Source organism: Panicum virgatum, chromosome 1N (assembly GCF_016808335.1).
Source record: "Panicum virgatum strain AP13 chromosome 1N, P.virgatum_v5, whole genome shotgun sequence".
NCBI classification, from domain to species: Eukaryota; Viridiplantae; Streptophyta; class Magnoliopsida; order Poales; family Poaceae; genus Panicum; species Panicum virgatum.
In genome coordinates this window covers 62,286,630-62,355,621 of record NC_053145.1, presented here as the reverse complement: position 1 = coordinate 62,355,621, position 68,992 = coordinate 62,286,630, and the positions used below count along the sequence as shown (strand labels likewise).

General features: G+C 48.1%; 2 protein-coding genes, 1 long non-coding RNA gene and 3 pseudogenes across 4 annotated transcripts; 5 read left to right on the top strand and 1 right to left on the bottom strand.

Moving 5' to 3' along the window:
* The first annotated feature begins 9,924 nt into the window (after positions 1–9,924).
* Positions 9,925–20,406, top strand: LOC120653850. Of its 2 annotated transcripts, XR_005666867.1 has the most exons (5): positions 9,925–10,787; positions 11,754–11,859; positions 18,651–18,703; positions 19,483–19,580; positions 20,107–20,406. It is a non-coding gene; the product is annotated as an uncharacterized LOC120653850 (long non-coding RNA). The 2 variants fall into 2 exon arrangements; XR_005666866.1 differs by lacking the exons at positions 9,925–10,787; positions 11,754–11,859 and having other exon boundaries at positions 18,448–18,703.
* Positions 20,407–20,659: 253 nt separating this feature from the next.
* LOC120653754 lies at positions 20,660–21,519 on the top strand (annotated as a pseudogene).
* A 1,298-nt stretch (positions 21,520–22,817) lies between these two features.
* On the top strand, positions 22,818–37,020 carry LOC120653753 (annotated as a pseudogene).
* Positions 37,021–41,102: 4,082 nt separating this feature from the next.
* On the bottom strand, positions 41,103–42,066 carry LOC120653849 (annotated as a pseudogene).
* Positions 42,067–43,355: 1,289 nt separating this feature from the next.
* LOC120653752 (probable endo-1,3(4)-beta-glucanase ARB_01444) lies at positions 43,356–45,800 on the top strand. The gene is made up of 3 exons (XM_039931429.1): positions 43,356–43,517; positions 44,622–45,215; positions 45,711–45,800. Exons 1-3 carry the CDS (start codon positions 43,356–43,358, stop codon positions 45,798–45,800), a joined length of 846 nt encoding a protein of 281 aa, XP_039787363.1.
* Positions 45,801–64,008: 18,208 nt separating this feature from the next.
* LOC120653848 (putative disease resistance protein RGA4) lies at positions 64,009–68,940 on the top strand. Its single transcript, XM_039931533.1, has 3 exons — positions 64,009–67,906; positions 68,478–68,551; positions 68,641–68,940. The coding sequence occupies exons 1-3, from the start codon at positions 64,144–64,146 to the stop codon at positions 68,731–68,733; spliced, it is 3,930 nt and encodes a 1,309-aa protein (XP_039787467.1). The 5' UTR covers positions 64,009–64,143; the 3' UTR covers positions 68,734–68,940.
* Positions 68,941–68,992: the final 52 nt, after the last annotated feature.

Genomic DNA, 68,992 nt, shown 5'->3' with positions numbered 1-68,992 from the left:
ACTTCAACAGTAAAAGTTATTGCAAACTGAGTTTAAGAATTTAAGTAGGGTACCTCAGAAATTTGAAGTAGAGAAGTAAAGAAAACGATATCTAGCGACGTCATATGACATCATGATGAAGCCCGTACATGATGTCAATCTCACCACGCATTCCAAGAGTTTCCTGAAAACAATGTTAAAAGCAAGACTGAGTATACTAATACTCAGCAAGGCTGACCCGACTAAGGGTATATAATATCCCTTTAACTAGACATGTAAGGCTTGTAAAGCCTCTGGAGTTTATTTGCTGAAAAGCAATAAAGAGTAGTTCCTTAATTTTAAGTTTTAGCTTTCAAAGTCTAGTTGGATTAACTATTTTAGGTTTGCACCTATCTATACAAGCATGGTATAGAAAAATTATTTGCATCCAACAAGATTGAATATTATCATTGTTCCACTTCTTACTCCGTGTGGCAAAGCGATTAAGCAGTCTCAATATCCGTGAGAGGCGGAACAGTTCGAACCTAATTTCAATCTTTGCAAGGTAAAACCTAACACACACTTGGAGCACTGTTGAGTCACTCCCAAGCAACCGTTTGCTTCTCATTCTGGTTCATGGACAGGGCCACTCTCCCCGACTACAGCGAGCCCGACCCTCTCTGCAACCGTGGTCGTTGTGCAACATATAATAAACTTTCGAACATAAAATAACTTCCTATCTCTAAGAGAGAGTGGGGTAAAGTCCACTTGCCGGGCCAATCAGTTAATAGGCTTGCCGCGTACCATATTTACGGCATATGGCTAGTACTTTCAAAGGCTTAACCAACGCTACCACACACTACGGCCTTATCAAGTTTTATCAACACAGACGGATTACCACCATGAAACTTGTAACCCAACCCGTCCATGGTCCTTATAGTGATTGCAGAAAGTAAACAATCAACTCCTATAAGCTCGTGAGTGACAGGCAATCACTCGACTTTTACCGGTCTTATTAGCATAGCAGCTATTTCGGACTCAAATCTAGTGTTCAATCAATTGGTACCTAGAATTATGCATCTAAGGTTTTCATATAATTTCAATAACTTAAATGCACAAGTAAATAATTACATAATTTAAAATAATAGGATTATGCACCAGTCTTGCCTTTATAAGAGTCTAAAGAGTTAGTAGACTTCAGCTCTTCCGAATCGAAGTTCGGAACTTCAGTTAATTCCGAAACATTGGTTGGGCTTCATGCAATTCACTCTTGGACTTCGGGTTCATGTTCAGGTCTTTGTTATCTTCCATAGTGTTGATTTGGACTTCAAAAGTATCCTCGTTGTTAACTTGAACTTCAGAAATGTCTCCGTCTGGTTCCTGGATGAATTCGTACGTTCCGTTGACTAGCGATATTATTTCTATATGCAATGCAGTACTAGAAATCAGTGAAGTGCTTAAGTATAGCTTTCCTTCACTAAAGAGTTATTATCCAATAAAGTAATTATTTAAGACTGAGCTTAAAAGTGTTACTTTACTGGATAATCATTTATAGAGTAAAAGCAAACATAAAAGATTTCATGAAATAACAAAACTAGTTACACAAAGGAAGCATGGTTTGAAATCAAAGAAAAGAAGGGTAAACCTATTCAGGAACATGGGATGGGTTGAATTCAAATTTATAATTTGAATTCAAAAGAAAATGCACAACCAGGGTTCAAATATCAAACATCAATTCAAATATAAAAAGAAATGACCAAGTATATGAATCAAGCCTAAACATAGAATTTATTCTAACAAAAACAAAGACAGCACTAGTATATATGAATTAACTCTAGAGCGCAAGAATAAATCACAAACTCAAGCTAAACAGCACAAAAATTCTCCCAACAATTATCATACGCTAAATATGATTAGAAGATCCCATGGTACAAAGATGACCCCAAGAAATTAATAGAAACATGCTTTAATAAATAAAACAGGTGGATATTCTAGAAATAAACAAATCACATGAAATAACAAGAAAAAATCAAGAATTTGGGCCATAATTTTTATACAAGAACAAACATAGGAAGAGGATGGTAGGTTCCAAAAATCAAACATATCAGAGCTATGGTTAAAAAGATATAAATACATTACTCATTTTCTAACAATTAAACTAGAGCACATAATATAAAGTTTCATACAAACTTTAGTAGCCAAAGTTATAGATCTAGTTGAGAGGAACACAACAAAATTAATATGACATTTTTCTATTTTTTCTACCATTTTCTAAGATTTTTCAAAGTTCACAACATAAAATAGAAAAAGCTCTGGCAGTTTTACAGATAAGACCCTAGAAAGAAAAAGGTTAAAGCAATCGGGTCCCTGGCCATGGCCGGCATGGGAGCTCTGCTCCGGTCGAAATTCCGACGAGGGTGGACCCTGAGGGCAAGTGGGAGCTTGGGGGAAAGGTAGAGGAAGCTTGTGCGCACCTGTAGGTGGCTCGGGTTGGGCTTGGGATGGCCTGTAGTGGGCTCGCCGCGGGAGCAGGCGGGTCAGCGGCGAGCCATGCTGTGGTGGCGGCGCTCCGGCGAGAGGTGGAGGGGGTGACCGAGCTGAGGAGGATCAGTGCAGGATGGGGAAGGCCATGGGCTACTTGGTGTGGAGAAAAAGGGGGCGGAGAGACGGTCTCCATGCGCGCCGACGAGCGGCGGCGGAAATGGTGTTCGACGGTGTGGACTGGTCGTGAAAGGGGCTCGGTCAGGCCTGTTTATAGGCTAGGAGGGAAGGATAAGCAAGAGCAGGGTCCAGGGAATGAATTCGGTCGAAGAAAAGGTGAAATCGACGATGGCAGTGCATCCCCGTGGGCGGTCGGCGAGCTTGCAGGGTGCGGCGGCGTGGCGCGGGCAGGTGAGGACAACAGGGAGGAGGAAAAGGCGGCGGAGCTGTCCTACACGGCGCGTGGAGTCGGTGGGAGGCGCTCCGAGGCGGCACGGCGACCTGGGGGCGAGAAACAGCGGCGGACGGCGAGAACCCGCGGCGAGGGGCGGCGCACTCTGTTTTCAGCAGAGGAGGGAGGTAGAAGATAGAGATAGGGATGGTTTTGTGATTTCCAAAAATTACAAGGGCTTAACTGAAAAGTAAAATTTCCCGTTGATCTAGAACTCAAATGAAAAAGTGTTCAACATGAAAGTTATAACTTTCATGTTGTGCAAATTTTCACTAGATCAAAGGATTTTGAAATATTTTGAAATCCATCAAATCTTTTAAAATGCAGAAGAACACAACTTATTTTTTTTAAATTGCAAGGGTAGCCTTAGGCATAAAAACATCTTTTTATGAGGGTAAAAGTGAAAAAACAAAATGTGCATTTTGACCCCTCATAAATTTTGAAATTTTGCCTTTTGCGAAACTATTTTGTGAAAGGACTTTGGACTTTTCAAAAATTACAAAAATACCCTTGCTATAGAAATCATGGTTTAAACTTTTAAATTAACACAAAAATTTTATTTTTGACCCCTAAAACCTAGATTGCACAGCCTTCCCCCCTAAAAAGAATCTCATCCCTAGATTCGAGAGTAGAAAAGAGCTAGAAGATAGGGTGCCAATATCATACTTGCTTGATGCTGGTGGTCTATCAAGGGTAATGCATCAGGCAGTAAGATGATATGTGGATGGCATGAATGTTGTACAAGGATTATCTTGAAGTAGTAGAAATTTTGACAAGGTTTTGCCATCTACATCAAAGGATCAAGTGGCAAGATGAGAATAAAAGATTTTGAAACATGGGGTTTGCATAATAATTCAGAAATTATCAAACTACAAACAAGGCTTAGTTGATCATTTGAAACTCCTTGAACAAAAGATCAAGGGTGCAAAGGTTCTATCTAATGTAGCTAACCACGACTAGTTTTCCTAAGGTCCATAACTTAGGTAGAGCCTGAGGTTTTAAAACAAGGCACATACTAAACTATCATTAACCAATCAAACAAGATGAAGCACTCTAAAGATTCTTATAAAGATACTCAAAACATTCACTTAAACAAGAAGTAAAGTATTCAAATTTTAAACAATGCATGCACATTCTATCGTCCTCACAACAAAAAATAACTGCCAAATATCTTTGGCCTTACATGGTTAATTTCGGTGGTAACATAGATACGTCTCTCCCTATAGTATCTAGTCGATAAATCCTAACCGTTCTTAACTTATCGAATCAAGGTTAGTGTACCTGCAGAAAACACATAGCATACATATATATATATATATATATATATATATATATATATATATATATATATATATATAACTAATAGCCACCTTATAATACCCATAAGATCACTCTAGGGCTTTACGATCTAAGCACAATCCTTAACGAGCCCAACGTAGTTTTATAAACACTTATTGAGCACGTCTTTTATTTCAAAAGCGGTTTTAAAGTTTATCGTAACCTCGGGTGTGTATGTTTCGGCTCTGATACCAGCTGTGGCAGAACCACCAAAATTAATCCAGTTAAAGTGCCCTAACCATCATCTACACGCACTTCAACAGAGTAATTTAACAGTCTGTCAGGTAAAATCCCGATAACACCACTAGATTTCGGATCGAAACAACATACCTCACTCGAAGGTGAGTCCAGAGATTACAATACATACTTCAACAGTAAAAGTTATTGCAAACTGAGTTTAAGGATTTAAGTAGGGTACCTCAGAAATTTGAAGTAGAGAAGTAAAGAAAACGATACCTAGCGACGTCATATGACATCAGGATGAAGCCCGTACATGATGTCAATCTCACCACGCATTCCAAGAGTTTCCTGAAAACAATGTTAAAAGCAAGACTGAGTATACAAATACTCAGTAAGGCTGACCCCACTAAGGGTATATAATATCCCTTTAACTAGACATGCAAGGCTTCTGAAGGCTCTGGAGTTTATTTGCTGAAAAGCAATAAAAAATAGGTCCTTAATTTCAAGTTTTAGCTTTTAGAGTCTAGTTGGATTAATCATTCTAGATTTGCACCTATCTATACAAGCATGGTATAGAAAAATTATTTGCATCCAACAAGATTGAATATTATCATTGTTTCACTTCTTACTCCGTGTGGCAAAGCGATTAAGCAGTCTCAATATCCGTGAGAGGCGGAACAGTTCGAACCGAATTTCAATCCTTGCAAGGTAAAACCTAACACACACACTTGGAGCACTATTGAGTCACTCCCAAGCAACCGTTTGCTTCTCATTCCGGTTCATGGACAGGGCCACTCTCCCCGACTACAGCGAGCCCGACCCTCTCTGCAGCCATGGTCATTGCGCAACATATAATAAACTTTCGAACATAAAATAACTTCCTATCTCTAAGAGAGAGTGGGGTACTGGGCCAATCAGTTACTAGGCTTGCCGCATACCATATTTACGGTATGTGGCTAGTACTTTCAAAGGCTTAACCAACACTACACACACTGCGGCCTTATCAAGTTTTATCAACACAGACGGATTGCCACCATGAAACTTGTAACCCAATACGTCCATGGTCCTTATACTGATTGCAGAAAGTAAACAATTAACTCCTATAAGCTCGCGAGTGATAAGCAATCACTCGACTTTTACCGGTCTTATTAGCATAGCAGTTATTTCGGACTCAAATCTAGTGTTCAATCAATTGGTATCTAGGATTATGCATCTAAGGTTTTCATATAATTCCAATAACTTAAATGCACAAGTAAATAATTGCATAATTTAAAATAATAGGATTATGCACCAGGGCTTGCCTTTAGAAGAGTCTAAAGAGTTAGTAGACTTCAGTTCTTCCGAATCGAAGTTCGGAACTTCAGTTAATTCCGAAACGTTGGTTGGGCTTCATGCAATTCACTCTTGGACTTCGGGTTCATGTTCATGTCTTTGTTATCTTCCATAGTGTTGATTTGGACTTCAGAAGTATCCTCGTTGTTAACTTGAACTTCAGAAATGTCTCCGTCTGGTTCCTAGATGAATTCGTACATTCCGTTGACTAGCGATATTATTTCTATATGCAATGTAGTACTCGAAATCAGTGAAGTGCCTAAGTATAGCTTTCCTTCACTAAAGAGTTATTATCCAATAAAGTAATTATTTAAGACTAATCTTAAAAGTGTTACTTTACTGGATAATCATATATAGAGTAAAAGCAAACATAAAAGATTTCATGAAATACAAAACTAGTTACACAAAGGAAGCATGGTTTGAAATCAAAGAAAAGAAGGGTAAACCTATTCAGGAACATGGGATGGGTTGAATTCAAATTTATAATTTGAATTCAAAAGAAAATGCACAACTAGGGTTCAAACATCAAATATCAATTCAAAGATAAAAAGAAACGACCAAGTATATGAATCAAGTCTAAACATAGAATTTATTCTAACAAAAACAAAGACAACACTAGTATATATGAATTAACTCTAGAGCACAAGAATAAATCACAAACTCAAGCTAAACAGCACAAAAATTCTCCCAAAAATTATCATAAGCTAAATGTGATTAGAAGAGACCATGGTACAAAGATGACCCCAAGAAATTAATAGAAACATGCTTTAATAAATAAAATAGTTAGATATTCCAGAAATAAACAAATCACATGAAATAACAAGAAAAAATCAAGAATTCGGGCCATAATTTTTATACAAGAACATACATAGGAAGAGGATGGTAGGTTCCAAAAATCAAACATATCAGAGCTATGGTTAAAAATATATAAATACATTACTCATTTCCTAACAATTAAACTAGATCACACAATAGAAAGTTTCATACAAACTTTAGTAGCCAAAGTTATAGATCTAGTTGAGAGGAACACAACAAAATTAATTTGACATTTTTCTGATTTTTCTACCATTTTCTAGGATTTTTCAAAGTTCACAACATAAAATAGAAAAAGCTCTGGCAGTTTTTACAGATAAGACCCTAGAAAGAAAAATGTTAAAGCAATCGGGTCCCTGGCCATGGCCGTCGTGGGAGCTCTGCTCCGGTCAAAATTTCGGCGAGGGAGGACCCTGAGGGCAAGGGGAGCTTGGGGGAAAGGTAGAGGAAGCTTGTGCGCACCTGTAGGTGGCTCAGGTTGGGCTTGGGATGGCCTGTAGTGGGCTCGCCGCGGGAGCAGGCGGGTCGGCGGCGAGCCATGCCGTGGCGGCGGCGCTCCAGCGAGAGGTGGAGGGGGTGACCGGGCTGAGGAGGATCAGTGCAGGATGGGGAAGGCCATGGGCTACTTGGAGTGGAGAAAAAGGGGGCGGAGAGACGGTCTCCACGCGCGCCGGCGAGCGGCGGCAGAAATGGTGTTCAACGGCGTGGACTGGTCGTGAAAGGGGCTCGGTCAGGCCCGTTTTATAGGCTAGGAGGGAAGGATAAGCAAGGGCAGGGTCCAGGGAATGAATTCGGCCGAAGAAAAGGTGAAATCGGTGACTGCAGTGCATCCCCGCGGGCGGTCGGCGAGCTTGCAGGGTGTGGCGGCGTGGCGTGGGCAGGTGAGGACCGCAGGGAGGAGGAAAAGGCGGCGGAGCTGTCCTACACGGCACGTGGAGTCGGTGGGAGGCGCTCCGAGGAGGCACGACGACCTGGGGGCGAGAAACAGCGGCGGACGGCGAGAACCCGCGGCGAGGGGCGGCGCACTCTGTTTTCAGCAGAGGAGGGAGGTAGAAGATAGAGATAGGGATGGTTTTGTGATTTCCAAAAATTACAAGGGCTTAACTGAAAAGTAAAATTTCCCGTTGATCTAGGACTCAAATGAAAAAGTGTTCAACATGAAAGTTGTGTAACTTTTCAAGATTTACAATTTTCATGTTGTGCAAATTTTCACTAGATCAAAGGATTTTGAAATATTTTGAAATCCGTCAAATCTTTTAAAATGCAGAAGAACACAACTTATTTTTTTAAAATTGCAAGGGTAGCCTTTGGCATAAAAACATCTTTTTATGAGGGTAAAAGTGAAAAAACAAAATGTGCATTTTGACCCCTCATAAATTTTGAAATTTTGCCTTTTGCGAAACTATTTTGCGAAAGGACTTTGGACTTTTCAAAAATTACAAAAATACCCTTACTATAGAAATCATGGTTTAAACTTTTAAATCAACACAAAAATTTTATTTTTGACCCCTAAAACCTGGATTGTCACAGAGGAGAGCAGAGGGACGGAGGAGAAAATGAAGGGGGAGAAAATCTGAAAAGAAAAAAGAGAAAAAGGAAAATAGAAAAAAGGAGATAAAGGAGAAAAAAATAAAAGATAAAAAACTATTATTATTTAATTAAAAGATGTATTACTAAATTATTGTAAAAGTAGATGAAAAGAAAAGGACGAGGAGGAGAGGAGAAAAGGAAAAGAAAGAGAATGGTAGTTGGAGATAGTTGAATAAAATATGTGGTAGTTGGTATAGAGTAAGATATAGAGTATAAATGGCTACCGAGGAACTGGATATAGAGGAGAGAATCTTGCTGACTAGGATGGAATATTTTGTTTAAAGAATGGATTTAGAGTACCACGAGTACGGATAGCCTTATCATTCATTTCTCCAAGTATAAACAGGCCATCCTCTGAATAAAAGATCAGAATCGTAAATCCCAGATGGAAAATTTCAAGCCTGGCGGTTAGAATTGAGAAATTGGCAGCCGGATCTGATCGCCTGCTGCGTGCTGCCAATCTCCCTTTTCCTCTCTTGAGACACCACGTACTGTACGACAGAGAGCTGAGAGCTGAGAGCTGAGCAGTGCAGCAGTGAGCAGGCGGGCAGGCAGCCGACATACTGTTGGTAGTCTGGAGCTGGAGGCTGGAGCTGGAATAGTGTGAGAGAAAAATACTGTTGGGCTGGCTGGAGCTGGTGGCTGGAGCTGGAATAGTGTGAGAGAAAAATACTGTTGGGCTGGCTGGAGCTGGTGGCTGGAGTGGTGTGAAAGGAAATTACTGTAGCGCTGGAGGCTACAAGACCAGCCGAACACAGTGATATGCAGTGCTTCCCGGGCAATCCGCGTTCCGCCTCCTCTCCTTCCCACCTTCCCGTGCCGCCTCCCAACACGCACCTTCAGATCCGCTGCCACGTTCAGATCCGCCGCCACCGGGGCCTCCCCGCCCTCCTCCGCGCGCGGGCCACGCCCTCTCCTCCGCTCCCTCGCCCCTAAGGCCGCCGCCCGTGCCCCTGAGGAGAGCTCCCAGCGCGCCTCCCTCACCGCTCTATCGTCTCCTCCGGCACGCCGCTGACCGCGCCGCCGTTCGCGGCGGGCGCCGCGGCCTCGCCGTCAGCGCCGGCCCTGGGGTGGGGCGGGAGGTGCAGCCGCGCCGGGTCCCCGCTGCCATGGGGCCCAACCTCATATATATCAGACATACTAATACTTTGTTCAGCTTCAGCAAAAGAGACGAGTCAGCTTGAGCTCTTGACCAATAACGAGCAGGCAGCAACGTGAGGGCTGGCACGTTCCGTTACTTCCGTAGTCGTGTACGTGAGAGACCGAGACGTCTCTGCACCAGGCACCAGCGGGCCCTACCCGATAGCCCAGGCTACGCAAACCGGCAGACGCAATCAGGACGACGTTTCATCTGGTCATCTGGATTAGATTAGGGATCGCAACTTCACGCCAAGCTCCAGGCTTCCCCACGCACGCAACCGCGGCTGCGCGGCGCCCGCCCATGGCCGACCACCGCCTGCTGCCGCAGTTCGCCAGTGTCGCACTGCCTGCCGCCCTGCCGGCTGCCACACGCAGCAGTGCACGCAGATCGTAAAGACGCTGTCGCTGCGGTGCTGCCTTTCAAGTTTCAATGTCTTGACTATTTATTGCATCGAGAAGTTATTATTGGCTGTGTTTGGTTACTATAGTAAATTTTCCGCGCACGTTTTTTGAAAAGAGAATCTCACATGCATTCAGTACTAAATAAAGTCTATTTGTAAAACCTTTGCAGGGATGTGTGTAACTTTTCGAGACGAATCTAATGACGATAATTGATTGATGATTTGCTACAGTTATTCTACCACCCGGAACAAAAGTCTCCAGCCTTTTATCCCGGTTCCAAAACCGGGATAAAAGGCCGTTTTTTAGTAGTGCACCATCCAAACTGTCGGCTATTATAAGCCATGTAAAGCATGGATATATGCTTCTCATAACTGTGGTGAGATTGATAAATGGAAACCTTTTCAAGAGCAATTTTATCCAAATAATGAGTCAATGGATACAAACAGCACTCTGTCCATGGTTATAAGAACTTGGCGGAAATTCACAATTTTTTTTGTTCATTGTCAACTGTTTAGAGCACACATATCAATACTTAGCACTTTTCTGTGATCAAAATCTATTTTAAGAGGTGCTAACATCAGGTGCATGGCATATCCCAATAAAAGCCAGGATCCATGCATCCATATTTTCACAGTACTATTTTACTAACATACAAAACAACATGCTGTAGTGGTGCCTCAAAGCATGAATCCAATAATACTTCGGCAATTATTACTGCCAATATGTAAATCTCTCCTACTTAAAAGATACGGAGTGCTTCCAGGGCACTTCGCCGCTGGCGTTCCGCCACCCTCGCCCGCGCCCTGCTCCTCCTTCCCATTCCGCCGCCTCCTCTCCCTCCCACCTCCCTGCGCTGACAGCGCCGCCCGCGCCCCTAGCGCTGCCTGCCACCCCCACCAGCGCGCCGCCTGCCGCCCCTCCCAGCACCGCCCGCCGCCCCACCAGCGCCAACCTCCTGTCGCACTGCCCACCCACCGAAAGCTCCTCGCGGAGATGCTAAAGCAGTCGTCGTACTTCCTTGGCGTCTGCTTCCAGGTCCGCGCGGGCAAGCAATCGACCGACCACCGCCGTCGTGCACTCCGACACTGTCCTCCCTATCGAAGTAAGCCAAATATTTTTTTATTCCCTTCCCTCCATGTATCGCATCTCTTGACTGGAGCTATAGAATTCGTATTCGCTCATTTGGGCTCTATGCTAGGGAGTTGCTCGTCTATCTACCTTATGTTCGACGAAATGCTCGTTAGCGAATAAGTAGTTGAGAACCTTAGTTCTTGCACAACCATGTGAACTGAAATATTCTTGATCTAGGTCACGAACGTTATTAACAAGGTAGCAACCACTGGAGTTTAGTTAGATATTTTATTTGTGTGCATTGACTAATTGCAGCTTAAGTTTCCTTTTGTTTTGTGGAACAGATGGACTAAAAATGAAGGATTGCATAAATTCATATATGCATTTGCATTATAGATTAGCTTAATTCACATTTGTGGTGCTTTGTAGTTCATAGCTGAGTGTGCAGCTGTTTGCTTTTGTAAGTCATTTTCCATGAGTGTGCATCTGTTTGCTTTTTTAAGTCATTTTTTTCAAGGTGTGCTTCGTAGTTCATCGCTGAGTGTGCAGCTGTTTGCTTTTTTAATTCATATTTGTTTCATGAGTGTGCATCTATTTGCTTTGTTAAGTCATATTTTTTTCAGGGTATGATACAGGTATGTCATATGTGACTGTTTTACTTCATGTAACCTCTTTGTTGATAGTGTTTTCAACCAAGAAATTGCATGTTTGACATCTTATGTTGGTGTTATTTTCCTCTTCAACTTGCTAGGACTGAAGCAAACAATCTTAAGAACATGCTGCATTTCTTCATTCTTAAAAGGGGATCTAATGTGCTTCGTAGTTCATAGCTGAGCGTGCAGTTGTTTGCGCTTTTAAGTGAATTAGTAACGTCTTGATTTGTGATTTTGCTGAGTTCTTGGTTTGGGATTATCGATTGTGTGTTTCTGTTCTTGCTTGTTGTTGGTTCACGGCTAATTATTAACTATTGATGCTCTTAATTTGTTGGTTCTTGCAGGAACATTAGGGTCAAGGAGCCGCATCTTCTGGTGAACAATCTCAAGGCACTCGCCTGCTCCAGTGAGGAGGCCTGGAAGATGGTAGAGCCGATGGAAAAATTTCAGGTATAGCAAAATCTAATTGGCCTATCCGGGAGCTAAATTTCTACCATATTGTGGAAGTGATTGTTAGAAATCTAGGCAATTTTCGGTATATTTTAATTCCAAAATTAGATGTATAAACTAGCAATATTTCTATGACTTTAAGGAGTAAAATAAAACATGTGTACATGTTTATACTTATCACACATATAAGCATAAACAATATAAATAACCAAAGTTTCAGGGAGTACCCTAAAGCGGGGCCGTTGCCGGAGGCATTGGCTGCGCTGTTACCAACTGGAGTAGACATCTACTCGGTTGGCCTCAGTCGAAGTAGTCGAACTAAATCGGTGCAGGAAGAAGTTCGCAGTGCAGTCCCACGAACGGTCACCAAGATGTAGTCGACGTAGTCGTTCGGCCACCAGAATGTAGTCGACGTAGTCGTTCGGCTCGTCCACCAGGAAGTAGTCGTACAATCGGGCAAAGCCTTAGTATTTTTGAGCAGTCACGCTAAAGCGTTACTCAAAAACCTGATTGCCCGCCTATCCCGTGCAGGATCTCAAGGCGAGCAAGGTTTCGGAGGCCTGCTCACGCTAATTCTGTGCGCGCAGAGATTAGCGTTGGGGAACTCAGTTGTTGCAACTGGAGAGGGAGAAGAGAGGAGCCGAGTTGCCTCAGTGCTCTGGTGCAGGATGGATGAGGGGCATGGCACTCCTTATATAGTGACTCAGGTGCTCAGGTTCGTTGAACCTGGACACCATCAGAGTCATTTAGGTGATGCGGTTATGGCCATTAATTACAGATTTAATTGCACGTTTAATCGCACGATTAATTGCTGTCAACGGCAAAATAGCCATCACATCACACCGCGCCGCGCCGCGCCACGCCGCACCGCACCGCCCGTCCGGCCGGCCCGCGCCGCGCCTCGGCCTCGGCCTCGGCCACGGCCACGGCCACGGCCCGGCCCGGCCCGGCCCGGCTCGGCGAGGCGAGCGAGCGCGCGCGCGCGTGTGGTTCACCGTCCTCCTCTTACCGGCTTCACAAGTGGTGTACAAGAAGTCCACCTTTTAAGTCGGTTGAGATCCTCCTCAATTCCCGGTACGGAATTAAACATTGATTCCCTAGCATTAATAGTGGGCTTTAAATTCTTTTAATGCTTTAGAATAAATGGGCCAAGCCCATTACTCCAACAATCCCCACCAAGAAATTCAAGCCACACTAGAAATACCCTCATTCTCTCATTGATATACCAGTATTCGACAGAGACTGTTAAGTTGAACTTCCATCTAGGACAAAGGCTACACTTATTCACAACTGTGCAATGGACTATGCCTTGAATTGCCAGTTTTGTGCAAACAAGTTTGACCAGAGCCCTACACTGGTACTAGGCTGCAAAAGCATCCCCGCGGTTTGGAGCTTATAAGTCATACTCCAGGCCCTTCATGAGTTTCTAGAGAATACCCAATTCTCATAGACCATGACCAGTGGTCAAACTCATATAGGTGTGTTCCTTTCAGATGTTCTGTAGGACAACATCTTTGTTTCAAGAAAACAACTCATTTGTTTAAAAGAAACCACCTGGCACACATTAAGGTATAGACCAACCTGCCATACAGATTAGAAGAGAAATGCACCTTATACACGGAATGAGCCCTTTTCACAAAGGTTCTCTTCTCACAGTCAGACTTTAGTTTGTTTCACCATCCTAATTCACGGGATCTCCGATCACATAGGACAGGTTTCCACTATAGAATGACTCACGTGGGTCTCAAGCCCAATTCCATAGATGCATTGTCTATCACATTTCGTGAAAGACCCTTTGTAAACTGATCTGCCAGATTTTTAGCCGTCTGAACATAGTCCAGGGCTATAACTCCGGAGTTTCTCAATTTTCTGACAGATTTCAACCGCCTTTTCACATGTCTAGATGACTTCATGTTATCCTTTGAACTATTCACCTTGACAATTACCGTTTGATTGTCACAGTTCATTAGGATTGCCGGTAACGGTTTTTCAACTATCGGCAAGTCCATAAGGAGCTCACGAAGCCACTCAGCCTCAACAGTGGCGGTATCTAATGCTGTGAGTTCTGCTTCCATAGTTGACCTCGTTAAGATGGTCTGCTTGCAAGACTTCCAGGAAACAGCTCCACCACCAAGTGTAAACACATATCCACTTGTGGCCTTTATCTCATCAGCATCAGAAATCCAATTTGAATCACTATACCCTTCTAGTACCCTTGGGTACCCGGTGTAGTGAATTCCATAGTTCATTGTCCCCTTCAGATAGCGCATTACTCTTTCAAGACCCTTCCAATGATCATCTCCCGGGTTTGAAACAAACCGGCTCAGTTTGCTTACAGCAAACGAGATGTCAGGTCTTGTAGCGCTCGCTAAATACATTAATGAACCAATGATCTGAGAATATCTCAGCTGATCTCGCATTATCCTTTTGTTCTTTCTAAGAATTAAACTGGCATCATATGGTGTTGAGACAGGTTTATAGTCGCTATAACCAAAGCGACTTAACACCTTCTCCACATAGTGAGACTGTGTAAGAATCACCCCACCATTGATCTCTTTTACCAGCTTTATATTAAGGATAACATCAGCTTCTCCCAGATCCTTCATCTCAAAATTTTGAGATAAAAACTCTTTGACTTCCTTAATCACATTAAGGCTAGTGCCAAAGATCAGTATGTCATCCACATACAAGCACAAAATCACTCCTTCAGCCCCACCATAGCGATAGTACACACATCTGTCAGCTTCGTTCACAACAAAGCCGGCAGAGGTCAAAGTTCTATCAAACTTTTCATGCCACTGCTTAGGCGCTTGCTTGAGACCATATAAAGATTTTAACAACTTACAAACCATTCCTTCTTGACCCTTTGATACAAACCCATCCGGCTGATCCATATAGATCTCCTCTTCTAACTCTCCATTGAGGAAAGCCGTCTTAACGTCCATCTGATGAACGAGAAGACCATAAGAGGCTGCCAAGGAAAGTAACACTCGAATTGTGGTCAATCGGGCAACTGGTGAATAAGTGTCAAAGAAATCTTCTCCTTCTTTTTGTGTATAACCCTTGGCCACAAGCCTAGCCTTGTACTTTTCAATAGTACCATCTGGCCTAAGCTTTTTCTTGAACACCCACTTGCATCCAACCGGTTTACATCCATAAGGACGTTCAATGACCTCCCAGGTTCCATTAGACATAATAGAATCCATCTCACTCCTTACTGCTTCCTTCCAATAGTCAGCATCAGGAGATGAATATGCCTCTTCAATGGTTCTGGGTGTATCATCTATGAGGTATACAATGAAATCATCACCAAAAGACTTTACAGTCCTTTGTCTCTTGCTCTTTCTCGGAGCGTCATTGTTATCCTCCTCAGGATTTTCTACAAGTGTATGTTCATTGTGTTCTATCGGCTCAGCAGAGCCATCATCCTTGATGAACTCTTGCCTAGATGAACTTGTTTCATCTCTCATGGAAAAAATGTTTTCAAAAAATGTAGCATCTCTGGACTCCATTATAGTACCAACATGCATGTCAGGTACTCCAGATTTCACTATTAAAAATCTATATCCAACGCTGTGAATAGCATAACCTAGAAAGATACAATCCACAGTTTTAGGTCCAAGCTTACGTTTCTTGGTTATTGGCACACTCACTTTTGCCAAACAACCCCATGTACGTAAGTATGACAGTGTTGGCCTTTTCTTCTCCCATTCCTCGAAAGGAGTTATCTCTTTATTCTTTGTAGGAACACGGTTTAGGACATGACATGCAGTCAATATAGCCTCACCCCACCATTCCTTGGAAAGTCCCGCTGTATCTAACATGGCGTTAACCAAATCCGTTAGAGTGCGGTTCTTTCTTTCGGCAACCCCATTTGACTGAGGTGAATAGGGAGGCGTCCTCTCATGAATAATACCATGTTCCTCGCAGAATAAAGTGAATAAATTTGAGAAATACTCGCCACCACGATCTGACCTAACTCTTTTGATCTTTCTCTCAAGTTGGTTTTCTACTTCAGCTTTATAGATTTTAAAGTAGTGTAAAGCTTCATCTTTTGACTTCAACAAATAGATGTAACAAAATCTAGTACTATCATCAATCAAAGTCATGAAATATTTTTTACCACCTTTTGTCAACACTCCATTCATTTCGCACAAATCGGAATGAATTAATTCTAAGGGTGCCAAGCTCCTTGCCTCCGCGGTCTTATGAGGCTTACGAGTTTGTTTTGATTCAACACATACATGACACTTAGAATTTTTGACAAAAGTGAACTTTGGAATTAAGCTCAAATTAGCTAAGCGCATCATACAACCAAAATTAACGTGACAAAGCCTCGAATGCCAAACATTTGTTTCATCAACGTTAATAACATTGTATGCAATTTTATTACAAACATCTGACAAAGAAAGACGGAACAAACCTCCGCTTTCATAACCTTTTCCAACAAAAGTACCAAACTTAGACAAGATACATTTATTGGACTCAAAGACTAATTTGAAACCATCTCTACACAGTAGAGAGCCGCTGACTAAATTCTTCTTGATGGTGGGGACATGCTGCACGTTCTTCAGCTGCACGGTCTTCCCCGAAGTAAACTTCAGATTTACCGTACCAACACCAAGAACACGCGCATGTGATCCGTTCCCCATCAGCAAGGAGGAAGTCCCGCCGGTCTGGTAAGAAGAGAACAAAGAAGCATCAGCACAAACATGAATATTAGCACCAGTGTCAACCCACCACTCGGGTGAACCAAAGACTGAAAGAACAGTAGGTAATAAATTACCGTACCCCGAAGTTCCTCCAGGCTCGCTAATAACCATGTTGGCGGAGTCGTTGCCTTTGCGGTTCGGACACTTTGCAGCAAAGTGATCCGTACTAGCACACACATAGCAGGCTCCCGTCTTCTTCTTCTTCTTAAAAGTGGTTGTCTTCTTAGTCTTTGGTTGGTTCTGCGGTGGCTTTTTCTTGTTCTTATGGGAGTTGTTCTTCTGAACAAGATTGGCACTTGAAGCACCAACAACTCCTTTCCCACGTATGTCCTTTGCTCTCGCCTTCTCCTCAACATCAAGAGTCCCTATGAGTCCATCTATTGTGAACTCCTGTCTCTTATGTTTTAGAGAAGTAGCAAAGTCCCTCCAAGAAGGTGGCAGCTTAGAGATTATACCTCCAGCCACAAACTTATTGGGTAACACACATGGGGACTCTTTGCTGCAATTTTTGAGATCTTTTGCCAGAGTATGTATTTCATGAGCTTGTTCCACTACAGAACGGTCTTCGACCATCCTGTACTCAAGGAACTGCTCCATGATATACAACTCACTCCCGGCGTCAGATACTCCATATTGAGCCTCAAGAGCATCCCACAAAGCTTTGCCAGTTGGCAGCCGGATATAAGAATCCACCAGGTTATCACCGAGAACACTAATGATCAAGCCTCGAAAGAGGATATCAGCCTCATCGAACGCACTCCCTTCCTCTGGAGAGAATTGTTCAGGCTTACCCTCTTTCACATGGATCACTCTCGATAGTGTTAACCACAGTATAAGCCGCTCTTGCCAACGTTTGTAATTTGAACCATCAAAAGGTGATGGTTTGATTGATGCAGCAAAGCTAGATACCGAAAGCCTATTAACACAATCAGGTTTTTGGATTGTTAGAAATCTAGGCAATTTTCGGTATATTTTAATTCCAAAATTAGATGTATAAACTAGCAATATTTCTATGACTTTAAGGAGTAAAATAAAACATGTGTACATGTTTATACTTATCACACATATAAGTATAAACAATATAAATAACCAAAGTTTCAGGGAGTACCCTAAAGCGGGGCCGTTGCCGGAGGCATTGGCTGCGCTGTTACCAACTGGAGTAGACATCTACTCGGTTGGCCTCAGTCGAAGTAGTCGAACTAAATCGGTGCAGGAAGAAGTTCGCAGTGCAGTCCCACGAACGGTCACCAAGATGTAGTCGACGTAGTCGTTCGGCCACCAGAATGTAGTCGACGTAGTCGTTCGGCTCGTCCACCAGGAAGTAGTCGTACAATCGGGCAAAGCCTTAGTATTTTTGAGCAGTCACGCTAAAGCGTTACCCAAAAACCTGATTGCCCGCCTATCCCGTGCAGGATCTCAAGGCGAGCAAGGTTTCGGAGGCCTGCTCACGCTGGATGGATGAGGGGCATGGCACTCCTTATATAGTGACTCAGGTGCTCAGGTTCGTTGAACCTGGACACCATCAGAGTCATTTAGGTGATGCGGTTATGGCCATTAATTACAGATTTAATTGCACGTTTAATCGCACGATTAATTGCTGTCAACGGCAAAATAGCCATCACATCACACCGCGCCGCGCCGCACCGCACCGCCCGTCCGGCCGGCCCGCGCCTCGGCCACGGCCACGGCCACGGCCACGGCCACGGCCCGGCCCGGCCCGGCCCGGCCCGGCCCGGCCCGGCCCGGCCCGGCCCGGCTCGGCGAGGCGAGCGAGCGCGCGCGCGCGTGTGGTTCACCGTCCTCCTCTTACCGGCTTCACAAGTGGTGTACAAGAAGTCCACCTTTTAAGTCGGTTGAGATCCTCCTCAATTCCCGGTACGGAATTAAACATTGATTCCCTAGCATTAATAGTGGGCTTTAAATTCTTTTAATGCTTTAGAATAAATGGGCCAAGCCCATTACTCCAACAGTGATTGGGGTCTGATTGTACTGTGTCGATTATAAACATGCAAGATGAGCGCTTAGCATAATGTTGTCCTTGTGATTAAGAAGCTCATCGAGGTTAACTTCCATGACAAGTTGGATTTCGCATGGTTTGAGCTCTCCGCACCGCAGACTCTGATGAATCAAAGGTATATTGTCTATTAGAATTCTATCATGATTTTTAATTCTCAACACCTTATTTCAATATTAGGGATATTATCTCTGTAGGAATGTTAATTGGTGTTATTTCCACTAAGTAGAAATTTGTTTGGCACAGATGAGTCAAGTGAACTATTCTGTCATGAAAACTATGATATATGGAGGCTGCTTATTTCTGTTCTCTATATCGCTCTTTGGTGCTAAATGATGTGTTTTCTGTATATTGTTGATAAAGTGATGGAGGGATTAAAAATGGTGTGGTGTATTGGACCTACCCAGATTATAGCACGATTATGTCTAATGGGTATTACCAAGCCATTCCTTAAATTTGACCAATTTAAGTTTTGTCGCCTCTAAGGTCAAATAAAATAAGAATTGTTTACTACTTTTTATTGAAATGGAATTTCAAGGAGACTGAAGAGGATGTGAGTTGCCGAATCTATTTACTTGAGGCTTGTACTATTGGAAATTCTGGTGTACAAGATTCTTTTAGTAGCCTATTTAGAAAGACTTCTGATATTTTTTGTTTTCAATACTGTTTTGTTTGGCTAGATTATGAATATTTCATGGTATAAGACAATATCTGAAACTTGGTCATATGCCCGATGACATATTTTTGCTCTTTCTATAATTGCAATTTTATGATATAGTAGCCATAGCAGCTAAGAGATAGCTTTCTTTTGGTCTTTCATTTAAAGCTGCTAGAGCTAGCAATTCTTTTGAAAATTAGAAGCCCAAATGATTGGGGGTGTTTTTTGGGAGTGTTTAGGTGAGTTCATAATGTGGAAAGCTTTAGGAAGGAGAGAGAATACATGATGGAGTCTGACAGACTGTCGGTGAGAAAAAGCACCATGGAGACCACATAAGGTTTGATTTCAGTTTTCTAAATATCAGAGATGCCATTTTTCAGTTTTCTAAAGATCAGAAACGCCATTTCTTTCTCTTTAGTTTGTTATACTGAGAAAAATTGAGATACTAAAATGACTAGCACCATATTTTGGATGAAAAGCGTTAATTCTTCTTTTGTTGGGTGCCAGCAAGTAGTACTATTCTTCTAAATTTTATTTGAGTTTCTTGATTACAATTCTCTGAACTTTGCCGGCACATGATGGTCGATTGTCAGCCATCCCCATATTGATCGATTATTTAACCATGCATTTTTCACTTGTCATATTGACTAAATTGACATGATTTAGATTTATCTTCAAGACCACGTTTGAATGACATATAGGTAGGGAACCTGAATTTTGCTGCTCTGGAGAGTCATAGAGCTTCACCTTCCATTGCTTTGTTATACCTCCCTTATTGTTTTCCCACTTTCAGGTTTATTTGTTCACTTTTCAGTGAAATCAAGCGTTATCTAAAAGTTCATGTTCTTGGTTTGATTATCCAGATCCAGGACAAAGGCCAGCATGGAAACAATAAAGATGCTTTATTGAAATTTCACGATAAAGGCATGGGTGTGGTCAGCGACATGCTCGGGAAGACATTTTTCAGTTGCTGGTCTAGATATTTATTTAGAATCGTGCTCATCAACAATCTTAGATGGCTGAGCACTGAGGAAGAAGTTTGTGATCAATTTTTTGGCGTTGGCTGGAAATGCATGTCGAAAAATACTTCTCAATATGTTTAGAAATATCTGAGCTGCATTGCATGGAAAAATATTTGAAAGTGGGTTATGTGGCATTGGATATCCTGATGTATTTGAATTTACCAAATTTGAAAACTATTATTTTATATGATTGTGTGTGGATATCAATAAAGATTAAAATATTATATATTTCTCGTACTATATTTATTATTATATTAAATTGTTTTTTATCACCCGTAGCAACCCACGGGCGTAAACATAAAGTGAGCCAGTGAAGTGAAGAAGCTTCCTTGCTTCCTCCCTCAATCCCTCCTCTCCTCTCCAATTCTCCGATCCAGTACTCCATAGACTAGACCTGCAGCGTCGGAAAGAAAGATAAGAAAGCAGCGCAGGCAGCAAGCATGAACAAGCCGCCGGCGTACGGCCATGGCCAGGGCGACAGCCCATACTGCTGCTTCCACCCCAGGGAGCTCGTCGTCGGCTTCTGCGCCCACTGCCTCAAGCCCTCAAGGACCGCCTCCTCCTCCTCGCCACCACCACCAACGCCACCCTCCGCCGCCGCAGGACCACCACCAGCAGCGTCATCTCCCTCCCCAAGGTCTTGGCGCTCGGCTCCTCCTTCCTCCAGCGCCTCGACTCCCGACACCACCGCCCCGACGCTGCAGCCGACGAGTCCGACGGCACCACCTCCGCCGCAAGCCCCGATGGTATGTACGCCCACAAGCAGCATCCCAAACTCCCAATTCAACTCCCAAGTAGGAAGGCAAGGAGTAGTAGCACACATTCATTAGGAATCGGAATGCCACCGCCAATTAGTATAATGTCGTGCATGCACGGGGGCTAGACTAATATATATAAGAAAAAATACTACTGGATTACTAGATTCTTTCATCTCCATCAAGTTCGAGGACAACGGCAAGGCGACGTGGGACGACAGCCACAAGGCCGCCTCCAGCAATCCCCCGGCGCCGGCGAGGTCGTCAACCGCGGCGGTGGTGGAGCACGTCGTCGTTAATAACAAACGGGGCGGCGTCACCATGACCAGGTGCCAGGTGGCGCAAGCAGGTGGTGGGGCGGCTGCTGCAGCTGGCGCGCTGGAAGAGGTCGGCGGTCGGGCTGGACGGCAAGAAGCAGGCGGCCGAGGAGCGGAGGGGCAGAGGCTGGATCCGGAGCCTCACGCGGTGGCGACCCGCCGGCGACCGGGCGTGGTCGTGATCGCTCTGCCGCCTCTGATGCATGCATGTCTGCTCATCTGCAAGCAGCAAGCGGCTTTATTTGTTGACGTGCAAGTGAGTTGTGCTTTCTTTTACTTACTTGTTTGTGCATACATATAGCGGTGACGACACTTGTACATGCGGATAAAAAATCATACTATACTGCATGCAGGGCGGAGGCGGCGGCGCCTTTACCCCGTGCGACGGGGCGGCAGCGGCGGCGACCGCGCGCCTTGCCCAGTGCGACAGGGTGGAGGCGGCGGCGCGCCTTGCCCCCGTGCGACGCGGCGGTGGAGAGGGCGGCGCCGCAGGGTCCGGGCCGGTGGCGAGAGCAGGGTCGAGCGGCTGGGAGCACGCGCGTGTGGATTTGGCCGTAGGGCGGAGGGCGACGACAACACCTACGACCGGTAGTGTGAGAGAGTGGATAAATGAGAGAGAAGAGAGGTTAGAGACGACTGACATGTGGGCCCCACGTTACTGGGCCACGTCATCGCCCAATTGGCACGCCATGTGTACATTTTACGCCCGTTGGGACCTCTGGTGAACCCCGAGGCAACTTTATGTACCTAGAAATGCATTGTCGGAGTTGGATGACACAATGTGCAAGTTTAGGGACTGCTGGTGCATTTTACTACAAGAAAATATACTAGCTGCAGGTTTCCCACTCGCTCCACAGTCGCCGAGCTCCAGACGCGGAGTGACAATGGCCGTTGACGGTAGACGTAGACCCGAGCAGCGTGCTCCGGCCGCTGGGTCCATCCATCTCTGGCAGCACTAATCTGGCGACCTTCTTCTTTCAGTGTTGTGTTCGGCATACTCTGAAGGTGGAAATGTTTTCTGAAAAACATATGAAAAGAAAATTTCTTGCACTGAAATATGATCTGACAACAAAAGAACATGTACACTTGTGGAGAAAATCGAAGATTAGATCGAGGACAGGGACATGTATTAACAACTGGGGCGCAAGTAAAGTCACTGAACTTGCGAGCTTGCAATGTTACAAATGGAGTCAACGACCGAGGTCAAGAGCAAGCGACAAACGCCACTGACAGTCACTGAACCCGTGACTCCTGCCGTCTTCTTGCTCCGTCCGCCTCGCTGCAAACCAAAATTTCTGGGAAAATTCACGCGCGCGCGACGTGGATCTTCGACGCGCTCACCGATTTTCCACACGGTGTCATCGGCTCATCGCGATTCGCAAATCCTATATATCACCGCAGCTTGCAACTGAAGTTCACGGAGATCCCAAGAAAGCTAAGCATGCGACAATCACAAAGCTCCAGACACGGAGCCGGCGCAATGGCGGTCGACGCCGGCCCCGAGCGCCGCCGGCGAGCTTCCTCCGCGGCCATGGAGGCGAACTTCCTGTGGGAGCTGCGCAAGTACGTGCTTGTTGTACATTCTAATATGTTGCGTGTGTACTGTTCATGTTAGCTTGTTAACGTGAGCATGACGTCATCCCCACGTCGTGTGCGTCTTTGTTAACGTGAGCATGACGTCATCCCACGTCGTGCGCGTCTTTTCCGTTCATGCAGATGCAGAGTCGTGTGTGTGGTGGAGCTTAGAGCCCGGCAACAGCGCCCACGTTCCTTGGCTGTGGGATGGCGCAGCTAATTCAGGGGGGCGAGGGCGCATGCGTCTGTGGTCTAAGCCGAGCCTGTAATCGAGTCAATAAAAGGAGAAGAAAACAGAAAAATGCAGCAAGGGTGTGCGCTGCGCCAATTCCTTATCTTCCTGTGTTCGAGCGCGTTCATCGCGAGTTCATCAGAGAGAGCGAGAGGAGAGCAAGCGTCCAGTGACGATTGATCCTGAACCGGTTACAACAACTGGTACCAGAGCCTGCAACCGTCATGGCTCCGTCGCGCACGCCGTCGCAGTCGCCATCACTTGATCGCCGGTCGCGGGAAGATCCACGCCGCCCGTCCCCTTCGCCGCCACCGAGAACCTGCTGCTTGTCGGTGTCTACGTGGATGATCTCGTCGTGGTGGGCGCGAACCAGACGGAGGTCAACAAGTTCAAGATGGAGATGGCAAGGCTCTTCAATATGAGCGACCTCGGGCCGCTCCATTACTACCTAGGCATCGAGGTCCGTCAGAGCGCAAAGGGCATCACACTATGCCAAGGCGCCTACGCGGACAAGATCATCGAGAAGGCAGGGCTCTCGGGGTGCAATCTGTGCAGCACTCCGACGGAGCCACGACTCAAGTTGAGCAAGGCGAGCTCAAATCCTCCAGTGGACAAGACGCTGTACCGTAGCATCGTGGGGAGCTTGAGGTACTTGGTTCACACACGCCCCGACATTGCTTTTGCTGTGGGCTTTGTGAGCCGGTTCATGGAGGCGCCCACAACTGAGCATTGGAGCGCCGTCAAGCACCTGCTCAGGTACATTGCTGGGATGAGGTCTTACGGCTGCGTCTATCGACGTGGAGAAGGAGCACTGGAGTTGATCGGCTACAGCGACTCAGACCTAGCCGGAGATTGCGACGACCGGAAAAGCACCTCGGATGCTTTCTTCTTCCTCGGCCAAAGTCCAGTCAGCTGGCAGTCGCAGAAACAGCGAGTGGTGGCGCTGTCATCGTGTGAGGCGGAGTACATCGCCGCTACCACTGCCGCTTGCCAGGGAATCTGGCTCTCGCGTCTGCTCGCTGACTTGGTGAACGCGAGAGTCGTCGCACCACTGCTCTACATCGACAACAAGTCCGCACTTGCACTCGCCAAGAACCCGGTGCTTCACGATCGGAGTAAGCACATTGACGTTCGTTTCCATTTCCTCCGCGACAGCATCAGCTCCGGAGTCATTGAGACGGATTACATCAAGACCGGTGATCAGTTGGCAGACTTGCTCACGAAGCCGTTCCCACGCGAACGTCTCCAGGAGCTACGCGTTCGGAGTGGCGTCATCAACGTTGTTTCAGCGCAACATAATTAGGGGGGAGTGTGTCGTACATTCTAATATGTTGCGTGTGTGTACTGTTCATGTTAGCTTGTTAACGTGAGCATGACATCATCCCCACGTCGTGTGCGTCTTTCCCGTTCATGCAGAGTCGTGTGTGTGGTGGAACTTAGAGTCCGGCAACGGCGCCCACGTTCCTTGGCTGTGGGATGGCGCAGCTAATTCAGGGGGCGTGGGCGCATGCATCCGTGGTCTAAGTCGAGCCTATAATCGAGTCAATAAAAGGAGAAGAAAATAGAAAATGCAGCAAGGGTGTGCGCTGCGCCAATTCCTTGTCTTTCTGTGTTCGAGCGCGTTCATCGCGAGTTCATCAGAGAGCGAGAGGAGAGCAAGCGTCCAGTGATGATTGATCCTTAACTGTTTACAACAGTGCTGCTGCAGGCGACGCTGGCGGCGAGCGTCACCTACGCGGCGGGGCTGAGCCCGCTGGGCGGGTTCTAGCCCGACAACGACGGCGGGCACCTCGCCGGTGACCCCGTGCTCCAGGCCACCCACCCGGCCGCTACAGGATCTTCTACTTCAACGCCACGGCCTTCGCCACCTCCGTCGTCACCGTGAACCTCCTCCTGGTCCACTCGCTCAGCCGCCGCCGCTGGTGGCTCCGCGCGCTCCAGGCCGCGATGATCCTCGACCAGCTGGGCCTCATGGGGGCCTACGCCGCCGGCAGCTGCAGGGAGGTTGCCATGTCCGCGTACGTGCTGGCGCTCGTCGCCATGGCCTCCGCCTACGTCTGCGCCCACGTCCTCTTCTTCGCGCTGTGCGCCCTGCGGCGCCGCGGCGGCGGCGGCGGCAAGAGCGCGGGGGCGCCTGAACCGCCGGAGGCCGTGGAGCGCGCGCGCAAGGACCTGCTCATCTTCGCGACGCTGGTGGCGATGGTGACGTACCAGGCCGGGCAGAGCACGCCGGGCGGGTTCCTGTCGGACAGCCAGGTCCAGGACGACGACCGCCGGGCCGGGGACCCCATGCTCGCCGGCGACCTCTTCTTGGCGTTCTTCTACCTGAACACGACGGCGTTCGTGGCGTCCCTGGTGGTCATCATGCTGCTCATGAGCCGGACCGTGACGCGCCACGGCTTCCGGTCCTGCGCCCTCTGGGTGTGCACGGGCGCCGCGCCCTTGTCGGGCTCACCGGCGCCTTCGCCATCGGCAGCAGCAGGAGCGTCAAGACCTCCATCTACATGACGGCATTGCTCGCCGCCGTTCTGCTCTACATCGGCCTCCAGGTGCTCGTGTTCTGGTGCAAGCCCGTCAAGAACTGGCTCCTCCACGTGCAAGAAACGCTGCAGAGGTATCTGAAACTGGACCATCTCCCCTCATCGCCGGAAGATCACCGGGTTCAGGTCCAGACACCGTCTGATCTCGACGCCGACCAGCTTCTGAAGAAGTCCCGCATGCACCTCCTCCTGCTCGGCATCCTCACGGCGGGTGTCAGTGTCACGTACCAGGCCGGGCTGAACCCGCCGGGCGGGTTCTGGCAGACGAACGCCGCCGACGGTGTGCACCACTACCTCGCCGGCGATCCGGTCCTTCACATCACCTATGCCCGAAGATACCTGGCCTTCTTCTACTGCAACACCACGGCCTTTGTGGCGTCGCTGGTGATCCTGGTCCTCCTCCTCAGCAGCACCTTCAGCACCCAGGGGATCAAGTACAGCGCGCCCCAGTGTTCCTCTATGTGGGCAACCATGTCCTGGCGTTCATGCTCGGAGTGTTCCCGAACCACGCAACATAGAGGGAAATGCTGAAGGAGAAGCTGAAGCGGTCTGTTCCTGAATGGCTCAAGAAGCTGTTTGAGCCAGAGACGACGATAGAGGAGGAGCGGCAAGACGAGGACATTGTTGGGAATAAACCCAGTGCGATCGTGATCGCGACGTGCGCGATCGTGATCATTGCAAGGGGAGTGCGTGTGTGTGTGTGCGCGCGTCGAGTGCGGCTGGTCGTATGTGCGAGCCAGGCCGCGGTGCGCGCATGAGTCAGGTGCGGCGAGCGCGTGTGCGCGTGTGGCCGTAGTGCGTGAGTCAGTCGATCGTCGTTGCGATCGGGGGGTGTTTGTCCACGTTGGTTGCGCGAGCTCGCGGAGGCCGTTGGAGCGCCCGCCTCGGTCGCGGCATGGCCAGACCGCGTCATGCGCGTGAGGATGAAGGCCATGGCAGAGCTGGCGGGTCGTGGCGGCGAAGTAGGGTAGCGGGTGAGTCGTGGGAGCGTCCACCGAGCTATAAATCTCCATTGTAACCCCAGTGTTGATCCGGTGTGTGGAATTGAAGAGCAGCGTTCGGCGCGGTGCGTTTGAGCGCAAATTCCCTTTCGTGTTACTGTTCATCGTCAACCTCCCGCCACACCAAATTCGTTGAGTGAGCGCTAATCCGTTGAGCAATCTAGTGTTCCCTGATGAGGGAGAGGTAGAGCACCTGCTGCGGCCGGAGTTCACGTCAGGTGATCGCTGGTGGCTTCAGAACGCCATCGACGCCTCCGTGGAGCTCTGGGCACGGCTGACACGTGGCATCAGAGCTTGTGAATGCCCAAGATCCTGCGCTACTACCTCGAGCAAGAAGCGATGTCGGTGGTTTCGCACGGTGTCGGAGGAGGCACGGTGTCGATGTCCTACCCGGTGTTGTCCCCGACGAGATACATGGCGTGGGCGATCAAGGTGGAGGCCATACTCGACACGCACGGTCTCTGGGAGGCTGTGTCACCATCGGACGATGCCGCGGTGGACGCGCAAAAGAACAAGACGGCGCGGGCGCAGCTTCTCCAAGCACTGCCCCAGGACATCTTGATGCAGGTGTCCACGAAGAAGACGGCGAAGGAGGTTTGGGAAAGCCTCAAGACGCGTTTCGTCGGGGAGAATCGAGTCAAGATGGCGCGTCTCGCCACGCTCAAGTGGGAGTTCGACAAGCTGTGCATGGCGGATGGAGAGATGTTGGACAACTACGCCGGCAAGGTCAGCGGCATGGCCGCGAGGTTCGCCGACCTCGGCTCCACACTCGACGACACTGCTGTGGTGAAGAAGCTCCTCGACACCGTTCCTGATCGATTGTTCCCTGCGGTGGCGGGGATTGAACAATTCTGCGACGCCACCACGATGCCGTTCGAGGAGGCGCTCGGGCGCTTGAAAGCGTTCGATGAGCGTACACGGCGGCGTGGGCAACTCCTCGGTGGGCAGGAGCCAAAAGGGGGCCAGGCCGGTGGTGACAAGCTTCTGCTCGCCGATGCAGACAGGAAGGACCGGCAGCGGGCCAAGTCCGGCATCGGCAAGTTCTTCAATTGCGGGATTCGGGGTCACTTCGCCCAGGATTGCTGCAAACCGAAGAAGGAGATCGTCATGGCGTCAGAGGCGACTCTCCTATGAAGCCCTGGCGTCGGTGGCGCTGGGTTTAGGGGGAGATTGTCGGGAATAAACCCAGCGCGATCGTGATCGTGGCAGGGGGAGTGCGTGTGTGTGTGCGCGTCGAGCGGGGCTGGTTGTATGTGCGAGCCAGGCCGCGGTGCGCGCGTGTGCGCGTGTGGCCATAGTGCGTGAGTCGGTCGATCGTCGTTGCGATCGGGGGAGTTTGTCCGCGTTGGTTGCGCGAGCTCGCGGAGGCCGTTGGAGCGCCCGCCTCGGTCGCGACATCGCCAGACCGCGTCGTGCGCGCGAGGATGAAGGCCGTGGCAGAGCTGGCGGGTCGTGGCGGCAAATGTTGGAACTCTAGACGCTCAAACACACACAGAACACTCAAAAACTGGGAACGAGCGAAGGAGGAAGACTATAAACTGTAGAGACAAGCAATGCGCCCAAATGCCATAGCGCACACACGCTGGACTCTTTTCTTTATATTGATGCAACTGATACAATCCGAAATGGTGCAAGACTACATGGTTTTAAAGGCCAACGATGCACTACGAGCCGAGTCTCGGGCGTACGCGCGTATGCATGCACCACATGACTCGCGCTTACGATCCACAAGAAACGGTCACCAGGCTGACCACCAGCATGCAAGCCACGCCGCCACTACGTCGTGATCCAGCATACCGCTGCTCGCTTCTCGCCATATTCCCTGATGACTCTATCCAGTGGAGCACCTAACTAACTAGCTAACTATGGATGTACATACATTCGCTGACTACCTTGGCCACTACGTGAACTCAGCACACGCGCACGAACGCATGCACACAACTCACTCACGCCAACGTCCGCGCGCATGTACGCGCCACCAAGCTCGTCCGCTACGCGCACGCACGCGCTGCCGAAGCCGAACTTGCCGCCAGCCGCCCACACAGCTGGGTTTATTCCTAACAGCGAAGTAGGGTAGCGGGTGAGTCGTGGGAGCGTCCACCGAGCTATAAAGCTCCGTTGTAACCCCAGTGTTGATCCGGTGTGTGGAATTGAAGAGCAGCGTACGGCGCTGTGCGTTTGAGCGCAAATTCCCTCTCGTGTTACTGTTCATCGTCTACCTCCCGCCGCGTCAAATTCGTTGAGTGTGAGCGCTAATCCGTTGAGCAATCTAGTGTTCCGTGGTGAGGGAGAGGTAGAGCACCTGCTGCGGGCGGAGTTACGTCCGGTGATCGCCGGTGGCGTGAGAATGCCATCGACGCCGCCACGGAGGTCTGGGTGCGGCTGACAGACATGAGATGGAAGCTGGAGAAGAGGCGAAAGCTCCTGCTGCTCCTTGCCATTCTCGCAGCCAGCCTCACGTACCAGGCCGGCATGAACCCCCAGGCGGCTTCTGGCCGGAGAACAAGACCGGCCACGTCGTCGGCAACCCGGTGCTCAGTGACAACTTCCCACGCCGCTATCTGGCCTCCTTCTACCGCAACGCGACGGCCTTCGTGGCATTGCTGGCCATCATCATGATGCTGGTGGACAGGAAGCTTTCCACGAGAGGGATCCAGTCGTACGCGCTCAGGGTGTGCGTGGTCCTCGACCTCATCAGGCTCATGGGCGCCTACGCCGCCGGCAACTCCAGGAAGGTATCGACCTCCATCTACGTCCTCGCCCTGGTCTTCGCCGTTCTGCTCTGCATCGCGCTCCAGCTTGCCCTGGTCGTGTCACAGTTGGTCCAGGCTCTCCTGCAGAAGGTGTAGATGTTAGGATCCACGGCCCCAAACCCCTTATGCCTTTTCTTTTCTCGTCTACGATGCTTTAGTTCGGATCAGATAGAGAGAACGAGAGATAGAGAGCGAGAGAACAGAGTGGCGTACCTTCGGGGCCAAAGTCCGCTGGGAGGACTTGTGGGCGGCGTTGCTCGGCGGCGTTGCGCTGGTCCTCCTCGGTCCGCCGCTGCTCATCCGCTTGGGCGGCGGCGGCAGCAGCAGCATCAGGTACAGTCGTGGGGGTGCTGGCATCGTCGTGGGCATCGGCCATCGCGCGATATCGGCGAGGGCGAGGGTTGGTTGCCGCGGCTGGGGCATTTCTAGTGGCTCCGTGCTAAAACCCTAGATCGGTAGGGGTGTGGAACTGTGGGGCGGCGCACGCACGGCGAAGGTTGGTTCGCGAGCAGGCTGGCGCCCCATATTTATTATGGCGCTTGCGACCGGGGGCCCACAATCCAGTGAGAGAGGCTGTGCACCCCCGATCAGGGCGCGTCCTCACTCGATCTCTTTGATCGAGTCGAGATCAACCTCTAACATTCTCCCTATTTGATCTTGGTGTATCTGATTTACTTTTCTAGTTTTGTTTCTCATCTAATTTTCTTTCTTGATTCTATTTTTCATGAATCTCCACAGACCAAACACACCAAACTCAATGAACCTTTTGGAGGGTAGCTACTCCCCCTAATCCACTGAACTCGATGCATCGTTCTGTTTCAAAACATGTCTATCAATACTTGCGAGGAGAGGTTGTGTCTAAATGACCCGTAAGTCCAGAATCATAGGCACTCTCTTAAACCCATGTCGGCTACGTGTTTCTTAAACACTTCGGGTGAGAGGCCTTTTGTAAGCGGATCCGCTAGCATCTCTTTTGTGCTCTTGTGTATGATTTCTATTATTTGATCCTGGATTTTCTCCTTAACAACATAATACTTCAGTTCTATGTGCTTGGCAGCAGCACTCGATTTATTGTTATAGGAGTAAAATATTGCTGGCTCATTATCGCAGTATATCTTAAGTGGTCTTTCTATACTTTCTATGAGCCTCAAACCGAGAACAAATTTCTTAATCCACATTGCCTGCCCAGTGGCCTCAAAACATGCTATAAATTCAGTATACATTGTCGACGATGTAACAACTGATTGTTTAGCACTCTTCCATGATATCGCTCCTCCAGCAAGTAAGAACACATACCCTGATGTGGACTTTAAAGTATCTTTACACCCTACTAGATCGGCATCTGAATAGCCCACTATCTCTAGGGCATCTATTTTTCTATAGGTCAACATGAGGCCTTTGGTTCCCTGCATATAACGTAGAGTTCTCTTAATCGCTTTCCAGTGATCCTTGCCTGGATTCGACTGGAATCTTCCAAGTAATCCGGTTGCTAACGCCAAATCAGGGTGAGTACATACTTGTGCACACTGTTCGCCTAAACGGTCGTTTAGCCCGTTTACACACCGTTTAAACACTACACAGTGGTATACTATTTCCGTTTAATCGGTTGTTTTGACCGTTTAAATGGCCGTTTTGCCCGTTTAAACACCTGTTTTGCCCGAATAATAGGCTAAACGGCAGGTGACCGACTGTTTACCGTTTAGCGTTTAGGATAACACTGCTTGTGCATACATAATGCTCCCAAGAGCTGAAGCGTATGACACTGATTTCATCTGCTCGAGCTCATACTCATTATGTGGACATTAGAAACTTCCAAATTTTTCGCCCTGTGTAATCGGTGCAGGCTTAGGCTCGCTCTTGTGCATACCATATCTCTTCAGGACATTCTCTGTATATGTCATTTGTGATAGCCCTAGTACGCCTCTGTTTCTATCTCTCTGTATCTCTACCCCCAAGACATATGAGGCTTCCCCCATATCTTTCATGTCAAAATTTGAGAATAAGAATTTCTTTGTATCTAGCAGCAAAGCCATATCACTACTAGCTAGAAGGATGTCATCTACATATAGAACTAGGAATATGTACTTTCTTCCCAAGAACTTTGCATAGATGCAGTTATCCTCCTTATTCTATTCGAAACCAAATCTTCTAATGGTTTCATCAAATTTGAGATACCACTACCTAGAGGCTTGTTTCAAACCGTAGATAGACCTTTTTAGGTGGCACCCCAAATTTTCTCTTCCTTTTATGACAAAATCTTTCGGTTGTGCCATATATACATTTTCTGACAGTTATCCATTTAGAAAAGCTGTCTGAACATTCATTTGATGTAGTTCTAGATCAAAGTGAGCTACTAAGGCCATAATTATTTTAAAGGAGTCTTTTGTCGAAACTGGTGATAAGGTTTCATTGTAATCAATGCCATCTCTCTGAGTGAATCCTTTTGCTACAAGTCTTGCCTTGTATCTTTCAATCTTTCCTTTGGAGTCACGTTTAGTTTTGTAGACCCACTTGCAGCCTACTATCTCGGCTCCTTTAGAAATTTCTTCTAAGTCCCAAACTTTATTTTCTTTCATTGATCTCATTTCATCTTCCATGGCAGCACGCCATTTAGATGAATAGGGACTTTTCATAGGTTCTTCGAAAGTGGCTGGGTCCTCTTCTGAGTTCATATCTTGAACAATGTATGCCTCATAATCACTAGAGATCGCTGGTTTCCGAACTCTTTGTGATCTTCTAATAGGAATATCATTTTCTATCTCTTGTTCTTGTTGTTGCTGTTGCTCTTGTGCTGACGTGTCACCTGGTACAGTCACATGTTCTTCTTCCTGGGGCTAAGGCACCGTTGGTGCTAGAGTCTCAGGGGTTGGCACCGTTGGGGCCAATGTCTCAGGAATTTCTTCATTTTGTGCTGTGCCGGATGGTTCAACATCCACATTTGGAAATGTGCCATGAGTTCTTTGCACTGAAGGTGTAATCTCTGTGGGCAGTGAGAAATAAGGTTCTTCAATTATTGGAGTTGGGGCATATACCCTTTTCTCCTCTAAATCAATCTCTCGACTTGCCCCGCTCCCCCCTGATCATGTCATTCTCCAAGAAAACAGCGTGTCTAGTTTCTACAAACTTTGTGTGTTTGTCTGGATAGTAAAATCTGAAATCCTTAGATCTCTCAGGGTAGCCAATAAAATAGCAGCTAATTATCCTTTCATCTAATTTTCTCAGTGAAGGGTTAAATAATCTTGCTTCAGCTCGACATCCCCAAATATGTAAATAGTTTATGCCGGTCCACAACTCATAAGGAGTTTTGGATACTAACTTGCTGGGTACTATGTTAAGTATGTGAATGGCGGTTTTTAGCGCCTCCATTCACAGACCTATAGGAAGAATGGAGTGGCTAAACATACTTCGGATCATGTCCATTAAAGTACGGTTTCTTCTTTCTGCCACTCCATTCTGCTGGAGTTCGTGCGGCGTTGAGTACTGGGCTACTATCCTACATTCTTGCAGGAACCTTGCGAAAGGTTCTGGAGCTTGACCGTAGGGAGTATGACGACCGTAGTACTCCACACACGATTAGACCTCACTATCTTTATCTTTAAACTGAGCTGATTTTCTACTTCTAATTTAAATATCTTGAATTTATACAGGGCTTCTGATCTTTCTTTGATAGGGTATATATAACCGTATCTCGAATAGTCATCTGTGAACGTAATGAAGGAATCATATCCGTCCACTATGGCCACAGAAAATGGGCCACAAATATCTGTATGAATTATTTCTAAAACCCTGGAACTGCGATTTGCTGTTTTCTTGATTGTCCTTGCAAATTTGCCTTTAATGCAATCTACGCATTGTTCTAAATCTGCAAAGTCTAGGGGATGGATAATATTTTCTTTTACTAAGCATTCTATCCTCCCCATCGAAATGTGTCCTAAACGATAATGCCACAATTTTGACGAAGATTCTCCATCGCTATTAGCGTTTCTTTTTCTTTTCTTACTATTACTCGTGTCTATTTCTGAATCATGTGTATCTATCGCATTCACAATATCACATTAAGAAAGCAAATAAAGTTTGTCTCGTCGGACGGCGAGACCAACATCTTTATTATCATGACGAATCGGGTACAAATAAGACATCTCTCAAATTAAGTACAAAACCATTGTCTAATACTAAACTCAAATCTCCAATGGTTTTAAGATCATCTTTCTTCCCGTTGGCCACTCTAATCTTTCTTTGGCCTCTTGGAAGGTCCCTCCTTGTATGGAACATCTGCAAAGAATTTGCAACATGCACAGTTGCACCAGAGTCAATCCATTCAAGTATTGATTGAATAATCTAAATACAAGGATTCATCAACAAAAGTAATTTCATCCTTACTTCTTCTGAGCAGTGACTTCAAAAAGTTAGAGCAGTCTCTCTTGCAGTGTCCTTTCTTCTTGCAGTGCATACAGTTATCTATAGGGACTGGAAAGATCTTGGTCCATCAGCGCTGGTGGTGATCCTGGAAGAGCTGCCACTGCCACTAGAGGACCCTTGCCCTCCATATCCACTAGGACCTGGCTTCTTGAAGCTTGGCTTGGAGTGGACATTCTTCTTCTTTAACTGGGCAAGGTTCACAGAGTCTCCCCTGCGAGCCTTGATTCTTTCCTCCTCTTGGATACACTGAGCCATGAGCCGATCTAAAGTCCACTGATCTTTCACAGTGTTGTTGTAGTTTATATGGAAGGTCTCATATTCCTTTGGTAATGATTGCATGATTATGTGAACCACAAACTCATCTGGAGAGCTGTCTTGAAGTACTTGTTCAGTTTGGCTGCCATAGAGGACATCTTCTGAATATATGCTCTTATGCCAGACCCATCATACCTCATGTTGATGAATTGCTTGGTCAGGGTGCTGGCATATGCCTTAGAGGAGCCCACAAACTGTGCAACAACTCTATCTAAGTACTCTCTGGCAGTCTCGCATTCTGGGATTGAACCCCTAATAGCCTCCACAATGGAGCGCTTCAGAATCATCAAGCACTTTCTATTTGATCTCTCCCACTTTACTCTTTCTAAATCATATTTCATGACTTTGTTATCAAAATCTGACTCCCCTACTTGTGGAGGAGCGGATCTTGCACTTCTGAGTGCATAATCTAGCTCACTCAGACCAAGCATCAGCTCAAGGTCTTCTCTCCAATTGGAGTAGTTCGTCCCATCCAAAGGCATCGCAGCCAACTACGACAGGATATTCGCGGTACTTACACCTTCGGGTAAATCAACAACATCGTAAGTCCAAAAGATACAAAATGCCACAAAATCTCTTGTATGAATTAAATTCAACATTGGTCAAAATAAATCATGCCAAAATGTTCTAAAATTCATCGTTGGATAAAATTTAGAACATATATATCTCAAAACTCAAAATAACAATATATATGGCATATCATGAAATTAACGTTGGTTAAAAAAAATGAAAATTTGCCATAAAAAACTCTATGCATTTATCTCTAATTATCAAGCAAAAACTCATTCGTAGAGTAATCTTCGCAGCGAAAATAACAATCAAGATAATTCTGTAAATTCTATTTTCTATTTCTGGGCGTGGGCCAAAAGAAGCCCATTCCAGTGTGAAATGGCTTTGCAGAGCCCGCATAGCACCTTTTTTTGAATTATGTCCGCGGGTCAAAACGGCGGCCTAGCGGCACCGTCTGTGCGGCCCAGCAGCAGCGACCACGCTCTCTTCACCCTTTCCTCGTGCGCGCGGCCCATGGTCTTTCGGCCCGTTCGCGCCGGCGGTGCTCCCCGCGTCGCAGGCCACAACCTGGGCCTGGGCTGGGATTTCTTCTCCCCGCCTGGGCCGTTTTCGGCCTGACGCGACGCTGGCGAATCCTGACCGTCGGATCAGATCCGACGGCCGTCCGGCCGAATTGGCCGAACAAAACCGCGCGTTGAGGTCGCCGGCGCCCAAAACCCTAGCTATTTCTTTCTCTCCTCCGTTTCTCTTCTCTGTCCCGCGAGGCGACGGCCATGGCCGTGTGAGGAGGAGATGGGTGCGCCGCCGTGGCTTGCTCGCCGGCGCACGCGCTCGCCAAAAGGTGAGCGCGACACCGTCGAACGGGCCGCCGACGACGCTCAGCTTCTCGAGCTCGTGCGTGCCCAGAGCCTCGGAGCACGCGGAGGTTCTCTCTCTGCGCCGCGCTCTGGCGAGCGGCGGTGCGGGTCTGTGCCGTGCAACGGCGGCAAGGCGGTGGCGCAAGAAGGGCCAGGTAAGTCCCCAACCCTCTACTCCCTTAGGGTTAGGGTTAGTGTAAGGGTTAGGGTTAGGGTTTTAGCTTTTCTGTTGCTTTCTTTCTCTCGATTTGCATCGATTCTTCTTGGTTTCTTTCGATTCTAGACCGAACTCCTTCCCCATTTCTTGGATCTAGGGTTTGGGTAGTCTGAACCTGGCTCTGGTACCATTGTAGATGTTAGGATCCACGGCCCCAAACCCCTATGCCTTTTCTTTTCTCGTCTACGATGCTTTAGTTCGGATCAGAGAGAGAGAACGAGAGAAAGAGAGCGAGAGAACAGAGTAGCGTACCTTCGGGGCCAAAGTCCGCGGGGAGGACTTGCGGGCGGCGTTGCTCGGCATCGTTGCGCTGGTCCTCCTCGTTCCGCCGCTGCTCATCCACTTGGGCGGTGGCGGCAGCGGCAGCATCAGGTCCAGTCGCGGGGGCGCTGGCGTCGTCGTGGGCGTCGGCCATCGCGCGATGTCGGCGAAGGCGAGGGTCGGTGGCCGTGGCTGCGGCACTTCCGGTGGCTCCGCGCTAAAACCCTAGATCGGTAGGGGTGTGGAACTGTGGGGCGGCGCACGCACGGTGAACGTTGGTTTGCGTGCCGGCTTCCGCCTCGTATTTATTATGGCGCGTGCGACCGGGAGCCCACAACCCAGCGAGAGAGGTTGTGCGCTCCCGATCAAGGCGCATCCTCGCTCGGTCTCTTGACCGAGTCGAGATCAACCTCTAACAGAAGGTTCTCTCCTTGTTCGGCATAATGGAGGAGGAAGAAGAAGACGACGATGCTGACGTGTTGCCGAGCACGACCGCCGATGCAGAGGCGGCGAGAGGCAGAGATCCATGGTATGAGAAGCTGCCCAAGTACTTGCTGCTGCTCGCCGCACTTGCAGCGGCTCTCTCCTACCAGGCCGCCATGAATCCGCCAGGGGGCCTCTGTGGCGACGGTGAATCCGGCCACGTAGCTGGCCACCCGGTTCTCTGGAGCACCTATCCGAAGCGGTACAAGGCCTTCTTCTACTGCAACGCGACCTCCTTCATCATGGCGTCTCTGGTGATCATGGTGTTGCTCCTGATCAAGAGAGTGAGCAGAGCACAAGCGGCGATCTTGGCGCTGCATGCCGCCATGATTCTGAACTTGTTTGGACTCATGGGAGCGTATGCTGCTGGAAGCAGCAGGAGAGTCAGGACGTGTGCGTACATCCAGGCGTTGGTGGTCGGGGTTTCTGTGTACATTGTTGTTCTTGTCTTTGTGTCGAGAAGAGTCATGTGTGGGATAGAGAGCGACTGATCCGGTGCTTCTCCGTGGAAGATTTGTAGAAGATGGTTTCACGAGTATGAAGTATCTGTAAAGGTTGTAGTTGTAGACTTCTTGTCATCTTTGTAAAAAATATTCCTTTTTTTAAACATTAGATAGTCACATTTGTGAGGCGCTTGAATATATTGTTCGATCGCAGTCTCTTTCGCTTTATGTTATATAAGAGTGTTTTTTTCTATCTCATCTTACTATTATTAATTGGAGATTTCAAATAGAGACTCCAGTTAATTCTCACGAGACACACTAGGAAAAAAAGATAAATCTTAAAAATTCCAAAAAAAAAAGATTTATTCATCCATCTGATAACATCAACCATATAACATCTGGTCATCCATGATAACCTCAGCTATAGTAGCGATACTCCCTCCGTCTCGAGTTATACGAGGTTGTTTGATTGTTTTAACACTAAGTTTAACTAACTTGTCTTATTCAAAAGGTTGTGAAAAATAAAAAAGAATTCGAGTCACATTTAAAGTATGTTATAGGCTAAAATAAATCACTGAAAATAAATAATAATTATAAATTTTTTGAACGAGGCGAATGGGTCGAAAGTGACGTCAAAAAAATCAAACGACCTATAACTTGGTGACCAAAATTTTTATAGCATGGTCTAGTATATTATGTTTGGATGACCAGTTAGCTCACTTATTATATGCTCTGTTTGGGCCAAAACCATGCCTTTTACTAATCATCGGTGACCATTGAACAAAATATTCCATCCTGGTCAGCGAGATTTTCTCCTCTATATCCAGTTCCTCCGCAGCCATCCATACTCTATATCTTCCTCTGTAACAACTACCATATATTTTATTCAAGCATCTTCAGCTATCATTTTCTTTCTTTTCCTTTTCTTCTCTCCCCATCTTCCATTTCTTTTCATCTCCTTTTACAATAATTTAGTAATACATCTTTTAATTAAATAATAATGGTTTTTTATTTTTCTCCTTTTTCTCCTTTTTCTCTTTTTTCTATTTTCCTTTTTCTCTTTTTTTTCTTTTCCAATTTTCTCCCCCTTCATTTTCTCCTCCGTCCCTCTGCTCTCCTCCTTCCCAGGAGGGTTCAACGCGGCGGCGGGCTGGACGGCGGCAGGCGCGACGAGTCAGAGTGGCGAGGCGGGGCAGGACAGCACAGGCGGGGCAGGACAGCACGAGGCCGGCCGTGGCAGGACCACGCGCACGCAAAGCCACCGCCGCTCCTACTGGACACCGCTCCTCGCGGCCGCCACCCTCAAGCTCCGCCATCCCTCCTAGAGCTGCGTGTCATTCCGCGCGGCGCCGGCGAGGCGGTCCGTGGCGGCACGGGCGGAGCGGAGCTGATAGCGGTTCTTACCGTTGAAACCAAAGAAGGCATGCATAGATGAGCCTGATTCTTGCTCAACCTTGAAATGATAATCTAGTGACATCTTTTGAATCCTTGTCATTAGGCAAACATCATTGTTCACTGCAAAATTTCCCCGCAAAGGCCACATCAGGAACATCCTGAAATCAGAATGAACAACACTTCTCACTTCAAACTAGGCAGGTTGGCGCGCTTTGCGCGCCTGTAGCAAAAGATTTGATGTAAAATAATAATAAAAATATATTATCGTATATTACAGTTAAAGCAATATCGTGCTGATATATTTCGGCAACGTGTTGATGTATTGAATGAAGTGTGATAGGTATAGTTGATAGATTGTCATATAATTATATTTTGCGAGTTTATGAAGTGGAATTAAAATCCAATAAGTAGTAGGGGCTAGCACGTGTAGACGTAGTGTATGAAATATGGTTATTGTTTTCATGTAAATAAATAATTAAATATATTTTGTGGGTGGATTCCAATTGAATATTATGTGGGTAACACCTAAATAACACACAGGGCCCATCCCTGTATAAATAGTACATAGAAGAATTTATTTTGTGTATGTTAGTAGATATAATTGATGGATTAGCTTACACTAATTATTAATTTTGGTAGAAAAAATGATAGAGTTAGAAATGAATGTATGATTCAATTATATTTTGCGAGTTCACAAAGTGAAAATAAAATCCAATATATAATAGAGGTAAATGTAGTATATAATTTTTTTTCATAAAAAACTAAACATTTAAACACATGGGGCCACTTTTTAATTTTTTATTTTTAATTTCGAATTATATTTTTTTATTATGAACAGTACCCGGTGGGGCCCACATGAATAGTACCTTTTTTATTTTTAATTATGAACAGTACCCCCGGCCCATATGAACAGTACATTTTATTATTTTTTAAATGATGAACAGTGCCCCGGCCCCCACGTGGGGCCGCGACGCATGAGCGCGCGCCAATTCCTGGAGCGTTAGTATAGTACTCAATTATCGACACAACCACATTACCGGTTGGCAGAGAAAATTGCGTCCAAATATTAGCACTAATCAAACTCCCAACGTGTTTGTACCAGAGCAATCTTCGGGTTATGCACGAGAAACGGTACAGTTCTTAAAAGGAAGTCAGGTTCAGGTTGGAAATCTGGATCAAAAATTGCAACAAAATCGCACTCCTGGGCATAGCTATGTTCCATGCCCTTCATTAGGGCTCCTGCTTTGTATCCTTTCCTACTCTCTCGAATTTCATATTTTATATTGATTTTCTTGCTGGCCCAATCCTTGCATTCAAGCTCCACAAGTTCCTGCACTTGATAAAAAAAATGATAAAAACAAATAAAGCGGTCAATTCAGCACAAACAAATGGAGCTTAAAATAAGCTAAACAATGAAAAATGGAGCTCTCTAGAGTTTCTTGGGAACAGGAAATTATTTGCTAGAGTCATCTTGTAAATTGATTTTGATCCGCATCTACTAATTGTTTGACCATGCCTGTTAATCAAGCCCTACTTGATTGGAATAACAATGTCTTGCAGTTGAATTGAACTATGTGAGGTTTCTCCATAAAAATGGTTTGATGCAGAATTAGATGAACAATCACATGTGTTCGAGAAAAAGATGAACAATCACAATTTGGTTTCGTAGCGTGCAATAGAACAAAACCAAATGATTAAGCAGCGCTCAGCATATTTTTTAATCTCATGTTCTTCTGAAGCTGATTCGGTGTTAATTTATCATGAGAACTGCTTGCTAGGTACTACCTCGTAGTCCGTCTCCCACGGCTGCACCGGCACCTGGTCGAACTCCATGTCGCTGAATACGAACATGCGTGCTCGTCCGGGAGGTTGGCGGCGAGCTCGGGCGAGGAGTCCGTGGGGAAGAGGCGCCGCGCGACGGCCTCGCAGAGCAGGGTGGAGAGGTCGTAGGACGAGTCCAGCGACGGGGACCACTTGGCGGCGAGCGAGAACTCCCGGAGCTTGCCGTCGGTTCGGTGAAAGCAAGCGGTGATGATCTTAGTGAAAGCAAGCGGACCTTGGGGAAGAAAGCATAATAAAGATGTGAAAGCAAGCAAGACACTAAGTGACTAATGCTGATGCGAAAGGTTCGGTGACTTCTCAACATGTAGAACCATCTCCAGCATAATGTTACAGGAAAAGGAACAGATACATAATACTAGAAAACAAAGAACAATTATCATTTCAGACTTCAAAGAATGTACAGATGGGATGGGATCAAAATTGATAGTTAACGATAACAGCAATTTCAAAGAGTGGTGATGATCTTAGTGAAAACATTCTCAAGCGGTAATTCAATGACAACACTGTTTTGGGGAAACTACTGCTAGGTGCTACCAAAGAATAGCTTATCTGCAATGTGCTGATCTCTAATGTCATATTAACTGACAAAAGGAACAGATTGACAGTCAGAAACAAAGTGCTAGAGCAGGTAAAACCTGGTGTCTGAATCAACTGATTCACATATAAAGCAATGCTCATAATGAAAAAAAATTCAGGTAGTGATTCAGTACCCAAACAATTTCAGTTAAACTAATGCTTAAAAAGAATAACTTAATTCGCAATGTGTTGATCTTTATTTGGTCCTAATGTACAACAGTATACAACATGCAAACCTGGCAAAGATAGCAAAGTGTATGAAATGGAACTAAATTACAAAGGAACTGGAACTTGATAAACGAGTAAGATAATATGATGCTGAATGACGTGAAACAACAGTAGAGACCTGAATTGCAGGGAGGAATCACGGAACAATCTTGAAGACCTTGAGCTTCTCGATCCATGTGTTGAAGGAGTTGATGGTGTTCCTGAAGCCGAGGAAGCCATGCTCCTTGCTCTTGTTCATGCTGTCCAAATGCTCGAACTCGACAGCGAACAAAGCATTGACGAACCACCAATTGGTGATCTCATCGAGGTCTGTAGGTGTAACTCATTCTCCCTGATAATCTCGGCCCAGACCGCGTCCTTCCCGGCCATGGCCTCATGGAGCTTGAACCTGCTGTCCTCCCCTTGGTACCCAGTCCAGTCGACCCCGAAATGGTCGGCCAGTATCGGCCAGAGGTTCTTCCACCTGTAGAGATCCCCGTTGCTGCAGTTGAAGGTCTCGTTCTTGGCGAAGGGGTCGACGGCGGCACAGATCTCGTGCTCGGCGATGAGGTCCGCGTCGGAGGCGTCGCTGAAGCCCTCCCACGCGACCCTTGAGCCGGGCCAGCGCAGCTTGGCGCCCTCCTTCCGGCAGATGGCGGCGTAGACGCAGATGCTGCCATCGACGTTCATGGCGCTCCGGGGCGAGTACCCGAAGACGGTGGTGGGGCGGTGCACGGACCAGCTGATGGCCCCGCCGCGGCGTGAGACCTCCTCGAAGGTGGCGAGCGGGGCGAGGGCGGCGGCCTCGGCGAGGTCGAGGTGGAGGTGCGCGACGGCGGGGGAGGGCAGTGGGGACCAGGGCGGGAGCGGGCGGCGCGAGAGCGCGTAGACCTTCCAGGGCCCGCCGGGGGTGTCGGCGAGCGGGAGGATGTCGAGGAGGGAGGTGCCGACGATGCCGGTGGAGCCGACGACGCGGGCGACGCTCTGGTAGGCGGGCTCCGCCGCCGCCGCCTGCTCGACCTGGCGCTTCTTGACCGCGCCGATCGCTCCCATCCACCACTAGCTCATCGCGGCCGGCACCCGGGTGGATCCGGCAGGGGGATCCGATCGGTCGGATCGGGGCGGGGAGGAGAGGAGCCTTGCCCAAGAGCAGAGCAGGGAGGTGCGTGCCGTGCCGGTTCTCCTCGAGAAATTTGGCATGGCCGCGTCGCCCCTCCCCTTCTCCCTCCACCGCGCGCGGGGCGAACGAGGACGCGGACGGCATGGCCGCAGATCCGCGCTGGGCGCGGACCCCGAGCGTCGCGGCGGGGCGGAGGTGGCCGCCAGCGGCTCTCCTTCTCGCAGCATTGCTCCCTACGCGGCGAGGCGGTGGCGCGCGGGCGCCCGGCCGCAGCAGCGGCCTGGCAGGAGGAGCAGGCGGCCGCCATGGATTTGCTCCTGCGTAGCTCCGCCGCGGCCATCCCTCTCTCCCCTCATCCCGGCCATCCCTCTGGAGCACCTCTGCCTCACCGGCGTCGCGCCTCCTCACGGCCTCCGCCGGCTCCCCGCCCCCTCCCTCCCTCTCTGCCCTCCCTGCTCCGTCTCCGCGTGGAGGCACGACGCGGGCCAGACGCCGGTGAGGTTCGAGCCGTGGCGGCGCCGCGTGGCTCAGATGGCGGCGCGTGGCGGTGCCGTGGCGGAGGCTCACCGGCCGGGCCGCGGCGACGCAGGAGCATGCGACGGAGCGTGGAGGCGGAGGCGGAGAAGCGCGCGGGAGGTCGAGAGGCGGGACCCGCGCCGGCGGTAGCGTAGCTCCGCTACCCCGGTATATTTGGCGGTGCGGGGGCCGCGCGGAAAGATAGCGGAGGCGTTGCAGTTCCCCGCTGCAGCTTTCTTTAACGTTAAAGCAAACTGGAGTATGCGATAGCGTTTGTTATTGCGTACCCACTGCGGATAGCCTCATGTGAGCCGCCGACACATTTAGGCTATCCGCACTCATAGTACTCTAAATCCATCATCTAAACGAAATATTCCGTCTTGATAAGCGAGATTCTCTCCTCTATATACAGTTTTCCTGCACCCGTCGTACTCTATATCCATCCTCTATACCAACTGCCACAACCATGGGTCCACATGTCAGATTTTTTGTACCCCGCGGCGTCCCTCCCTCTCATCTTTCTCTCTCCCGGCCTCGCTACCTCCGCCGCCTCGCCACCTTCCTCCCTTCCGCCTCCGCCCCACCCCCTCCCATGGCGCCTCCGCCCTGCTCCCTCCGCCTCTCTCCCCGGCCGGCCTCCTCCCTCTCTCTCCCTTCCGCCACGCCCTTCTTGCTCCGCCCCTACCTGCTCCGCCGCCCCCTTCCTGCGCCGCCCCCTTCCTGCTCCACCCCACCCCTCGAACTCGGCCACGCGCCATGGCGTGCCTCCTCGAGCTCGGCCATCCCCAGCCTCCCTCCCTGCTCCCATCCCCGCTCGCTGCGCCGACCTCCCTCCTTCCCTGCACCGCCGTCGGCCCTGGCGCCCTCCCTCCTCCCTCTAGAGAACAGCCTCCTCTGGGCGGCCTGCGCGCGGAGCTTGTACGCGGGCATGGCGGAGTCAGCAGGGCCGCGACGTCATGGCCTGCAGGGCCAGCGCAGGTGACGGCGGGCGTGGGGACCTTTGAGCTCTGGCCATGGCGCGCGCCCCCTCCTCGCTCGCCGCCCTCCACCTCTCTCTCCCTCCGACCCGGTGCGCCCCCCCTCCCTCCCTCTCCCTCCGTCCCGGCCTCGAGCTCGGCCCTCCCCGGCAGCGGCCTCTCTCTCTCCCTCTTCCTCCCACATCTCTCTCTCCCTCCCGGCCACGTCAGGGCGCGGGACCACGTGCGGTGGCGGCGTGGGGCCTGGACGAGCGACGCACAGGGCGGATCGAGGCGGCGGCGCACTCATCCTCCCTCCTCCGCGCGGCGCCCTCGGCGGCGGCGTGGACTCGACCGCGGCGGCGGAGCTCCAGCTCGCGCGTGCCCACGAGCCATGGGGCGCGTGGCGAGGTGGAGGACGCGGACGCGCCGGTGGGGCGGAGGTGCGGGTGCGCGGCGGTTTCGCGGTGCGGCGGGGGCGAGCTGCGGCGGCGGCGGTCGGATCCACCGTGAGAACGGCCTCCAGCTGCTGCGGCTTGCCTCCCTCAGCGGCCGGCCATCCTCCCTCTTCCCTCCCTCCGCCCTGCTCCCTCGCCCGGCGGCGGCGCAGCCCGCGGCCGGCGAGCAGCGCCCGCGCGGCCCTTGTGGCTCGCGGCTCCCGAGCGGGCGGAGCTCCCTCTCTCTCCCTCTCCTTCTCTCTGCTACCGGCGCTCGCGCACCGCCCCTCCCGTGCGCGTGGCAGCGGCGGCGGCCGGCGGGCGGGCCAGCGCGCCCTCGAGCTCGGCTGGCGGAGCTGCGGTGGCGGCGGCGCGGCCGCACAGTGATGTGGCGGGGCGGAGTTTTTTACATTTTTAGCACTATAAGGAAGGTGACTCGCTGGTTTAGCACGCTTAAATGGGCCCTACAGATTTAGCACTACTGTAGCAGGAAATCTTACGTTTTTACCACTTTTGCCTACATGGCAGGACACGGCGGCAGGCCACGTTGGCGCCCGGTCAGCAAGGCGAGGCGAAATGTCCTTTGTGCCCCCGGCCCTTTGTTCATGTGCCCGTGACCCTCGGTCCAGCCCGTTGACCGCTCCCACTCTCCTCACCCCCCTCTCACTATCCCGCCGCCGCCGACGCCTTTCTTCCCCACTGGGCCGCGGCTCCGGGACTCGACCGCCGACTTCGGGTTCGGCATCTACAACGACCACCACTACCACCTGGGCTACTTCCTGTACGCCATGGCGGTGCTGGCCAGGCTGGACCCCTGTTGGGGACGCAAGCACATGCCCCAGGCCGACGCCATGGTGGCCGACTTCATGACGCTGTCGCGGAACCGGGCCGGCGGCAGCTTCACCCGGCTCTGGATGTTCGACCTATGGAAGCTGCACTCATGGGCGGGCGGGCTGACGGAGTTCGCGGACGGGCGCAACCAGGAGAGCACCAGCGAGGCCGTGAACGCCTACTACTCGGCGGCGCTGGTGGGGCTGAGCTACGGGGACGCGCACCTGGTGTCGCTCGGCGCGACGCTGGCGGCGCAGACGTGGTGGCACGTGCGCGCCGGCGAGGGGGTCTACGAGGAGGACTTCGCGGCGGCGAACCACGTGGTGGGGGTGCTGTGGGCGAACAAGCGCGACAGCGGGCTGTGGTTCGCGCCGCCCGAGTGGAAGGAGCCCGTTGGGGGAGGCGTGAGGCGGCGGCGCAGTGGGGAAGAAAGGCGTCGGCGGCGACGGGATAGCGAGAGGGAGGTGAGGAGAGTGGGAGCGGTCAACGGGCTGGACCGGGGGTCACGGGCACATGAACAAAGGGCCGGGGGCACAAAAGACATTTCGCCTCGCTTTGCTGATTGGGCGCCAACGTGGCCTGCCGCCGTGTCCTGCCACGTAGGCAAAAGTGGTAAAAACGTAAGATTTCCAGCTACAGTAGTGCTAAATCTATAGGGGCCCGTTTAAGCATGCTAAACCAGCGAGTGACCTTCTTATAGTGGTAAAAATATAAAAAACCCGGCGGGGCGGAGCTGCAACAGCACGGCCGGGCAGCGAAGCAATTAAAGCGCGCGCGTAGCGTTCGCTTCCGTACAACGCTGGAAGACGAACGCTAACGTAACGAATGAGATAGCGTTCCCCGCTGCGGGACCTAAAACGCTAAAAGCATTCGCTACGTTACCGTAGCGATCGCTTTACAGGCCCCGCTGCGGGCAGGACGAGGGTTTTGAGGTCGGGTCTATCGGGGAGGAGGAGACCAAAGTCCTCTGGGCTTAGGGGGGCTGGGGAGGAAGGCCGATCGATGTGGCGTCATTGGTTGGTGGGATAGGATGACTGGTGAGGAGGGTCGGGGCGGGAGCGTTGATTGTAGTGAAGGACGACGGCACTATGATTAGAGTGGCCGCGTTCGCCACCGCAGCCGGACAGGATGCGGGAGAGGCATGGAGCACGGTCTTAGTGGTGGGTAGCATGGGGCAATAGTGGCCAGCGGCGGCGTGGACGCCGCTAAGCTGGGCGGGAGATGTGGGGCGGGGGAGTGATGGAGAAGAAGAAGAAGAAGAATCGGGGGGAGAAGAAGCTCAGTGGAGACTAAAGAAGAAGAGGGAAGGAAAAGGATAAGATGGGATAACCATCATTTTTTCCCCTAAATAGTGGTGCCTACCAAATATAACTCTCCGAAACCCTCGGGAAAAAAAGTCATGTGTTTAGGCTGTTTCCAGTAGACAGGGCGTATGGTAGGGCATAATACTATTTGTTACTGTAGACAGAGTGTCGGTGGGGTACCGGGCGCAACCCTTTTGTTCGACTCGCTTGTTTGCTGCTCGTATCGGCGGCGGTGCTGTGCGTCAGGAAGGGCGGCGACGGCGGCATCCAGGCATCCATCCAGACTTACCCGCCGGAGGGGAGAAGAGCCGCAGCGGTGCCGATCCCTACCCAACGAAGGACGGTGGCGCCAAAGCCTCCTTGTCGGCTTGTCCTCGTCGTGGATTGCTGCAACAACGACGAAGTCGACGACAAACTAGATTCATGCTGAGCAGATGAAGAAAGCCGTCGACATGGGGCGCTGCCGGCGTGCAGCACGGGCACGTCTTGACGATCAGCATGACCATCCATGAGGCCATGGAGACACTCAATGCCTGCTGCGCCAATTTGTAATCCCCCTAGCCTACGATCGAACGAGGCGTGAGCACAATCACAGAGACATGCGAGATTCGGGGGCGGAACGAGGACAGATCCTCGACCGGAGTTTCATTCTCAATTTGTTTTCTTACTTGTTCATCGCGTCAGGAACACAGGCTATAAAGCCGAACACTCTCACGGAGATTACACGGCCTCGGGCCCACAAGACAGCTACCCTATTACGTAACCGGCAACACTATGTTTTACTCATGCCGTTGGTGCATTCTGGGTCATGACATTTGCCCCCCCTTGAATTGCGGCTTGACCCCAAGCCGATGCTGCAGGAAATTGCTGCTTGACAACGTAGTAATCCTCCCATGTGGCTGATGATGCTGGAAGCTTCGACCACTTCACCAGGACCTGAGGCACAACAGAATTCCCCTTTTTGACAAGCCGGCGATCAAGGATCAACTCTGGTGCAGTAGCATGAGAAGAAAGATCTGTTAAAGTAGCAATGTCAGAAAAGACAGGAGAGTGATCAGGTGTAAACGGCTTCAGCTGTGACACATGAAAAACATTGTGAATCTTGCTATCGGATGGTAGAGCAAGTTTGTAAGCAGCGGCACCGACAGTCTCTATCACCTCAAATGGACCAAAGAACTTGTAAGCCAGCTTAGGATAGGGACGATTAGCCACTGATGATTGAGTGTAAGGTTGAAGTTTAAGTAGTAATTTGTCGCCGACTAGAAAAGAACGGTTAGTACGGTTTTTGTCAGCCTGAACTTTCATCCGATTCTGAGCAAGGGTCAGCTGCTGTTTTAACAGATCGACATGAGCCTGCCGATCCTGTAAAATCTCCCCAACAGTAGCCTCAAGAGACGCTGACTCCCCACTGACTGTGATAATGCCCAAATTAGGCTCGTAGCCATATAGAGCCTTGAAAGGAGAACAGGCCAAGGACGTATGAAATGAAGAATTGTACCATAGTTCAGCCAGTGGAAGCCAAGCTCGCCATTTCTGAGGAGAATGGTGCACAGAGCAACGTAAATACATTTCCAGGCATTGGTTGACCCTCTCGGTTTGACCATCTGTCTGAGGATGGTAAGCAGTGCTATGCAGCAACTTAGTGCCAAGTTGAGTGAACAAATCTTGCCACACTGAACTGACAAACACTCTGTCACGATCTGACACCATTGTCTTAGGAATGCCATGCAATTTGACAACTGAGTCCAAGAGGAGTTTGGCCACCTGACTAGCTGTGAATGGATGTTTCAGTGGCAGAAAATGGGCATATTTGGTAAATCTATCCACTACCACTAAGATCACATTGCAGCCTCCAGAAACTGGCAAACCTTCTATAAAGTCCAAGGAAATATCTTGCCAGGCACCATCTGGAATTGGAAATGGCTGTAATAACCCTGCAGGATGAATGTGTTCATGCTTGGCTTGTTGACACACAGCACATTGCTTCACAAAATCTTCTACATCTTGTTTAAGGCCCTTCCAGTGAAAGAGATTTTTGACTTTATAATAAGTAGATTGTATCCCTGAGTGACCTCCAATAGGACTGGCATGGAGAGATGCAATAACTTTAGTTCTAAGAGCTGAATTCTGACCCAGCCATATGTGATTCTTATGTTTGATGATGCCATTATCCAAAGAATAACCCTTGTCATCAGGAGAGGTAATAGACAAGGACTGTAGGAGACTGTGTGCCAGAGGGTCTGTATGATAGGAATTGAGAACTTCCTGCATCCATTTGGGAGTGGCCATAGAAACTGACTGCAGTGCCATTAGATGACCAACCCGTGAGAGAGCATCAGCTGCTACATTTTCTTTACCTTTCCTATAAACCACTTTGAAATGCAGACCCATCAAACGAGTCATGGCTTTTCTTTGGAGGTCAGACTGCAGATTTTGTTCAGTGAGGTAGGATAAACTCTTATGGTCTGTTCTGATGATGAATTCTTGCCGCTGAAGATAAGATCTCCATTTCTCAATTGCCATAATGAGTGCTAAAAATTCCTTTTCATATATAGAGAGGTGTTGATGTGTTGGGCCCAAAGCTTTGCTAAGAAATGCTATTGGTTTGTTCTCCTGCATAAGAACAGCCCCTACTCCAGTGGCACAAGCATCAGTCTCAACTATAAAAGGTATTGCAAAATTAGGCAGAGCTAACACTGGAGTTTCAGACATGGCCTTTTTCAGAGCTTCAAATGCCAAGGTTGCTTGAGGGGTCCACTGGAACTATTTCTTCTTGAGAAAATTAGTAAGGGGTCTAGCAATTATACCATAGTGATGAACAAAACGCCTATAATAACCAAATAACCAGTCAGACCCAAGAATCCTCTTAATTCAGTAACTGTGGTAGGAACTGGCCAGTGAAGCATGGCTGTTGTTTTGGAAGCATCAGTAGCAACACCTTTGTGAGAAATAACATGGCCCAGATACTCAATGTGAGATTGGCCAAAAGAACACTTGCTAGCTTTGAGGTAGAATTGATGCTGTCTTAGCTGAGCCAGCACTGCTCTGAGATGTGCTAAGTGGTCCTCTAGAGTAGCACTATAAACCAATATATCATCTAGAAAGACCAAAACAAATTTGCGTAGAAAGGGTTGTAAAACCTCATTCATAATGCATTGAAATGTGGCAGGAGCATTAGTCAAACCAAATGGCATAACTCTGAATTGAAAATGACCATGATGAGTTTTAAAGGCAGTTTTATACTCATCTGCAGGAAGCATGCGAATTTGGTGATAACCTGAAGTCATATCCAGCTTTGAGAAAAACTGAGAGCCAAACAGTTCATCCAAGATCTCCTCAATGATAGGTAAGGGAAACCTGTTCTTGATAGTTAAGTCATTGAGCTTCCTATAATCCACACAAAACCTCCAGCTGCCATCTTTTTTTTGGACCAACAAAACTGGTGAGGCAAAAGGGCTACTACTGTGAGTAATGAGACCAGCTGTCAACAATTCTTTGATTTGTCTCTCAATCTCATCCTTGTGCATGGGAGAGTATCTATATGGTCTGGAATTAAATGGAACAGCATCAGGAAATAAAGGAATTGAGTGGTCATAAGCTCTTGGTGGAGGTAAATTAGTAGGTTTCTGTAACACCCCGGTGTTAGTTTTGGAATTAATATCGTGTTTAATCGCTAATTAGGGTTAATCACCGTCGTTAGCGTTAATCGAGTTGCGCAGTAAACATTGGTTTAGCCGAGTTCGAGCGCGTTTTTCTCCATGATCCGAGCTTCGATTCAACTTGCGCCCAAAACAAAAGTTGTAGACCTTCTACTCCTCTACAACTTCTATTTTAGCCAAATTTCATATTCCCATATGAAATTTGGAGTTTTGGGCGGTCAAACTTTGGTCAAAATCAATGAAATGAAGTCATCTAGTTTACTGTGCTCTCGACGCCGTACGTGCGCCAACGGCAACAGCGACGGTGACGCCACGCGTCGGACGTCGGCGAACCTCGCTAGCCACGCTCGCGCGCCGTCCTTATCCCTCTCCCGGAGCCGTGTCCATTTTTTCCCCTCCCTTTCTTCTCCATAACGCAGCAAGGAGCAGAGCCGCCCGAGCCTCGCCGCCGTCCGCCGCTACGGCCATCCTCGCCACCCCCGCCCGATTCTCCGCGCCCCAAGCCTCGCAACTTCGCCCCGAAGCTCCTCCGTCCCTCCACGAACTCTTTCGCGCCAATCCCGGGCCGAATCGAAGCCCCAGACCGCCGGCCGCCATCACCGAGCCCGCCGAGCCTCGCCCTCGCCGTCGACGACCCCCTTCCGGCCTCCTTCCGCTCAAATCGAGTCGCCGGTGAGCTTCTCCGCGCTCTCCTCTCCCTTCCCAACCCCATCCCCGCTTGAATCCCGCACCGCCGGAGCCGGAGCACCGCCGCGCCGCCGCGGAAGCCCTGCTGCGCCACCGGCGCACGCCGCGCGCCGCCCTCACACGAGCCTGCTCGCCGCCGCCGCGCGCCCCGGAGTCGCCGAGCACCCTTCGCTGTCGCGCCGCCCCATTCCGCGGTCCTCCTGCCCCGCCACGGCCGGAACGGCGCCGCCGCCGCACGCCGCCGCGGGCTGCCGCCGTCCTGCCGCCGCCACCGCCTGCGCGCACCCTTGCGCCGCTCCGCGGGCGCTCGGGCCCCCCTGAGCACGCGCCGCCCGCGCCCGCCCGGCTGGCCAGCCGGCCCCCTTCCCGGCCGCCGCGTGCGCGCTCAGCGCGCCGCCGGCGCGCGTGCGGGGCAGAGCAGGGGAGCTCCCCTTTCCCCTCTCTGTTCCCCTGCCGGGTGGGACCCGCGGTCAGGGAGAGTGGGGGAGGTTAGAGTAGATTTAGTTTTTTTTTATTTCGGCTGAAGCTTTGTAAATGCATAATAAATCACAGGAAAATGCTATAAATGCAAACTCAATTTTGTTAGCTTCGTGAGGTCCAGAACTTTAGAGGAAAATTATCCTTGCTTGTGTTACATTAGTGTTGCTTGTGCGATATTTTGCTTTGTGCTTAAGCTTGTTTAATTTATTTCTGCAGCTATAGTTGTCAAAAAATTATGAAATTTATTCAGTAGATTACTCTTTGTATGTGTAGTCCACTGAAAAATTTCCAGGTGCAGGGCCTATGTGTATCTTTGTGGATCTATTGTTGTTTGATTTCCTTTTCTAGAGTTAAAGTAAATACTTTTATATGTCAATAAATGTTGGTAAGTTATTTATGCACTCCTTGTCAGTAGTGTTTCATGATAGAAAAGTTGTGATGCTAGCTCGTTGCGGTTTATTAAGTTTTTGTGTTTAGCTAGTTCCTAGTTTTAGTCTTTCTTTATTTTCACCATGGCTAAGCAATGCCTTAATGCTTCTCTTTGTTTGTGGTGTACCTAGCCTTCTTAATGCAAGTTTAAGTAGTGTTGTTGAAAGGAAACACTTCAGGCTAAGCTCAGTCGGAAATTAAACCTGCCAAGCAACACCAAGTCGTTCCCTTTATCGCTAGTTCTTCATGATTATTCGTTAAAGGATTGCCAGTCTTATCTTCTTTTACTCGTATTGCATTGCCTCCTGAGTACCTTGCACCGTTGTAACTCCTGCATGGCATCTTTTCATACGTGTAGACGTCACGAACGAAGCGGCTTACGAGCTGGTTGCTGAGCCGGTCCAGGAGCCGCAAGCGGGAGAACAGCAGGAGGACGCCGTCAAGCACGCTCCCGAAGAAGCCACTAACCCCGCTGACCTGCAAGGCAAGCCCCGAAGCATATCCCTTATTTTAATTACTCCATGTTATATTTAAATTATTGCGCATTTACGTTCAAGGAATTGATTGGAACCATAGAGGCATAATCTTAAATACCCAGTGTCCTTACTAGTGTAGGTATCGCTAGCACTGCTAGGCTTAAGTAAACTCGGTAGAAGACGGGTGATTTCCTGTCACCCGCGAGATATAGGGTTGTTACTTCAGGCAGTGTTGTCAGGAATAAGGCAATGAGAAGGAAATTGGAGACCGGGCAGAGGGAAAGTTGGGCATGATATTTGCATAAAGAAAGTTGAGTCTCCGCCTGTGTCGATTGAGGACCGTTCCGTTGTTGGCCCTTTGACTGAGGATTGAACAGTACTAACCACATACCGGAAGTAGGAGGTAGTCGAAACCGGTGAGCTGTGTACCACTTTACAGCGGTGATTTGAATTCCGTCATGCTACGCTGGGCGTGGGAGTTGGCGGGTGTTGGATAGGATGCCGCCTCCGGGTTCTCCGGGAGTTCACTGCGAGGGGCCCATCACCTGGGTTTTAGCAGGCGTAGTTCAAATGCCGTGGTAATGTGGAAACAGTTGACGCATGGCCCGACGGGGCTTACATGTGTCGTGTGAGTTAGGTCCACCTTGCAAGGTTAAATCGGATCGATTCGCCGTGACTCGCGGATAGGAGAGCCTTGGTCAATGCGTCACATCGTAGTAAGGATTGAAAGGACAGAAAGAGAAAAGTTGGACTTTTGTTGATATTCTTGAAAAAATAATATGATTAACCATGTGTGCTCTAAAGAATTAGGCAAACCTAGTTTCTAGATATCAACACAATTGGAGCTAAAATATTGAAAGTAAGGATCCAGTTTTAGTAGCTTTTCAGCAAAATAACCCAGAGCCAAAGAGCTGTGCATGTCTAGGTAATGGGCTAAGTATACCCATAGACGGGTAAGCCTTGCTGAGTATTAGAATACTCAGGGTTTGGTTGTAACCCTTCCGAGCAGGTTGTATTCCGGAAGACTTCGAGGAAATCAATGCGTCCTGGAGTGGTCAGCCTCTTCCTCCAAGTTGGACGGTCGAGTGGGTTCCGTCTTCTCCGTGAAGTGAAGGCAGGTGAGCCTCACATTAGTGGGCAAGATGTGAAGTTCGTCTTTCGGTCATCAACGTTATTTATCGTACTGTATTTGGAAGCTTGTTTCAAACCTGTTTGTATTTTCCGCTGCGTTTGAACTCTGTATTCGAAATGTAACTCTGGCTTATAAAACTTTATTGTAAATTAATTTGGGGACTTTTGTTTAACTCTGGTTGTAAGTTTGTTTGAAAACTTTTGTTGCTTGTAATCACCTGTGCTCGTATTCTGGCGAGAGTTCCTGTGCAATCGATCCTGGTTAAAGCAGGCAGTCTGAGTGTACTGGTGAAGTGCAGTAGCGGAGGATTAAGTTAAATGGTTAATTAGTGCACTTGATCGGTATTATCTGGACTGTTCTGTGACAGCTGGTACCAGAGCTAATCGCACTAGGGGGTGATTACTTGACTGCTTAACTACAAAACTTTTGGGTTTTTCGAAAAGTTGACGCTAGATGCGCTAAGGAATAGGATAGATAGTTCGTATGCCCTAATTATGTGTTACAAGTTAGGTGGCATCTAAGTATCTATTTTATTCCAGCACTTCCAGCATTTACTTCTCGTTAAACTTTACTTTTATGCACAACTACTATTCTGTAACGACGCACCTACGCTGAGGTAAGCAAGGTGAGCATTCTGGTAGTCCTTAGAATAGCCCACGTGTTTCATACGTGCGCGGGTCCCGTATGATGAGCATACGAGGAGGTGATAAGGCTCAATTCAAACGTGTCTATCGCTATCTGCCGCCTGATATGGAGCGCGGATTTCTTACCGTGTGATTGTGAGCACGGCCATCTCGTAAGGCAATGTTACGAGATGTAAACCTATCATGCGGTTGGTCATGACCGTGACCCTTGGGACACGTCTACCCTTGGATGTCCCATAAGGCGAGTGTACGGGAAGTGAATACGTTGTTATGACGTATGCAGCGCTGCCCATTCAGCGTCAAACGTTTGGGTGCCGTCTCTATAGTGGACGGTAATGTATGGGTGAATATGTGGGAAACTGCATATGCGTTACCCGTGTGGCGTAGGACACATGGGGGCCATTCGTGTGTGCTGGCACGAAGGGTCCAGAAATGGATAATTATATCTCTCTTGTTGTCTTGGTTTGTTTGCAGGAACACTAACTACGTAAGCACGTTATGAATCCTTGATCGTAGGAACGACTAGTATATATAGGGAGAGTACGTATTTGTGCCACTAGTCGTATTCGTATATACCATATTTGGTACTTGCTTGGGTGAGAAACGATAGAACGTGCATGCATCATCTCATCTTTGGTTGGTTGATCACCTTGCTTGTTGCATTGTTTTACTAAAATGTGTTGCTTTTACCTGAATGTCTTTCTAGGTTCGTGTTGTGGTAGTAGTCCAACGTAATCTGCTAGTTGATCTAGAGTTGAGAAGGTCTTTTATAAGTTAGGGGATTTGAGTTTTGTGATAGTCTAGCTTGTCATCCAAATCCAAACTCTTGATCTATACCTCGAATCTATTCCAGCAAAAGTATTGTTGCTTTCTCTTTTGGCTGTCTAAACTTTGATGTCGGTCAACAAAACCTTTCGATCCATGGTCCAATGAATCTTCTAGTATCTCTCAATGTTGGGCATTTTGATTCCAACATTGAAATTGTGTGCCTTCGTTCTTGCTCAGTTAATTTTTGGAGAAATTACAAAGATTTATGATAATGATAGCTTTTGAGTAGAGTCATTGTAACATCCTGCATCACCTTATTGGTCAGTGCATTGTGTCGCATCATGATCGGGAATGCGTAGGCTGACTAACGAGTATGCGTCTGAGTACAGTTCGGGTGTCTTCGGTTTCGTTAATTTATCTTGCTGTTGGCACCGTTAGGTTGCTACAATCGATTTCTCTTGCAGTTGTGTTTAGTTACATAACCCTGATGCCGCGACGGAACCTAGGGTCTCATGTGTGCTGCAGCCACATGATTGAACCACTAGGAGCGCGCTGGTGCCAAGGTATATGTGACATAACTCACTGCAATCCCCTTTTATGCAACCTTACTAGTGTCCTAACTTCTAATCCCTCTCAAGGGTTAACGAGAGGTTAGTTTCGCGCAAGAGAACGGTCCTAAGACGCGTGTTGTATTGTGTGCATCGCAAACTCATGCGTGTATGCATCATATTTTATGCACCTCCTATATGCATAAAACATGGGCATCATCATCTTTGCACCATGGTGTATGCATCATTGGGCCAGCATCATAACTAATGCACCAATTCATATGCACCATTCCATTGTGCATGGAACATTTTATCATCGTGTTGCACCAGCATTGCAATCATGCATTCCAGGAGTGCATCATTATCCGAGCCATCAAGCATTGCACTATGGGTGAAACATTTTATCTTTATTCCTTGGTATGGTGGCATTGTACTGGCATAAAGAGGCATGTTTTGTGTAATGCATCAGATAATATAATCCTGAGCAAGGATATTCCGAAAACACCTCCTAAACCATCTTTCCGTTTTACCCTCACTTGTTATTCATGAGCCTTGTGACGAATCTCAATGACAATTGCTCTCCTTGTGTTGCGATCTCTGCACTGCGAGGGCTTGATTACCTTGTCTCAGCATCATTCCTTGCTTTGTTTGATCTTTTCTTCTTGAACAGAAAATCTTACATCACTCAATTATCTATTCTACTCAAAGAGTCTCGCAGAAATTGAGTCCGGATGTTTCTTAAAATCATTGTCGTCATCAGGAGGTGTCCCTGACTGCATGTAAAGAATGATCTTGTGTAATGCTAATCTCCTTTTCTCCTTTAGCGTCAAAATCGTTCCATTGTAAATCATGTCATTGCTTTATTAGGTAAGTCTCTGGAAGGTACATCAGTCTTGTTCCAGGTGTCTGCTGGTTTCGTTTATAGCTCCCGTAGGTTCCTGAATGGTTAGCGGACTTGATCTCATGTTACTGTCCAACCGGACCGAATCCCCTGTTGATCGGTAATCAGGTAATCTCATCGGTGGACGGAAGCTGTATGTGAAGCTTAAGCAAGAATCTTATTTCCTGCAGTCTGTGACAGCTAATCCCTGTTGCTCTCATGTTATGCCCCGTTTTTGGATCACCTCCTTGCTATCCCTCCATCTTGTAATGCTTATACATGCACGATCTATATGTGCTACAAGAGATTCTCATTGGAAGTATGCTTGACGGCGCCGTAATGAAACCAAGAGCCTACTCTGAGCAATCAACACATGCTTGTACTACTCGACACACGCTGGTATGGAGATTGCTAATTATGATCCCTTATACCACTGTGTCGGTGTGATATCTCCTCATGGGCATTCCCCGCATCTATCGTTTGCCGTTCTACCTAAAAATCTCTATACCGAACCTAAATCTAGTGAGTCTTTCTTCCGAAGTTACCCAGGGGATTGATCTTCAAAGAACTGCTAATGGACGAAAATGCTAGAAGACTACAAGATGTGGTAGACAAAGGACCTTGGTTAATTTACCGAGATGATCAACTAGCTGGAGCTAAGGTATTCTCAAAAATAGATTTACGATCTGGTTATCATCAAATCAAAATCGGACCGGTGGATATACCAAAAACAGCATTCTCCACTCGTTATGGTCTTTATGAGTATTTGGTCATGTCCTTTGGATTAACCAATGCTCCAGCCTACTTCATGTATCTCATGAATTCGGTGTTCATGCCAGAGTTGGATAAATTCGTCGTGGTATTCATTGATGATATCTTAATCTATTCCAAGACAGAAGAAGAACATGATCATCATCTTCATATAGTACTCCAGCGTCTTAGGGAACATCAGCTATATGCTAAACTCAGCAAGTGTGAATTTTGGCCAGAGGAAGTTCCTTTCACCTTAGTAGGAAATTCTGGTTTTGGACTGCATGTGTAATCTTGAGTTCCCTAAACGACCTTGCTTAGTTTGGGCTAGAAACTTGTGTATGCAGTGTGGTGTATAGCTATTTATGTGTATGAGGTTTGTGTGGGTCCTCCCGAAATAGAAGTTGTCCTACTGCTAAAGATGTCTCCACTTTATTCTGTTTCTCAGGTGAATAATGGAGTATGCAGCGAGAAGTAGTAGGAAGGGCCCTGGTCAGGGGCATATCAACCTTCTACCCTCCGACGTCGTGATAACTGAAGCACCAGTGAGGCAAATTGAGCCTTGCCCCTGTTGCAAGATGTACGACCGCCCTTGTCTACGAAGCAGCTCCAAAGAAAAGAAAAGTGAACACAGCAAAGTACTTGAAGAATATACAAACCCCATATCGGAAATAAATTGGAAGCAAGAAAAGATGCAGAATGTTTATTCGGACTCCTTAATGCCACCATCGCGACTTCTGATGGGACTTAAAGATCACCAGGTAAATTGTCAGATTCCCAAGCTCGGCGCGGGCAGCATAGACTTGAGTGGATGGGAAATTACATGCACAGAATTCTCTCCACGTGGTAGAAGGCAAGTTAGGAGTACTACTGATGTCGACCCAGCTATAAGAGCAAGAACTCGTTCACCGGTTCGGAGTTCAATGAGATCAAAGAAGAAATGTCGTTGCACCGGGTGTCAACCTTGTTTCAAGTGTGGCGAATACGGCCATTTTATTCGGGACTGCCGTTCATCCACTTGGAAAGATCCACTGAATTCGGTTAGCACCTCTAATAATCCGAACTGGGCAAAGATACTATCCAGTGTTCGTATGTCGGGAGGCGACTCAAGCAATCTGCTTCGGATGTTAGCTTCACAGTACGAACCATCTACACAAGATCAGAGGCCAAATAAGCAATGCGATAGAAACAAGTCCGGCACATGGTACCATCGAGAAGGGATGGTTCACGCTGAATGCGCTACCCCTAAGAAAGTTTCCGAAGGTAAGTCAGTTTGGGGAAGGTAAGACTAGGATACTGCTAATATCCTTGGTTAACGAACATCTTTCCTCCTTATCTGTCCCTTACGCGCGTGAATCTCGGGACGAGATTCCTTTAAGGGGGGAAGGCTGTAACACCCCGGTGTTAGTTTTGGCATTAATATCGTGTTTAATCGCTAATTAGGGTTAATCACCGTCGTTAGCGTTAATCGAGTTGCGCAGTAAACATTGGTTTAGCCGAGTTCGAGCGCGTTTTTCTCCATGATCCGAGCTTCGATTCAACTTGCGCCCAAAACAAAAGTTGTAGACCTTCTACTCCTCTACAACTTCTATTTTAGCCAAATTTCATATTCCCATATGAAATTTGGAGTTTTGGGCGGTCAAACTTTGGTCAAAATCAATGAAATGAAGTCATCTAGTTTACTGTGCTCTCGACGCCGTACGTGCGCCGACGGCAACAGCGACGGTGACGCCACGCGTCGGACGTCGGCGAACCTCGCTAGCCACGCTCGCGCGCCGTCCTTATCCCTCTCCCGGAGCCGTGTCCATTTTTTCCCCTCCCTTTCTTCTCCATAGCGCAGCAAGGAGCAGAGCCGCCCGAGCCTCGCCGCCGTCCGCCGCTACGGCCATCCTCGCCACCCCCGCCCGATTCTCCGCGCCCCAAGCCTCGCAACTTCGCCCCGAAGCTCCTCCGTCCCTCCACGAACTCTTTCGCGCCAATCCCGGGCCGAATCGAAGCCCCAGACCGCCGGCCGCCATCACCGAGCCCGCCGAGCCTCGCCCTCGCCGTCGACGACCCCCTTCCGGCCTCCTTCCGCTCAAATCGAGTCGCCGGTGAGCTTCTCCGCGCTCTCCTCTCCCTTCCCAACCCCATCCCCGCTTGAATCCCGCACCGCCGGAGCCGGAGCACCGCTGCGCCGCCGCGGAAGCCCTACTGCGCCACCGGCGCACGCCGCGCGCCGCCCTCACGCGAGCCTGCTCGCCGCCGCCGCGCGCCCCGGAGTCGCCGAGCACCCTTCGCTGTCGCGCCGCCCCATTCCGCGGTCCTCCTGCCCCGCCACGGCCGGAACGGCGCCGCCGCCGCACGCCGCCGCGGGCTGCCGCCGTCTTGCCGCCGCCACCGCCTGCGCGCACCCTTGCGCCGCTCCGCGGGCGCTCGGGCCCCCCTGAGCACGCGCCGCCCGCGCCCGCCCGGCTGGCCAGCCGGCCCCCTTCCCGGCCGCCGCGTGCGCGCTCAGCGCGCCGCCGGCGCGCGTGCGGGGCAGAGCAGGGGAGCTCCCCTTTCCCCTCTCTGTTCCCCTGCCGGGTGGGACCCGCGGTCAGGGAGAGTGGGGGAGGTTAGAGTAGATTTAGTTTTTTTTTATTTCGGCTGAAGCTTTGTAAATGCATAATAAATCACAGGAAAATGCTATAAATGCAAACTCAATTTTGTTAGCTTCGTGAGGTCCAGAACTTTAGAGGAAAATTATCCTTGCTTGTGTTACATTAGTGTTGCTTGTGCTATATTTTGCTTTGTGCTTAAGCTTGTTTAATTTATTTCTACAGCTATAGTTGTCAAAAAATTATGAAATTTATTCAGTAGATTACTCTTTGTATGTGTAGTCCACTGAAAAATTTCCAGGTGCAGGGCCTATGTGTATCTTTGTGGATCTATTGTTGTTTGATTTCCTTTTCTAGAGTTAAAGTAAATACTTTTATATGTCAATAAATGTTGGTAAGTTATTTATGCACTCCTTGTCAGTAGTGTTTCATGATAGAAAAGTTGTGATACTAGCTCGTTGCGGTTTATTAAGTTTTTGTGTTTAGCTAGTTCCTAGTTTTAGTCTTTCTTTATTTTCACCATGGCTAAGCAATGCCTTAATGCTTCTCTTTGTTTGTGGTGTACCTAGCCTTCTTAATGCAAGTTTAAGTAGTGTTGTTGAAAGGAAACACTTCAGGCTAAGCTCAGTCGGAAATTAAACCTGCCAAGCAACACCAAGTCGTTCCCTTTATCGCTAGTTCTTCATGATTATTCGTTAAAGGATTGCCAGTCTTATCTTCTTTTACTCGTATTGCATTGCCTCCTGAGTACCTTGCACCGTTGTAACTCCTGCATGGCATCTTTTCATACGTGTAGACGTCACGAACGAAGCGGCTTACGAGCTGGTTGCTGAGCCGGTCCAGGAGCCGCAAGCGGGAGAACAGCAGGAGGACGCCGTCAAGCACGCTCCCGAAGAAGCCACTAACCCCGCTGACCTGCAAGGCAAGCCCCGGAGCATATCCCTTATTTTAATTACTCCATGTTATATTTAAATTATTGCGCATTTACGTTCAAGGAATTGATTGGAACCATAGAGGCATAATCTTAAATACCCAGTGTCCTTACTAGTGTAGGTATCGCTAGCACTGCTAGGCTTAAGTAAACTCGGTAGAAGACGGGTGATTTCCTGTCACCCGCGAGATATAGGGTTGTTACTTCAGGCAGTGTTGTCAGGAATAAGGCAATGAGAAGGAAATTGGAGACCGGGCGGAGGGAAAGTTGGGCATGATATTTGCATAAAGAAAGTTGAGTCTCCGCCTGTGTCGATTGAGGACCGTTCCGTTGTTGGCCCTTTGACTGAGGATTGAACAGTACTAACCACATACCGGAAGTAGGAGGTAGTCGAAACCGGTGAGCTGTGTACCACTTTACAGCGGTGATTTGAATTCCGTCATGCTACGCTGGGCGTGGGAGTTGGCGGGTGTTGGATAGGATGCCGCCTCCGGGTTCTCCGGGAGTTCACTGCGAGGGGCCCATCACCTGGGTTTTAGCAGGCGTAGTTCAAATGCCGTGGTAATGTGGAAACAGTTGACGCATGGCCCGACGGGGCTTACATGTGTCGTGTGAGTTAGGTCCACCTTGCAAGGTTAAATCGGATCGATTCGCCGTGACTCGCGGATAGGAGAGCCTTGGTCAATGCGTCACATCGTAGTAAGGATTGAAAGGACAGAAAGAGAAAAGTTGGACTTTTGTTGATATTCTTGAAAAAATAATATGATTAACCATGTGTGCTCTAAAGAATTAGGCAAACCTAGTTTCTAGATATCAACACAATTGGAGCTAAAATATTGAAAGTAAGGATCCAGTTTTAGTAGCTTTTCAGCAAAATAACCCAGAGCCAAAGAGCTGTGCATGTCTAGGTAATGGGCTAAGTATACCCATAGACGGGTAAGCCTTGCTGAGTATTAGAATACTCAGGGTTTGGTTGTAACCCTTCCGAGCAGGTTGTATTCCAGAAGACTTCGAGGAAATCAATGCGTCCTGGAGTGGTCAGCCTCTTCCTCCAAGTTGGACGGTCGAGTGGGTTCCGTCTTCTCCGTGAAGTGAAGGCAGGTGAGCCTCACATTAGTGGGCAAGATGTGAAGTTCGTCTTTCGGTCATCAACGTTATTTATCGTACTGTATTTGGAAGCTTGTTTCAAACCTGTTTGTATTTTCCGCTGCGTTTGAACTCTGTATTCGAAATGTAACTCTGGCTTATAAAACTTTATTGTAAATTAATTTGGGGACTTTTGTTTAACTCTGGTTGTAAGTTTGTTTGAAAACTTTTGTTGCTTGTAATCACCTGTGCTCGTATTCTGGCGAGAGTTCCTGTGCAATCGATCCTGGTTAAAGCAGGCAGTCTGAGTGTACTGGTGAAGTGCAGTAGCGGAGGATTAAGTTAAATGGTTAATTAGTGCACTTGATCAGTATTATCTGGACTGTTCTGTGACAGTTTCTGAAAAACATCAGCAAATTCCTCCAGTAAAGCAATCAGCAAATTCCTCCAGTAAAGCAGTAAGTTCAGGAGCAGGAACAACAGGAGAGGTAGAGTCCCCAAACTGAAGGGCTGCCAATGCCCAAACATCATTACCTTGGTGCCACTTGACCAAACTTTCAGCTGATACAGCAGATAATGACAAGGGTTGAGGTGAAACACCCTGCAACTTGATCAATTTGCCTTGGTGAGAAAATTCCACAGAGTGCTCAGCCCAGTTACAATTCATTGGGCTATTCATTTTCAGCCAATCATATCCCAAAATAGCATCATAAGCTCCTAAGTCCAACACTTGCATCTGAGTTGTGATAGTATGCCCCTGACACCACCATTCCAAAGCTGGAACTATTTTGTCAGTGAGTAACACCTGGCCATTGGCCAACTTGACAGCTCGAGAAGGAGAAGGAACTGTCTGTAGTTGGAGCAAATCCACAAAGGACTGATTAAGAAAACTGTGAGAGCTGCCACTATCTATCAGAATGAGAAGAACTTTGTTCTTGACTAAGGCTCGAAGTTGCAGTACATCACCCTGTGCAGTACCAGCCAAGGCATTAAGGGACAAGTGTTCAAATTCCTCCTGCAAAGAATCTTCCACAGCCAGTTGTGTAAGCACTTCATCAGAGAGAGTTTGGTCTAAATCATTGACCACTATAGCATTCAGTTGGGGTTGGGGTCTTTTACGTCAAGAAGCAGCATTTTCATCCATGTTCAGCGAAGCAGAAGTTACCCACATGGATTCAGGAATGTTAAAAATATGAAAGTAATCGAGGCACTTATCCTTCCAGATCCTAGGGTTATCACCAACAAACTTGGGGAATGACATTTTAGGAACAGCGTGACGAGGAACAGTCGTAGAATCTGAACTCGTACGATGAGGAGCAGAGAAAGTGTGAGGAGCATGAGTCTCACCAGATCCGGAGGGATCCCCAGAAGTCCGAAAGTGACGATGCGGTGGAATAGAGTCAGAATCTGAAACTTGGGCAGCCAGACGAGCAACAGTTTGACCCGTGGTGTCCAATTGCTTCGCCAAGGTGGTTTGATCACGAAGTAGCTGATCCATGATCTGTGTGCTCAAATCCATCTGAGCAGACATCTGGGACTGAACGCGCTCGATGTTGCCGACGCGCGCGAACAGTAGGTCGACGCTCTGCGACATCTGCTCCCAGTGATCGTCCTCCCGCTGCGAGAACGTCGCCATGGCGTCGAGGATGAATTGGGTTTGCGCAGAGGGCTTGGGAGGCGCCGTGGTGACTGATGAACACGATCCAAGCGCAACGCGGAACAGAGACGAATCCGTAGATCCCCACTACGACCTAAGCGGCGCGAAGAACTGAGGTGGTCGCCGGCGCCGGACTGGCTAACCTGCGATTTGCGGGGGCCGCCGCCGACTGGAAGTCGGTAGGCGGGGCGAGGACGCCGGAATCGTAGTGATTCACGGCGGAGCGGCGGAATCACCGATGAGGTTATTCCAACCCGGGGACGGCAGCGAATCAAACGGAAACGCGCCAAGGATAAACTGAATCTGATACCACTGTAATCCCCCTAGCCTACGATCGAACGAGGCGTGAGCACAATCACAGAGACATGCGAGATTCGGGGGCGGAACGAGGACAGATCCTCGACCGGAGTTTCATTCTCAATTTGTTTTCTTACTTGTTCATCGCGTCAGGAACACAGGCTATAAAGCCGAACACTCTCACGGAGATTACACGGCCTCGGGCCCACAAGACAGCTACCCTATTACGTAACTGGCAACACTACGTTTTACTCATGCCGTTGGCGCATTCTGGGTCATGACACAATCCGGTTCAGGAAGGCTGACGCCGCGCAGTAGGCTGACCTGTCCTCGACGAGGCTGCCTGCTCCATGGCAATGGCCGATTCACGAGCTTCTGCTTGGGACCTGCAGGTCAAGAAGATCGATTCAATTGCCAGTCACGAGCTCATCCGCTGCATGCCTGCATCGTTATGCTGGCAGACTGCTCGATGGTGAGGTCTGCCTCAGCAGCAATCTGAATTATTGCGCTTGAGGTTCAACTTGATGCCCTTGTCTAAATTTTGATGCTTTGATCTAAAATTTCAGTTCTGATTTGAGATGTGGTACAAAATCTAGTCAGCTTTTTCTTCAATTTGGTGCTTGCTATGATGTGGTAGGTAAGGAATTTTCTGTCGATAACTTTGACTCAATGAATTTGCAAAACTGTTTCCCTCTTACCCAAATAGTAATTTTTACTGGGAATATAAAGACCTCAGTTTTCTTGTTCCCAGCAATTTACAGGTGTACTCCATTACCAAGTGTTAAATAATTAAGTATTAGCCTAAAGGCGTTCCATCATCGTCATTGAGCACTACTAATTAAGTATTAGCACAGGGAATCAGACGAACCCAACAACCACTGCTTAAATTATTCTGCACATATTTTCTCATCTCAACTTTCCTCTCCCCAAGGCGAAGACATCCCAACCTTCCTCTCAAAGAACAAGTGCACCCAAGAACATCTTCTCCAACTCACCCACACTCCTAGCAGGGCATGGCTCCTGCCGCCCTTGTGTTTGCCGGGAAGTCGGTGGCGATTCCAGCCATCAGCTTCTTGGTCAACAAAGCCTTCAGCTACCTGAATGAGTACTTCAAAGTTGATGGCTACGATGAGATTCAGCGCAGATTAGAGCAAGCCTTGCCCAAGATCCAAGCTGTGTTTCAGGTCATCAACCCAGAGCGTATCAAGGAGGAGAGCAGCGCGCTAGATGCGTGGCTGTGGCAGCTCAGGGATGCGTACGAGGAGGCCGAGGATGCTGTCGATGAGGTCGAGTACTACAAGCTCAAGGAGAAGGCCGAGGACCTCAAGGTGAGTGACTGGGGCTCCTCTTTTGCTAAGATGAAGCATCGTGCTATCAAGTCTGTTATGCATGCTAGTGTTCTGGATAAGACTATCAGGGGGTTGACTCACCGTGGCACTCTCAAGAAACTGCAGAAAGCTGTGGAGGGTTTAGACAAGGCTGCTTCAGGTGTAGAGGGTTTTCTGGGACTTGCCGGCAACCTCAGAGGAAGTACTACTAGCCGTCAGGAAGAGGATTATCTGAACAAGGATCGTGAAACAGGTTCCATGATAACTGCACCTAAAGTGTTTGGTCGGCAAGAGGATTTGGAGCGACTAATTGGATGGCTGACCAAGCCATCAGTTGGAGATGCTGAAATTGAGGAGAGCAAAGTATCTGTTGTTTCCATAGTTGGTCACGGTGGGATGGGCAAAACTACCCTGGCACAACTCATCCACAATGATGACACTATCAACAAGCACTTTAATAAGGTGATCTGGGCATGTGTATCCACTAGCTTTAATGCAAAGGATGTAATAAGCAAGATGTTGGAAAATGCTGGATGGCAAACAACTGATGTTAGTACTTTGGAATCGTCGCAGAGATTTCTTGGAAAGAAATTGAGATCCGTGAAATTCTTGCTTATTTTGGATGATGTTTGGGAGGACAAAAAAGATGACCAATGGGAGAAGTTACTTGCTCCTTTGAGGGAAGGGGAGAAAGGAAGCAAGATCTTGCTGACAACACGCATAGAAAGAGTGGCAGAGATGGCAGAAAATGTTATGAGAGGTGAAAATAAACACCATAAACTGCAAGGCCTCGATGAATGTGCTAACATAGAGCTTTTCAGGCATCATGCTTTTTGCAGTCCTGATCTCCAAGATGGTGCAGCCTTCAACCAAACTGGAGAAAAAATTGCCAAGAGTCTCAGAGGTTGTCCGTTGGTGACAAAGGTTGTAGCCGCACATCTGCGAGATAATATGAGATTGGATTACTGGAATGAGTTCCTGACGCAAAGTTTGCAACATTTTTGTGGAAGTTCAGAGGATATTATGAATGTTCTCAGGTTAAGCTACTATCATCTACCACCAAAGTTGCAAACTTGCTTCCGTTTTTGCAGTTTATTCACACAAGATTATAGATTTAACAAGAATGATCTAGTCGAGATGTGGGTAAACTCAGGCTTGATCTCACATAATGAATCTGAAACTTGTCTCGTGAAGATTGGAGAAGAGTACCTGGTTCAACTGATTAGGAAATCATTCTTAGATCTCAGCTTCTATGTAGATCGTTTTGGTCAAGCAAAAGAAAATTCTGGATACTATATTATGCATGACTTAATGCATGATTTAGCAACAAATGTTTCTTTTGGAGAATGCGTACGGATAGCTGATGTTACCAGCCTTGAGAATGTGGTGAGCACAGTTCGACACATTCGTGTTGAATATATTTATAAATTCCCTGTGGAAAAGATTAAGAAAATATCCCGTTTGGAACATTTGCGCACCATTATCATCAAAGATGGGCATACTAATGTGGAAGAGAATATAGATATTCTAAATGCTGTGGAACAGCTTGTTGCGGGATCAAAATCCTTGCGTCTGCTTGAAACAGAATTATGGCACACATCCCATTTTGCCAGTAAACTTGCAAAGTTGAAGCACCTTCGTTGCATCAAATTGAAAAATACATACACAGCACAAGAAAGCATGTCTGGAGTTTTCAAATTGTATCACTTAACAACATTGAAATGGAAATCTGTGAATATAGGATCAAAACAAGTAAGGGATGTTGGGTACCTTGACTGCTTACGGCACGTGTCATATGGACCACATGGATGCAGTATGGTCCCAATAGGCAGACTGACTTCTCTTCAATTCTTACCTGATTATCGTATCAGGAGAGTAAAAGGTTACAGTATAAGTGTGCTCAAAGATTTGGGAGGCCTCCGTTCCATTTCTGTTCACGGCCTTGAGAACGTTCATAACCAAGAAGAGGCAAAGGAGGCCAACATGAAGTCAAAGAAATACCTCGAATCATTACATCTACAATGGTGGAGACGCAGTGGTGATCAAAGTAGTACTGCTGAGCTGATTGCTGACAGCCTTGAGCCACATGCCAATCTTAGAAATCTAAGTATTTCAGGTTTCGGTGGCCGTAGAATTCCACATTGGATTACAGAACCCTGTGTAGAAAACCTTGTAAAGCTTAATTTCAATGGTTGTGCACATATTGAAGAACTCCCAAACCTTGAAATGTTACTAAAGCTCGAGGATTTAAGATTAGATGGTCTTACTAGACTGAGAAGAATTGGTCCGGAGTTAAATACCTTGGGAGATGGGTGTATGGAGCTGTTCCTGCCACCAAGGCTTCATACACTTGATGTGAGACGTTGCTTTGAACTTGAGGAATTGCCTCTTCTACCTCCTACTTTGGTGTTACTGGAAATTGATTATTCCGGATTGACCAGGCTTCCAAGAATAGCTGAGCTGCAGAACCAGAACAATGAAACTGTATCGTCCCTGCTGAAGGAAATCAAGGTCAGTCGTTGTCAGAGTTTGAATTCACTTGTGGGGAGCCTATTCGAGCAAAAACAATTCATGGGAACTCTATGTGAAATGAGCATCATTGACTGTGAGCATCTGGAATCTGCACCCTTACCTTTTGAAGAAATGAATGGACTTGGTGAACTTTTTATAAATAACTGTCCAGAGTTGAGGATGCTAAGAGGTGCTGAAGATAACCTTTCTCTTTCTCTATCGTCACTTAAACGTCTAAAAATGGGGCAGTGTGGTGACTTGGAACTTCTGCTGCTTCAGTCACTGCAAGCGTTTACCAATCTCTCCAGTTTGAGCCTCAGAAACTGCTTGGTATTGGAATCCCTCCCATCCGCAGATGTATTTCGGAGTCTCATGTCGTTGCGAAACATTGAGATGAATGGATGCAGGAATCTGTCATCCCTGGGGGGGCTCGAATCCGTTCGATGCCTCAAGCGTTTAAGTATCTCCAACTGCAGTAAACTCAAAGAGGTTGGGCTATCCCTAACTCCGGACGTATTTGGTTGCCTCGAAGAGCCTAGAAGGTTCATGCAATTCGATTGCATTAACATCGACCACCCCTGCCTGGTGCTTGTTGAGCCACTCAAGAGTCTATGCACAACCACTCGTCTGGACATTCGAGATGGGTCAGAGATGTTGAACGTAATTGAGCCATGGCTGCTACATAATTGTACATCCCTTCGGTTCCTATACATATTTAAAGCCAGTTTCGAATCGCTCCCACCGAGCATAAGAGAACTCTCCTCTCTCAAGTCGTTGTGCGTGTATGAATCCAATCATCTCCGTTCACTGTCAAGTTTGCCCTCCTCCCTACTGTCACTATTTATTATGGAGTGCCATCCAGAGCTGCGGAAGAAAGTTAAAGAGCATGGAAGCATTGAATGGAACAAGATTTGCCAGATCCCTAATGTGCAAATAGGTAGATCCACTGTTCGTACAGCTTCAACTTAATACACTTCGTTTTTTTGCATCCTTCAATTCCATCCTGCATATGAGTTGCTTTTTTCACAGAATGTGGTCCTCCGTTTTCTCCCCTTCTTTCTTGCCATGACTAAAGTTAGGCACAATGTTTTGGTTTGTATGTATCAACCCCATAGGAAGGCCATTTAGGCAGCTTAAGTTTGCTATACCCAAATATATTCAGAATAAGTTTACAACTTTGTTATATTTGTTATTATCATAAGACTAGATCCTGATGGCAAAAGGTGTCAATGTAGTTTTGTGGCAGTATTTGTAATGGATGTCACAAAGTTATAGTTTTGAGGAAGCAAGTGTCAAAATACAAATAGTAAGTAGGCCCCAAAAGCGGTAAAATCATGGGTTTTATTTCAAAATAGTTTTAATCTAGTGAAAATTACTGTTTCTGGTTGCGATTGATCTAGGCTATTGACCGAACAAGCAAACTATACAACTCAATGCCTTTAATTTCTCTTTGTTAATTTGTGTGCTTAACACTAGCTTTTTTTTTACCTACTGCAAATCTATTGTAGGAGATTGCTGCTTCAGGAAGGGTGAACAGTACATCGAAAAAAGAGCCGATGATTCAGGGGTCACTTGGACTGCGGTATTATTTGAATTTGATGTGTATAAACTGTAACCTTGCTGGTGCTACCAAGTACTAACTTCTAGCTGAACATCTCTATTTTGAAACAGGTGATGAATCACACAAACAAAACTCAGTTCTTGAGCAGAGTATTTTGTTCTCCAGGAAGCCAAGAGCCACAAGAAATTCTAAAAACCAATTAATGATAGCTATCCATTGATCTTGATACGATGGCTAAAAACTAGGAAGAACCTTGGATGTGGGTCGGGAACTATATTCAATTGACCGGGGAACTAAATTTAAAGGTCACTAGAAATGAAATGCCCTATCAGGCGCCTTAGTAGCCATAAATATTGAAATAATAGAAATACGATTTGGCTATGGACATAATACTTCAAGCTTTGCTACTACACAGCACACTTTGTATATTCTCCGTGTCTGCTCATGTCGTCTTGCATATGC

Coding starts and splice junctions, on each gene's coding strand:
- LOC120653752 (XM_039931429.1), top strand. CDS start 43,356: ATGGCGTGCCTCCTCGAGCTCGGCCATCCCCAGCCTCCCTCCCTGCTC. Junction 43,518..44,621: donor GCGGCCTGCGCGCGGAGCTT/GTACGCGGGCAT, acceptor CCCTCGGTCCAG/CCCGTTGACCGCTCCCACTC. Junction 45,216..45,710: donor CGCCCGAGTGGAAGGAGCCC/GTTGGGGGAGGC, acceptor ACGTTACCGTAG/CGATCGCTTTACAGGCCCCG.
- LOC120653848 (XM_039931533.1), top strand. CDS start 64,144: ATGGCTCCTGCCGCCCTTGTGTTTGCCGGGAAGTCGGTGGCGATTCCA. Junction 67,907..68,477: donor GATCCCTAATGTGCAAATAG/GTAGATCCACTG, acceptor AATCTATTGTAG/GAGATTGCTGCTTCAGGAAG. Junction 68,552..68,640: donor CAGGGGTCACTTGGACTGCG/GTATTATTTGAA, acceptor ATTTTGAAACAG/GTGATGAATCACACAAACAA.